Source organism: Hibiscus syriacus, unplaced genomic scaffold, assembly GCF_006381635.1.
Source record: "Hibiscus syriacus cultivar Baekdansim isolate YM2019G1 unplaced genomic scaffold, ASM638163v2 tig00116989_pilon, whole genome shotgun sequence".
Lineage (NCBI taxonomy): Eukaryota > Viridiplantae > Streptophyta > Magnoliopsida > Malvales > Malvaceae > Hibiscus > Hibiscus syriacus.
This window is the reverse complement of record NW_024063508.1, coordinates 3,756,971-3,829,059: the sequence shown is the minus strand read 5'-3', so window position 1 is coordinate 3,829,059 and position 72,089 is coordinate 3,756,971. Positions and strand designations below refer to the sequence as shown.

Here is a 72,089-nt window from a genome sequence, read left to right as displayed (position 1 = left end):
CAGCTCAAAGGCATATCAAATTTATAACATAACTCAAGGCGAGAAGGGTTATATGTCAACCAAGACCTCGAGTTTGATTACACTCAGCTCCAAGGCACATCAAATTTACAGCATAGCTCAAGGCGAGAAAGGCTATATGTCATCAAAAGACCTTTGAGTTTGATTACACTCAGCTCAAAGGCATATCAAATTTGCAGCATAACTCAAGGTGAGAAGGGTTATCTGTCAACCAAGACCCTCGAGTTCGATTACACTCAGCTCTGTGGCATATCAAATTTACAGCATAGCTCAAGGCGAGAAGGGTTATCTGTTAACCAAGACCTTCGAGTTCGATTACACTCAGCTCAAGGGCATGTCAAATTTGCATCATAGATTAATTTGAGAAAAGCTATTTGTCAACAAAACTTTCGAGTTTAATTCCATTCAGCTCGATGACACATCAACTGCATGGTAGTATCAAGAAACTACTTTCTGGTTGAAGCCAAGGTCTTTAAGTCAAAAAGAAGATCTGGGCAATCTCTCAGCTTAGTAAATCATAACTCAAGGCGAGAAGGGTTATCGGTCAGTGAAAACTTTCGAGTTTGATTCTATTCAATTCGATGATGTATCGACTACTTTCCGGCTAAAGTTTAAACTAAGGTCTTTAAGTCGAGAAGAAGACATGGGTTAGTCATACCTTTGTGACAAGAAACCATTTTCCAGCAGCATAACTTAAGTCGAGATAAGATATCTGTCAACGAAGATTTCTGAGTTTGATTTCGAGAGACTATCAACCACTTGATAGGGTCAAGGAACTATTTCTAGTTAAATTTTTAAACCAAGGTCTTTAAACCGAGAAGAAGACCTAAATTGACTATAATTTGGCAACGAGAAGTCGCATCCTGATTCAAATCCCGAACTACGGCTTCAATTCTATATCATTTCAAGATGGGCTCGACTTCGCGACGGAGGAGCCATCTGTAACTCAATTCGACAGGAAGTTATTGAAACATCAGAGTCAATTTTCAACTCCACCGAACGAAAAATGTTCCTTTTAATCTTTGTCCTATCCTCGTTACACGACTATGGGCAAAAAGGGGCAGCTGTCAACACACTTTTTGTCTGGGTACAACACACTCAACCACCACGATTCAACAACCCCGATTTAGTGGGACTCAGAAAACAAATCAACGTATTTGAGTCCAATTGAAACACTAAAAACTGAGGCATTTGAGTCCAAGTGGGAGTCTAAAACGTCTATAAAAATAGCCAATCACTAGGCTATTTAAACACAAGCAAGTGGGAACCAAAGAGGGAGGAAAACCAGGAGCAACATATTCGAAATAAAAACAAAGAAAAAAAGGGAAGTTTACCATCGAATCTTCGACGACTGCAGCTCTAGTGATCGGACAGTAGATCTGGATTGTTCGTAGATGCGCACGGGTTAAGGGACCAACATACTTCAAATTGGAGTTGATCCAACGGCCGAATGAGGATATCATAGAGTGGGAAAACTGAACGGTTTTTTAGCCCTTTTTGAAGCTTGGGGTGATTTTCGACGAAACCAAGGTCGGATCCGTGCTCTTGGCGTCAAGACGAACCTTCCCTTGAAGTTTGTCGTTGAACGGACTCTGGAGACCGACGACAAACGGTGGTTCTCCCTTTCCCGGCGAGAAGGCGGGAGCGTGCTCTCCCCTACACCTTTCTCTCATGTTAATCTCTGATAAAAGAAAAAGATGAGTTCCTCTTTAATTTGTTTTGGGTTTTAGCCATGAAGTGTATTTCTTAATATATTGGATATACCATGCGTGTAACCATTTTAATTTTGAATGAAGCTTGATTTGGCCTTTTTTTCTTGAATTAAAGCATTTAGGTCCCTTATTTATATCTCTTGTATATACGTGCATATATGTATATGTACTATTTTCTAAACATATACCATAACTTTAATTTATTTTTTAAAATATGTTTTTTTCTTTGATTTATTTTTTTATTTTATCTATTTTTATCTTATTTTCTTTCTTTCATTTCTTTCATTTGTTATTTTATTATTTTTACGTTTTTACTTTGATTTATTTAATATATCTTTATTTTATTTTCCTTTTTCCTTTTTCCTTTTTTCCTTTTTTTCCTTTTTTCCTTTTTTTCCTTTATTATTATTATTATTATTTTTTATTTAACATTGTTTTTTCCCTTTTGATTTATTATTATTATTTATTTTTTTGTTGTTTCCTTGATTTATTTAATATTTGTTTATTATTTATTATCTAACATTTTTGACTTTTTAGAGAAATTTCAATCAATCAAAGGTAAGTATTTTGAATCGGGTTTTTTTAATTTTAATTTTAATTTTAAAATTCGCTATTAAAGACAACCGACAAATTAATTGGTACCAAAAGGGCAGTACGAGGGTGTTAATCCTTCCTTGACTGTAACCGACTCCCGAACCCGACACATTTCTGGTAAAACACTGATTATGTAAGATGGTGTCCGATTTAACTAAATATCGTTTTAAAATGATCGGTTGCGACTCTAGCCCAATTATTTAAGTCGAAGCTCAATTTCGGATCCACCGAAAGACGGACGCGACAGAATCAATTGTACTCAACTCTTTGACTTACACAAAATCATTGTATAGAATTTTGATTTCATATCAGAGGAGAGAGAGAGCTACATAGAATCTAAGCTTCCAAATGTAGATTACCAGAGCGGGAATTATAAACTCAATTTTGTTGGTTGATTAACAGATTTGCTCCTCTGCTTCTGTCTTTGTATATCACACTTTCCTCTTTCATTCAGTTTCTCAGTAAACAACCACTGTTTGTATGCTCTGTAGAATGCAACAATGAGGGGAAAGCAAGAAAAATTCAAACAAAGATTCATAGGGAGCTTTCTCAACTAATGAGAAATGGTAAATTAGTATTGATAAAGCATAGCCAAATTTGTTCTACTTAACTGGCTTACATACCATGCAGGTTTATAGAAAGCCACAAAGAACCATGATATTGGAGCTTAATTCATTTTGCTGATCACGTCATTGATTTCATCATCGCGATTTCTGGCATCTCCCCCTTCTTTATGTGGCTGTTTCTTCCCCTGGATTAATCCATCTTCTGGCTTGCTAAGCATTAAGGGTTCCATAAAATGAACAACCTCCTTGAAACGTGGACCGACATTTGCGATTTCGTGTATGATATTTTCTATGCATACAATGCCATATTTTCCCATGTCTGAAAAACGAAGGAAATTTAGTTGGGAGCATTACAAACCTTGGGACAAAATTAAACTGGGAACTTCCACTGTAGACTCTGTTAATACCTGCTCGATGATGTTATTATCGGTCAGAGGAATTGCTTTCTTGTCAACCCTTGCATAACCTTTCTTGTAAACATGCTCCTTCACACTCTTAAGATTAGGGTATCTGCATAAAACGATTTTATTGCTGTAAAGGTTCTGTTTGGGAATACTTCTCTAAACGAACTACTCCAACGCAAAAGCACCATTTTTCCAGCTTCTTGATTTGAGTCAATAATCGCATTTCAAATGTGAATTTTTAGCCGAAAATGAGTCGTTTGGAAATGTTTTTGCGTTTCAAACAGAAATTTGGACCAAAAACACTTTCATAAACATTCTCAGACCGCCCCTGATTGCAAAACTTGAAGAAACAGATATAAAAGAACTATGCATTCCAACTGCGTGTATAACTGCATGCCAATGTAAATATAAGCTAATCCATATAGCTAGCATAAGATTGTAGTCTATGCTACCCAGAGTAGAGCGTAAGTGTTGGATGCTGGTATGATTACATGAATAGTCCTCTCTGTTTATGCATCTTCTAAAGGATAGATGGATGGTATCATTGATTTTGGCCTCTTCGACCTATGTTTCATTCTGATCAGGTCCAATTCCCAAACCCCATAAAATACATTTTAAGATAATTTTATTTCCTTTTGAAGTAGTAAGACTACTGAGTTGAACTAAGCTGAAATTTATCGAGCTCGACCTCAGTTATGCTTATAATATTCTGTACTAAAATCTCAGCTCAAACAGAACAATCAAGCCACGGTCACAGAAGACTCAAATAAGGCCAATTATAAGTAATCCAGTAAGGAACTTGAATTCAAAGTTCAAACACAGAGGTTGGATTTTGCAAACATGAAAATAAATGCCGAATCATATTATACATGAACGTTACTTAAAAAGAACAAATACAAGAAATCTTCAATAGGTTAGTGAGTTGCTCAAGGAAGCATTAGATGTACCAAATTAGGACCCAACCCATCGAGCTGACCCAAGCTCAAATTGTGAAATGCTTGAGCTTGACTTGAAATTCAATATTATAACTTGCTTGAACTCACACAATTATGCTCAGGGACGAACTTAAAATTTTATGGTAAGAAGTGAACTTACAAAATTTTAGGAGCATAAACAAATTATCAATAGAAAATAGATATAAAATATACGTGAATTTGAAATTTTGAAGGGTGTGTCCTTCCATGAGTAGGCTTGATTAAAATGAACGAGTTCAATTATCATGTCCAATTGCTCATCTTCAGTTTCAATTGTTTGTGCTCAAGTTTGCATAAAAAGAGTTTAAAATTAATTTAAAATAAAATAAACTCCATTAAGCATGCAAGCCAAGCATTAAGATGATACAACGAACAAGTAGAGTTTGCCAAGGTACAAAAATTAGCTTCACTCGCTTTTACCTAGTCATTCCTTCGTATGACTATGAACTGAATAAACAGTAAACACCCTTTTTTTTTTAAAAAAAAGGGGGCGTAAATTTGAGGAGTAAACTAAAAAGATGTAGATTAGAAAATTACCTTATTGTAAGGTTTCAGATTAGAAAAGGAGATTACATAAGAGAAGAAAAGAGAGTTCAGGTTGGTTTTCATTTCAATTCACCAAAAAATTACATGATCAAGTGATTCTCTTAGCAACACTTCAAATCCTCAGACTTGACCCATGAACAACAATTCAAAATACAACAAATGGGCCCGATCCAATATTACTCTGATCCAGCAACACAAAATCTTCAGTTCATCAATTTGGTGTCGTTTCCCATAACCCACTTTGATGAACACATTGAAAAGTGAAATCCTCATATGCTTATACCCTATCAACTCACAAAATCTCAATCCCCAATTCCCCTCTTTCATTCGAACTCTAACCTCGTACCTTCTCAATTCCCCTTCTTCCTTTAAACCCTAACCTCACACCCCAGACATAACATTACCCCCCTCTACAGGCGAACCTTTCCCCCAAGTTTCAAAGTCAGGAAATTGAGATTTCAACACGGAATAATCTTCCGAAGTCGCATTTTCACTCCCCAAGTTTGACCATTGGATCAAAAGTTGAGACCGACCGATTATCATATTTTATGATTCGTTTATTCAACACAATTGAGGGGTATACACGAAGTTGACCATCGTCGCCAATATCAGGAGGATGCAGCGAGGTAATCATATTTGACCCTATTTTTTCAAGAGGTTAACAAGAAATACAAGGTTAATTTTTTCATTATCAGGCAAATCCAAACGATAGGCTACTAACCCCACTTTTTCTATGTTTTGATAGGGACCATAAAACCTTGTCTACTGATGTCTGACGGTAAGGTTGCAATTTCAAGTAGACCTCATCCCTGACTTGAAACTCTCATTCAATTCAATTTTTATCTGGGTAGTGCTTTAGTCGTTGTTGTGTCTGAGTGAGATTTGCTTGTAAAGTTTTGTTAATATGCTCTCTACTTTGCATCATTTGTTGTATGTTGTGTACCTGTGAATCTTCAGTCCAAGAAAACATGGGTGGTTTATACCCATAGAGTGCCTCAAAAGGCGTCATTCCCAGGGCAGAGTGGTAATTGGTGTTATACCACCACACTGCTTGAGATAACCATTTTTCCCACTCCTAAGGTTTTTGAAAACAAAAGCTTCGTAAGTACTGTTCCAAATATTGATTCAATCTATTGGTTTGCTTGTCAGTTACTGGATGATATGTAGTACTAAACAATGTAGTTATCCCCAGTTGTTTCATCAATTCTTTCCAAAACAAGTTAGTGAATGTTTTGTTCCGATCTGATATTGCGACTTGAGGTTGACCATATAGGTTATACACTTGACTAAGATAAGAGTTAGCCACTTCTAGTGTTGTACAAGGGTGCGACATCCCAATGAAATGTCCGTACTTTGTATATTTATCCACCACAACAAGAATGCAGATAAACTTTAGGGAGATAGGAAGGCCCTCTATAAAATCCATTGTAATCACTTCCCAAGCCTGCTTGGGAATTGGTAAGGGTTAGAGCAGACTTGAGATTTATGCATACACTCATCATTCACCTGTTGACAATTCTCGCACTGTCAAACATAAGTGTAAATCTGATTTTTTTAACTTTGGCCAATAAAAATAAGATTGTATGTGTTTTTATGTCATCTAAAAACCTGATTGGCCCCCTTGTGGGGAATCATGGAAAGTTTGAATAAGTTTTTGCCATAAATTACCTTAACTACCAACATACACCTTTCTTTTAAATTTGAATATTCCTTTTGAAAAACTCCAATATGTAATAGATTCTTGGTTAACTATTGTATCCATAACAAATTTTTTTAACTAACTCATCCTCTTTATAACTCTATTCAATCTCTTGTACCCACTGAGGTGTAATGACCACTGCTTTCATATGCAAAAACTCATTATGGTCCTCATATTTCTGATATAGGGTATCTTCCACTAGGTTATGTCTTTATTTCCTGTACTGAATCTGATAGTCCAATCCAAGTAACTTGGACAATCCCTTCTTTTGAATTATAGTTGTTAATTTCTTTTCTAGAAGATGTTTGAGGGGCTCATGGTCAGTTTTGATAATAAAAGCTCTTCCCTTTAAATAATGCCTCCACTTTGTTAATGTTATTAGGATATCTAAGCATTCCTTCTCATAGATTGACAAGTCATCATGTTTGGATCCTAATGCCTTGCTCAAATACGCAACAGGCCTCCCATCTTGTGATAGAACAACTCCAATTCCTTTTGAACTTAGTCTCTGTAAAATCTGGTAAATTTCTTTGTAAAATCTGGTAATGCTAACACGGGAGCTCTGCACATAGCCTCCTTAAGTAGTAAAAAATCCTACTTAGTCTCTGTTGTCCAGTGAAAACTACCTTTTTCAGCATATTTGTAAGAGGTTTACAAATCTCTTCGTACCCCTTAATAAATTTTCTGTAATATCGTGCTAATTCTAAAAATCCCCCTCAATGATTTCAATGATTTTGACAGCTTTCAGTTTTGCATTACTTTGACCTTAGTAAGATTTGTAGACACTCCCTCTGCTGATATTATGTGTCTCAAATATTGCACATCCCTTTGTGCAAAAAAGCATTTTTTCCTCCTAGAAAATAACTGGTGTTGTTGCAGTAACTCTAGAACCACCTGTAGATGTTGTATATGTGCTTCCAATGAAGAACTGTACACCAAAATATCTTCAAAAAACTAATACAAATTTACATAGGTAAGGCCTAAAGACCTGGTTCATTAGAGCTTGAAAAGTTGTTGGGGCATTAGTGAGCCCAAAGGGCATCACCTTAAATTCATAGTGCCCTTGGTGTGTTTTGAAAGCTGTCTTGTATACATCTTCTTCTTTAATCCGTATTTTCTAGTATCTATATGGAAGGTCAATTAGCTCCAGCTAATTGATCAAGTAAATATTCCACAATTAGAATAGGAAATTTATCCTTAATAGTTTGATTATTTAGTTGCCTATAGTTTACACAGAGTCTCTAGCTCCCATATTTTTTCTTAACTAAAAGACATGGAAAGACAAATGCGCTTTTACTATGTTGTATGATAGATGAAGCAATCATTTCTTATATCTGTCTTTCGACCTCTATTTTTTGATATTATGGGAACATATATGGTCTTAAATTGTTTGGTTGAGTGTTAGGTTGAAATTGTATGTCATGACCATGTCTTTTAGTAGGGGTAAACCGGTAGGTTTATCAAATACTCTAGAGTATGTAGTCAATAATGGTTTAATATGTAAAGGACTTTCCTCACTGTCTTCTTCTTCTTGGCCTTCTAAGAAGTAAATTTCCCCTATGAGTTCTGGATTTTTTGCTATCATTTTCTGTAGTTTAGGTGCAGAAATCAATTTCACTGAATTGTTCGAATTGCCACCTTGTAAGATGACCTCCTTGTTATCCTTAGTAAATTGTAGGGTTATCTTATTAAAGCCATAAGAATGGGACTATATTTCTCTATCCAATCTACAACAACAACCATGTCACTACCTCCCATTTGTAATACTCGAAAATCATGTTGAAAGATATGGCCTTGCATTTTCCTCTCTAAACATTTACTTTTAGCTGTACAGTAACACCCACAGACCGATACGGGTGACCTGATCCAATTCGAGGTGTCACATTAGGGCCACCGGAGCTACCTACCGTAAAAATCCCTGAAAAATTAAAATTTCTATTAAAACGCGTAATATCATAAAACAATTTATATTTTAAAAGTAGAATTTAAAAATATCCAAAAATAAAATAGATTTCAGACTCGGATATAAAAACAGAATACAACCTACATGCCCCCTAATCACATGCACTGTATTTCGCAACCAACACTGGTGGAACTCCTTTACTGATGTCGATAGTTTCACTGGTTTTATTCTTTTAACCTGAAATGGTGAATAAAAGAGCGAGATTTGGGAAGCTCAGTAATACATAACTACCAAGTAATGCTGAAAAACATACAGATAAATGGAAAAGCATAAATTTTCCTTGTTAATTCAAATATCTACAGATTTTCATGAGGAGCTGAAGTTCCATTGATATTTCCTCAAATAAAAGACAGGAAAATTTTAGTTCAGAGGAAACACTCAGAGTACCAAGTTTTCATGTGATCAAAATAGGATGTTCAGTGTGTTCCAACCAAAACCAATGAAAATATACAAATCTTTTTTAAAACAGTAAAAATTTAAAACATATTTTTAAAACCATAGTAGAACCCTCCAACCGAACACCTTTATGCAGTTCCCTAGAACTGCATCCATAAGGACTTACCCTAAGCACACAACAAAGGGAATGCCTCGGGGCCTATGGGCCTACCCAAGGGTCTCCTTAGGATCGTAAGAATTTACCAGCTTGATCAAAGCTAAACCTCCATACTCCAGAATCCTACCCATAAAGTATCCAGTGAAAATCATATTTAACAGTAAACAATAATATCAGAATCGTGATCCAGTAAAATCTCATAAGTGTGACGATGAAATAAACAATATAACTGTCATCCACCTATACACCGAATGTAGTCCCATGATTTACCCAAGGGAGTGCCTTGGGGACTGAGAGCCTACCGAAGAAAGTTTCTTTGGGCCTTGAAGCCTACCTAAGGGTCACCTTAGGTCTGTAAGGATTTACCAACTTGATCAGAGCTAAACCTCCATACTACAACTTACCCAGATAATGTCCTAATAAAATAGTTCAAGTACTAACTAGTATATTCCATGATCCATAAATCAGGAACAATCATATTTTCCAGTGAAACAGGAAACCAGATAACACATTTTAGGTAACCATAATTCGTTAACAGTAAATTTAAACACCAGTGAATCCGTAATTTCAGAAAATCACGTTTTAAAATAGGTAAACAATTGTATGTCACAAAGGGAACACACTAGAGGATTCAGTTATTCTTCGGAGGTACTTGGTATTTATCAGATAAGGAACCATGAAATTTTTGTAAATTAATAGGATTTCAGATCAAGATCCCTATAAAAAGGGGTTTGATAACTGATATATTCATCAATCATTCGGTTATTTTTCGGAGGCAATTGATTGTTATCTGGAAGGATAAACGTATAACTTCTGTATATTTGAAGGAATTCATATTCGAGGTCCCTATAAAAAAGTTCATTCATTAGCAGATGTAGTCAACATTCGAAAATTGATGTTTCAAGAATCATTTAAGAATTAAAGTGTATTAAAAACTTACTCGTGAACCTTTAAATCAGAATTTTTGAAGATCTAGATATAATATTATTGCTTCCGTTATTTAGGTAAATATGGATAATTCATACATTTTAATTGCTGATGGATTCTTAGTAGCTTAATCTAATAAGGGTGAAATGATGATTCATGGTATTTAAGATTCATGTCGATTTATCAGTATATCGAGTCATCTCGAACCTAAGAAATCCCAGCGTTGTGATATATGTCAACCAGTCAAATCGATGTACTACAAGGATCTTCACACTTTAATATCAACAACTCTTATAGAACTGATCATTTTCAATATATCTTATGAAGACGAACAAGTATTCCAAGGGTATTTATTTCATTTTTGTATTGCAACGATATCATGAAATGTCGACATGATGGATTCGTGGTTCAAAACCCTTATAGACATTACAACATATAAGTTCATCAGTGTTTCCATACTTATACAAGTCATTCACTTAATTCTATTTCATTAAGGGTACTTAGGTCATTTAATAGTCATGTTTATCCCGGTCACTTCGGAATTTCCAGAGTAATTTGGTCGTTTTAACAATTCAGATAAGAACAATACTTCCATTCAGTTCAACATTGTCATATAATATAATCATTTTTACACTTCAAGGGTATTTTGATCATTTTACACTTCAGGGGCAATTCTGTTCAACCTTTTCATATAATATAATCAGGTAGTTTAGGTATTAAAGTTTTTTATAACGAGGATAAATAAAATCTAGAGGTTCCGAGGTTATTTGCTTTTCCGGATAATCGTTGAACTTGAAATCAATCTTATTAGTCTTATTGTGTCGATACAGGTAGTCTGAGCCTTATTCAGTTTAATTTATTTTATTTCGCAATCAGATAGAGTTATAAAATTTATTAATTACACACATGTAACCAAACTCATTTATCCGTGTACCAACCAATGCCCTCATGTTCGATAAAACATACATAAGGTAGTAATGTATTACCTCAATTTCTAAGCTATACCGATCGAACATTTAAACTCCATTCGATCGCTCTCAAACTTGAATCTAACGTCTATTAATATCTCGGATACATATCAACATAAATTATATAAAAAACGGAGCTAAATTACAAAAAACAGAACGAATCGGGAGGTTAATTAATGAAAAACATCTTATCAGGTTCGATTTTGGCGAAACAGACTCATGACATTAAAAAACATCAAGATATGTATTCAAAGAAAAAACCAATGGTCAATCAATGACGGTCAATGACCAGCCAATGGTTAACAATTGGGTCAACGGCTCACCCAGGCGGCTCAGCTCGACTCAGTTTGGCTTGGACCAAACGACTCAGCTCGGTCCAAATCGGTTCAGTCAGTCAGCACAATCCCAAGATGACAGACGATGCCCACGCGTAAAGAGCGGCGTGTACAGCGCGTGTGGAAACTCTGGTCGTCGTACGGTGTCAAATATTTCTAGATTCCTAGATCTTTGGCTTGGGAATCTTGTGCAAGTGTTATTTTTCGACAAAACACGGTGGAGGGTGGAATTTTAAGCTTTCGAACTTTTCAAAGGTGACTGACGAGTGACATAATAGAGCAACATGACGCAAAGATATCGATAGGGTTTTAATCAGAATCACGCGAGAATGATGACGGCGAGGGTGGTATGGTGAGTCGATCATCGAATCAGCCCGAATCGAAAAAAAAATGAAACGACATGGATGAGATTTTGACAAAACTTTTAACTCTTTGATTTATGACGATCGTGACAATTATAGTATTTCGGCAGTCGGGGTCAAGGCACAGGAGGACGTCAGTTCAGTTGGTTTTGTTGGGGCATGCCAACAGCGGCCAGAGCAGTAGAATTACGGAGGGTGCAATGGCTAGGGTTTGGCTTAGTTATGGATTTAAAAATTAGGGGATTTTGGGTTTAGGAATTTTGGGTATATAACCTGACTTAAACAAATAATATATATACATATATATATTATATATAATATTATTAGCAATACCTTAACCTAAACTGTAGGGACGTGAGAGGCCTTACCCTGGGGAACACAAGTTCGATCCCTTGTAGCACCAACTTCATTCTTTTATTTTTTTCATTACCTAAAAAAATGGGAAAATTTGATGTTAAGTCCCCAAACTTCCAACAGCTTTTTAAAACAGACTGCAAGCTTTAAAACCTTACAATTTAGTCCCTAATTTAATGTAAATTAAATTAATAATTTTTTTATTTGCCTAGAAATTGGGGTGTGACATGTACTTTGTAATTTCTGGCCCATACTACAGTTATCACCAAAGGGTTAGTGTGCACTAACTTTGTTCCTTCTTTGGCCCATTCTAGGTTAATAAAACTGTGAGTGATGCCACTGTTTACTAAAATCGATATAGGTTTCCCTTTGATAGTGCTTGCAATTTTGATTATACTATGACTATTATTACCATGTAATGCATTAATAGATATTTCGAGATTCTTTTCTTCATGTTCTGTTTCTTTTTAACTGACTTGTTCTATACCATTACTTCTTCTTCCTCTTTTTCCTCCATCATGTTGAGCTGTTGTGTTTTGCATCTGTGCACTGGTCTAAATTTTTTCCTACAATGAAAACATAATTGTTGGCTCTCATGTACTCTATCAACTTCTGTCTATTAGGCCCCTGAACCGTAGAACCCGTCTGATTATTTGTTGCTAGTAAACTTGTATACCTAAGTGGAATAGCATAGTATGTGTTGGGACTGTCGGCGTACCCCATGGAACAGCGGAAACAAAACTCGACGGTCTCACCAGCGATCCAAGTATAGAAAAACCGAAATCGGGAGGAAAGGATGTGAATACTTACAATGGGTTCCTTGAAAAACAACAAAGGCAGCACCCATTAATGGTGATCACACACAGTCCGAATCGTAAGCCTCCACGAAAACACGTCTCGGCCTCTACTTAGTTCACCCGATTGAGAGCAAATTTTACTTTTCCCAAAAAATAGTTTTGAGAAAAACGGCCGAAGAAGAAATGGCTGCTAGACCTTACCACACTTTAAAAACATCAGTTACCCTATCCTCTTAGGGATTTTAAGTTATTTCGAATTAATAAAAAATATTATTTAATTAATTCAAATTAAATATCCATTAAAGACTTATAATATGAATTATAATCTTTAACATTTATTTAAACTCTTATATAATTATTCCGAATTAAATATCGATTAAAAGAGTTGTACTCAAAATTACATTCTTTTTAATGTTTACTTATTATATTCGGGATAATTAAAATCATATGTATATCAAATATACATATATTAACTCCAGATAAAATTTAGTAACATACAACAAATTGTACATCTTTGCTCATTTCAATCCTAGGGTGTGACCTTGTCGATTCTTGTAACGTTAGTAGTAATTATTAGAACAATTCTAATATTACATACAACGAGTGACATCTAGCAATATGTCATTGTCACCTAAATTACAAGAGAAATTATGATTCGACATATCATCTTCGTGATTAACTCTTTTATGTATTACATCATTTTGTCTTTTATATCTAGAATAGGCACAAATCTTGGAATAGTCACACTTGTATAGCCCATCTATTGTTTCTTGATATCTAGAGTAGACTATAATTAATGAATAATTTATGATATCTCATATCAACTTATTCGAGCATGGCCATGCATTTCTAGTCTCACTCAATCAAGTGGCATATGATATATTTCATATTATGTATGAAGGGCAAATCCTATCTTAATTATACGCACCAACTACATATATCGAGATATATTCAATAACAGTCTTTATAGTGCAACCAGTTGTGGAGCATGTTTAAATGTATCAAAACATACAACATTATGTTGGGATAACATTGATCTCAAGTCTGAGGATCATACATATAGTCATCACCATGAGCAATGTTATGACCGTTATATAATAATCCAAGACATATGCTCATAGTGGGTTAATCCAATACATTGTTCTCTAATAATTTAATCATGTATCAATTTTGACATCTCTATGTCAATGACAACTCGTTGTCATCAATCAATAACATGTTAGTCTTAAGCGTATTATTATTGTCCATTCCCATAATAATACTTGAGTATGGATCTTTTAATAATAATAATATTATTATATGGACTTTATTATATTTCAGTTTATTTTAAACACATACATATAACTGAAAATAATAGTGGCAATGCCTTCATTCAATAAAATCGGTAAACAAATGTATTATTACAATCATCGTATGATTGGTCTTAGGGCATACTCTAACAATATAGAAATGGGTTAGTCCTAAAAGTTGTTTTACTCTTTCTGTTGTCCACTTCTAGCACCGGTTCATATAACTTTTCCTTCCTAAAGGCTTCAGATAAGCTCTATGGTTCGTGTACCTTGACCTTATACTTCAATTCTTCCTTGAACCCACTTAGGAAACTAGAAACAAAGTAGCTTTCATCCAAATAATGATTTTATTGTAGCATAAATGGCTACAGTTCTTCGAATTGTTCTTGATATACTGCTGCTACCGAAGATTTTTGAAATAGTTTGTTAAACTTAGCTACCACATCTGAGTAGTTCATATCACAAAATCTATGTCATAGGTATGCTACAAATTCTTTCCATATAGCTCTATTCTTCTGTATTATATACCATCAAACCAAATTTCTGCTTGACCAACTAAGTATATTATAGCAACTTCCAATTTCTGACGTTCAATAATAGTAAAAATTGAGAAGTATTTTTGACACTTCTTCACCTAACCCCTCGGATTAGTCCCATCAAATAATTGGAGATCAATCTTAGGTTTGGGAACATGGTTATTTTGAATATAATGTGTCTGTGGTGATTGTTCCTCTCTTATGGTTCTTGAAGTTCCTACAATACATTTGGTTGTGTTATGGGGAGAGGCGGGTGGTTCCATGAAGGTTCTCGAAAGGTGAGGTTCCTATGATATGTAGTTTAGATGTTATTATTCATGTTTTTTCAAGTTTAAAAGAATATCTTTCTTTATTCGATATCACTGTTACCTGCATTTCCTTCCTGCCTTCTGACTTGCTCTTGTTTTTCTGGGTTGTTTACTGGCTGCTTGTGGGGGGAAGATTTCCCTTCTTCTACTGATTTGGTCATCAAGGCTATAATTCTTTGAGCATATCTGTGCATTTTGTCCATGCGTCCTTCTAGTGCACCCAATCTATTATTTAAGGTAGACTTTTCTCCAGTCCATCATTTAGAAGGTTATTGTTTTGTTGACATTTGTTCTTTTGTGTTAACATGTTTTGTGGTTGTAGATTCACAATCTTCAAAACTCTTGAGTAGGCTCTGATACCAATTGTAAGGTTTAAGATTAGAAGAGAAGAAAAGAGAATTAAGGCTTGTTTTCATTTCAATTCACCAAAAAGTTACATGATCAAGTGATTCTCTCAACTTTTATACAACCTACTAACCAATGAATAATATTTACAGACCCGACCCATGAACAACAATTACAAAAAAAGCAAATAGGTCTGATCCAATATTACTATAATCCAACAATCCAAATTCTTCAGTTCATCAATCCGACGTTATTTCCCTTAACTCACGTTGATGAACACACTGAAAAGTGAAATCCTCATCTGCTTATACCCGATCAACTCATAAAATTTGAAATCCCTAATTCCCCTCATTCCTTCAAATCGTAACCTTGTGTTGAACTATGTTTTATAATATTTTGATATAAAAATTAAGGAAAAATGCTTTTGGAATTGATTGAATTTGTTCAAAGTTTTCAAAAATAATTCAACGTTCAATAAACTAAAATTTGAGCACAAAACATTTTTCTGGGTACGCATTATCGATACTGGTCTTACAGTATCGGTACTATATGAACAATATTGTTATTGTTCATGTGGTATCAATACCAAAGGTAAGAGAAGTATCGATACTCTCTATGTAGTATCGATACTACCAAATGTTTTCTAAATTGCTTGAATTCTAGAATACAAAATACGTATCGATACCCAATGAGGTATCGATACTACTTTACATAGTGGTATCAATACCATGAAGCATAGTATCAATACTGGTTAAGCTCAACGATCTTTAACGGCTAGTTTATTTAAATATTTTAAAGTTAGTACCGATACTCATTAAAGGAGTATTGATACTCCTTATCCTGTGCAATTTTATTTTGCAGAAAATTAATCTCAAACGGCTCCAAAACATCTCCAACGACTAGAAACGACCGCAAATGCATTCCAATATATAAAAACAAGTTGACGACACTTGAAGAAGGTCACAACACCTATCTAAGCAATCAAACACTAGATGAGAGCTTTTCATTCTTATTTTTCCTTTCTCTTGTAAATATTAGTGTTTTGAGCTCATTGCAAAAATTTTAATTCTTTTCTTGTGAGCTTAATTCTTGTAAACATCCTACCTTTATGAGGTTTTCTTGTTTACATCTTTTAACCTTTGTAAAGTGGATTGGTTCTAGCTTAACCTTTGAAAAGCTAGGGAGTTGTAAAGGTTATCTCTTTGTCCTGGAAGAAGAAAGAACAAATTAATGAATTTGTTAGAAAATCATAAGTGAGGAGCTTAGGTAGTGGATATAGACTTGGTTGAGAAGTTGAACCATGTTGAGTTAATCGATCGACGAAATAGCCAAGAAGGGGTGAATTGGCAATAAAAAAATTGGTGTAAGCTTTTACAAAAAAAACAAAAAATAATTGCATAGCGATTTAGAGTGGTTCGACTTTCTCAACCAAAGTCTACATCCACTACCTTAACTATCCACACTAAATATTTTTCACAAATTCACTAATTTTTCGTTCTTTTGAAGACAAAGAGTAACCTTAAGAATCCCTCAAGAATTATACCCCAAATTCTTGAGAACACTCTCTCCCAAAGAGAACAATACAAATTTTGGAAACTTACAGAAAAACCTCACAAGGCAAGATGTTTGCACAATTCTAGAACAAAGAAATAACACTCAAGAATAATACAATTGAGCACAATAAGTGTTCTTGAAAGAAAAAGTGAATATTGAATGAAATAGGCTTGAAAATGCTCAAACTTGAGGTTTGATGCTTTCTCTTTGATTCTCTCTCAATTCTTCTTAATTGTTGTTGATAAATGGCTTCTAAGCTTGTTTAAATACACCTTAGATCATTTTTGAATGTTGGGGATCATTGGTGAAGTCAATAGAGCCTTTATTGTGTGAAAAAAATTAAATAAAACAGTTGGGAGCGTGTGTACATTGGTGCACTAACAGAGTGCATCGGTACACTATGTGTAAAAATTTAAATATTTCGACCGTTATAAGATTTCGTGCATCGGTACACTAGGGGTGCATCGGTACACTAATTACATTTGATGTTTCAAAATAGCCATGAGTACATCGATGCATGGTTTGTGCATCGGTATACTAAATGCATTCGATGTTTCAAAATATTCAAGAGTGCATCGATGTATGGCTTGTGCATCGGTACACAAAATACATTCGAAATAGGGTGTGCATCGATGCATCAAATAGTGCATCGATACATCCCTTTGAAAAATTAATTTTTGGCTCGTTTTTTGTTCGAAATACTTTGTAAGATTGTTTCAAAAATATCTTTAAGTTTAAAACACAATTTTACACTTGAGTAAGGATTGAAATTGATATTTGAAAAATTTGGAGTAATATTTTGATATTCGAATAATTGAATCGAATATACTTCAAAAATGATTATGAAATCTTAAAATTCAATAACCCTTAATTTTGTTATATCGAAATATCAAAATGTTTTCAACAATCTCTCCCTTTTTTGATATAACAAAACATTTAAGAAATTTTTAAGATTTTCTTTGAAAATCAATTTTGTAAAATTACTCCCCCTTACTTTATTCTCCCCCTTTTTGTTAAATCAAAAAGACTCTATAAACGATTTGTAAACAAGACTGAAAAATTTAGCCAATTGGTTTAAAATTAAAATAGCTTAAGCTGCTAAGATCAAAATCAAGAGAAAGGTTAGACATTTGTTTCATAAATCAATATTCATAAACAATGTGAAATGGTAAATTGGTCATATTGCAACTAATATGTAAATGATGCAAAAACGTAATAAACATTAAGCATAACTTAAAAAATCAAACAAACCAAATATATATATATATTAAGTTCAATCATCCAAAGCATTTAAGTTTAAACATCCAACATACATAATAAATTAAAACATTCAAACATCCAAACATATCAATCCATAATCATCCAAAATGTTTTAACAATAGGTTCTAAATCCAAGAAAACTAAAGCAAGATAGGTCTCGTCAACCAAAGGAGGATCAGGAGGAGGAGGATAATGTGCTCGCATATCGAGTGTGTGCGCATCTAAACGTTCGTTCATCTCCCGTTGTTGAGCCCCCATAGCAGTTAGATGAGACTCTATGGATGCAAACCTTAGATCAAATGACTCCAAAAATGATCAAAAATATGGAGGCATTTGATCCTCTTGCTGTGCCGGCTCGTCCTCGGGTGCTTCATCATCAATATCTTGCATAAGTTGTTGAAGCTTTGGATCTTCGTCCGCTGCCGGAGGAGGTGGAGCTCGTGAAGAACTAGCTCTCGGTGTTTACTCAGTGGATCGAACCCATTGATCACCTTCTTTTTTCCATCCCGATTTCTTTAAGGAAGTGAGATTGATTTGGTTTTGGAGAGGGATGGGAATATCAACCGAAACCTTAAGCCCTAGTCTGATAAACAAATTACTAAGGAGACAACCGTAAACTAAAGTTTCTACATTTTTTTGGATGGGATAACGTTTACGGTGTCTACTAGCTCACCAAAAATAATCTGTGGCAAATTTATTTTCTTTTTATGTTGGATACAATGTATCCACCATAAATCTATGACCCTAAGAGATTAGTATCTACCTCCGGATGGTCTAAACCACCAAGAGGTGATCAAGTGAAGAAATCACTCGTGATGAGTTCGTAAGGTACTAACACTACCCTTAGCTTGATAGGGTTTAGCCACAATCTCTTTTTCATTATCTAGACCCGCGTTATCTAAACCAAAGGCATTAGCAATAGTGTCCGAGTCGATATAAATGAATTCACCTAAGAGATAGGATCGAATTCCTACGATTGCGGTTTGACGCTCATTTTGGACACATACCACATTGGAGTAAAAAATGCGAACTAATTGGTGATAAACTATGAGCTTAATTTGAAAAAGTTTATCAAACATCCAAGAACAAATGATAGGAAGATATTCGAAGTTCATATTGATCATTGCTTGAATAGAGGGAATACGTTCTTCCCGAATTTTGTATGATTGAAAGGAATTAACGAACCTATGATAGAGTTCATCTCTACGACGACCAGGTTGGTTAAAACAAGAATTAAAAATGGATAAATCAGGTTTGTTTGGATTTGGATTTTCAGATGGAGGAGGAATGGGAGGTCGGTTTTGACTCGAATGACTCTATGACGACCTAGGGCGTTTAGGATTAGACATGGTTTAAGAAATTAGAAAAGAATAGATACCTGCAATTTTGAAACACATATATGCAGTATAATCAATCCCAAAACTCAAAAGAGTCCACAATATTCAAGGTTATCTAAACCGAATCCTAATGGGCAAAGTTTGAAAATAATTTTGAAAACAATGTTTGAAAATTAATATGTAATAAAGAACATAATTAAATCAAAAACATCAATTTTAAAATCAAAAACATTTTTTATTTCGAATTTTTTTTTAAATCTTGTGTTTTTTATGAAATCTAGTTTATAAACACTATATAATCAATGCCCGATACTTAGTTTAACCTAGAACTAGTCAAAACTAGTCCTAAGTTCAAAAATTAATAAAACAGAGGATTTTAGAAAAATTACTTTGAAATTTAGGATTGAGTGGAATACAGTGATGTTTTGCACGATTTAATATTGCTAGCAGGTTTATGAGATGAAAGCTTGTTGAATTCTGACTTAAAATGTTGGATTTGAGCAATTTTTTAGAGTTGGGAGATAGAAAGGGGCGTACGGCGTGAGTGGTTTAGGTTAGGGGTTTTGAAATAAAGAAGAAATTAGGCATTTAAACCCAGACACCCGTTGGGTGTATCGATACACAGTAGAGTGCATCGATGCACATTCAAGGAATGCGTCGGTGCACCTTCATGGTGTATCGATGCACATTCAAGGGATGCATCGATGCACTGTCTAGTGTATCGATGCATAGTGCACAAAAATGTCAAAAATCTGTTCTAAAACAATCAAAATGCTAAATTAATTAGCTCTAGTGGTATTGGCAACTCATATATAAAAATTAACTATGTTCAATCAAACAAATTTATCCTTAAACATTATTTGAACATATAAATCATTTTCACTAAGAATCATAAACTCCCCCTAACTATTAGCAAAGAATTCAATCAAAAGAGTTATTTTTATAAGCATTTTTCAATTTTAATTAAAAGTGCTAAAATTATTTTAAACGCTAAGTGAAGATAGGTCAGTTAAACCTAATTATCTCCTAAGTGTCCAAAATCTTTCTTTATCTAAAGGGTTTGTAAAAATATCAGCTAATTAATGCAAAGTATCAACATATTCTAGAACTACATCTTCTTTAGCGACATGATCTCTAATGAAATGTTGTCTAATTTCAATGTGCTTAGTTCAAGAGTGTTGGATGGGATTTTTAGTGAGACAAATAACACTAGTATTGTCACACTTGATAGGTATTGTACCTACTTCAATTCCATAATCTAAAAGTTGTTGTTTCATCCATAAAACTTGTGCACAACAACTACCGGCTGAAATGTATTCTGCTTCAATGGTAGATAATGAAACACAATTTTTTTTCTTTGAAAACCATGAAATTAGCATATTTCCTAGGAATTGACAAGTACCGGAGGTGCTTTTCCTATCTATTTTGCATCCTCCATAATCCGCATCAGAGAAGGCATGTAAGCTAAAGTTAGAGTCTATAGGATACAAAAGTCCTAATCTAGGAGTGTCCTTAAGGTATCTAAAAGATTCTCTTAACAACTAGTAAATGTGATTCCTTAGGACATGATTGAAATCTAGCACATAAGCAAACACTAAACATAATGTCCGGTTTACTTGCGGTTAGATAAAGTAAAGAACCAATCATTGACCTATATAATTTAATATCCACAAATTTACTTCCTTCATCTTTGTCAAGATTTGTTGATGAGCTCATTGGAGTGGCATAAGGTTTCTCATTTTCCAATCCAAACTTCTTGAGCATATCCTTTACGTACTTAGCTTGATTTATGAAGATGCCATCTTTTCTTTGCTTGATTTGGAGTCCCAAGAAAAATGAGAGCTCCCCCATCATGCTCATCTCGTATTCACTCTGCATTAGCTTAGAAAATTCTCTTGGCAAAGAACATCATTAGTAGAACCAAATATTATATCATCAACATAAATTTGAACTACTAATAAATCTTTACCTTTTCCCTTTAAAAACAGTGTAGTGTCAACATTCCCTTTTGAAAAATCTTTTTCAATTAAAAAGTTTGACAATCTTTCATACCAAGCTTTAGGAGCTTGTTTTAAACCATAAAGCATTTTTGTCAATTTAAAAACATGATCTGGAAATTTTGAATCTTCAAAACATGGAGGTTGTTCCACATACACTTCTTCTTTTATAAAACCATTTAAAAATGCACTTTTAACATCCATTTGATATAATTTAAATTCAATGAAACATGCAAATGCTAATAACATTCTAATTGCTTCCATCCTAGCTACGGGAGCGTATGTTTCATCATAGTCTATGCCCTCTTCTTGAGTATACCCTTAAGCAACAAGTCTAGACTTGTTTTGCACTATATTACCACTTTAATCGAGTTTAATTCCTAAATTCCCATCTAGTACCTACAGTAGATTTATTACTAGGCCTTTCAATTAATGTCCATACTTTACTTCTCTCAAATTGATTTAACTATTCTTGATAGTCATAATCCAATGTTCATCATTTAATGTTTCTTTAATATTCTTAGGCTCTATGCATGAGTTAAATGCAACATAATTACAAATATTTCTAAGAGAAGATCGGGTTGTTACCCCTTTGGATGGATCGCCTATTATCTCACCATCCTTGACAAAGTTGTATTCTCTTAGGTAAGAGACTTCCCTTTCTTCAATGGTTGGATTCTCGAGAACATCATGAGTTTTCTCATCTTTCACTTCTTCCTTTGATGATGATTCTCCAACGTCATGTCTAACGTCATTTGTGTTTACAATACCTACATCATCATTTACACACACAAGAATCCTTCCTCGGAAGGGAATTATCATCAAAAACAACATGTATAAACTCTTCTACCACTAAAGTTCTTTCATTAAATACTCGACGAGCTTTATAATTTAATGAATAACCCAGAAAAATTCCTTCATTACTTTTAGCATCAAATTTGTCAAGATTTTCTTTACCGTTGTTTAAAACAAAACATTTACATCCAAAAGGATGAAAAATAACTAATGTTAAGCTTTTTGCTTTTGAAAAGTTCATATGGATTTTTCTTTAAAATATGTCTAATCATTACTCGATTAATAACATAACAAACGGTATTTGTGGCTTCCACCCAAAAATATTTTGGCAAATTATTTTCGCAAAGCATGGTTCTAACCATATCTTCTAAAGTTCAATTTTTCCTCTTAACAACTCCATTTTTTTGAGAGGTTCTAGGTGCTGAAAAATTATGGCTAATACCATTTGAATTACAAAAATCAGTAAATCCAAGATTCTCAAATTCAGTACCATAATCACTCCTAACACTAGTTATGGAGTAACCTTTTTCGTTTTGGATTACTTTTGAAAATGTGATGAATTTTTCTAATTCTTCATCTTTAGTACTTAAAAATAGAACCCAAGTATATCTAGAATAGTCATATACCAATACAAAGCAATATTGTTTTCCACCCAAGCTAACAGTCCTAATTGTCCCAAAAAGATCTATATGGATCAATTGTAATACTCTACTAGTTCATACATCATTAATGGATTTAAAAGGGAGCTCTTTTATGTTTTCCTTTAGCACATGCATCACAGATTTTATCATTATCAAATTTTAACTTTGGCAACAATCTTACTAAATCTCCTTGAATTAGTCGTTGTAAAACACTTATGCTAGTATGTCCTAGTCTCCTATGCCATAACCAACTATCATGCTCATCCTTAGCAACTAGGAATAAATTAGTCATATCGATAGAATCTAAATGCACCATGTATATGTTTCCTATTCTATGGCCAACAAACATAATCCGATTAGATTCAATGTCAATGACTTTACAACCATTAGTTTCAAACATGAAATTGTATCCCTTATCGCATAATTGACTAATACTCAATAGATTATGCTTTAATCCATTCACATATAAAACATTTTTAATTTGTATGGAAGAGGTATTACCTATAGTACCTATACCTTCAATGTGACCTTTTGAATTATCACCAAAAGTCACATTTCTTCCATTTTTGTCATTAAGCTCTATGAACCGGCTCTTGTCTCTGGTCAGGTGTCTTGAGCATCCACTATTAACGTACCATGAGTTTGAATTTGTTTCTCGTGCCTTGTAGCAATGCTCCTTTCCCTACAAACATAGATTAATTTTTTATTTTTGGTACCCAATTTCTTTTGGGTCCATATTTATTAGTCTCTAAAATTCTAGTCCCCTTAGGTATCCATTTATGTAGGATATCCTTATCTTTAGTAGTAATGAGTTCTTTAGGAACCCATATACTTCTAACGATATCCTTATCTTTAGTAGTAATGAGTCCTTTTTTAAAATGGTTTATTCCAACTTTATTAAAATAAGCTTTAAGATCATCAATTTTCTTTTGATGATCATCGTTGACTCTTGAAAGTAAGTTATGCAAATCAATATTTTTCTTTTAAAATTCATCTAATTTGATTTGCAATTCTTTGACCTTACTTTCAAGATCAATGTTGGTCTTGGATATGAGATTATTTTCATTTTCCAATTTTGGAAATATCATTTTTTTATTTTAAAAATAATTTCTCATAATCCGAAGCCAATCCAGTATATTCTTCTAATAGCTCATCAAAAGAATAATCTTCAAAATTAAATGAGCTAGAGGTTACCTGAGAGCTTTCCCCGATGGCCATTAAACATAAGTTCGTTACTTCTTGTTCCTCTTCATCGGAAGCTTCTTCATCGCTCCATGTAGCCACGTGTGCCTTATGCTTCTTCTTGGATTGACAATTTTTCTTTAATTATTGGCAATCATATTTGATATTGCCCAGTTTTTTGCATTCGTATCAAAAGATAGGGTCTTTCTCTTTCGATTCAGTTTTGAAGCCTTCATTTCGTTTGAATTTTCTTCCTCGGTTGGGCTTCATCAATTTTCTGAACCGCTTGGAAAATAATGCCATTTCCTTGTCATCGTCATCTTCATCCGAATCACTCTCATCTCTTGTAGATTTGAGAGCAACTCCAATGTTCTTCTTTTTATCCTTCTCCTTCTTTGTCTCGTCAATCTTCTCCAGGTCCACCTCATCTTGAAGCATCATTTCATGAGTGAGGAGTGAACCAATTAACTCTTCGAGAGTTAAAGACTTTAAGTTTTTAGCCTCGATGATTGTCATTTTCTTTGATTGCCAAGCTTTCGGAAGAGAGTAAACTAACTTCATCACAAGCTTATCGTTTGGAATGATCTCTCCATATGATTTGAGGCCATTGAAAATCATGGAAAATCTATTCGTCATAGCATTGATATCTTCATCCGGTTTCATCCTGAAATTTTCATAGCTTTGAGTTAGAAGACTAATTTTAGATTCTTTTACCTCGTCTGTGCCTTCATGAGTGACTTATAGTTTATCCCATATCTCCTTGGTGGTTGTACAAGATGAAACTCTCCCGTATTCATCTGGTCCAAGAGCACAAAAAATAATATGGATAACCTTTGAATCTGGAACATTCTTGTCTCTTCTTCACTCCATGATCTTGAAGGAATAGAAGGTATGATATATCCGTCTTCTATGATATTCCATGCTCTCATGTCACTTGCTTGAATGAAGTATCTCATTCTATTCTTCCAATAAGTATAATTATCTCCATTAAAGAAAGGAGGCTTGTTAACGGGCATTGAATCAAGACCAAAGTTGAAGTTTGAAGTGGAGGCCATTGATGACTTGATTATCGATATAACTCTTCCCGAATCGACTTAAGAGACGATTAAACCTTCAAATGAGTGAGGCTCTGATACTAATTGTTGAGTTAATCGATCGATGAAATAGCCAAGAGGGGGTGAATTGGCAATAAAAATTTTGGTGGAAGTTTTTACAGAAAATAAAAAATAATTGTACAACGATTTAAAGTGGTTCGACTTTCTTAACCAAAGTCTGCATCCACTATCTTAGCTATCCACACTAAGGATTTTCCAAAAATTCACTAATTTGTCTTTCTTTTGAGGACAAAGAGTAACCTTACAAATCCCTCAAGAATTATACCCCAAATTCTTGAGAAAACTGTCTCCCAAAGAGAACAATACAAATTTCACAAACTTACAGAAAAACCTCACAAGGCAAGATGTTTGCATAATTCTAGAACAAAGAAAGGAACACTCAAGAATATTACAATTGAGCACAATAAGTTTTCTTGAAAGAAAAAATGAATATTGAATGAAATAGGCTAGAAAATGCTCAAACTTGAGGTTTGATGCTTTCTCTTTGATTCTCTCTCAATTCTTCTTAATTGTTGTTGATCAATGGCTTCTAAGCTTGTTTAAATACAGTTTGGATCACTTTTGAATGTTGGGGATCATTGGTGAATTCAATAGAGACGTTATTGTGTGAAAATAATTAAATAAAACAGTTGGGAACGTGTGTGCATCGGTGCACTAAAAGAGTGCATCGATACACTATGTGTAAAATTCAAATATTTCGACCGTTATAAGACTTAGTGCATCAGTACAATATGTGTAAAATTCAAATATTTCTACCGTTATAAGACTTAGTGCATCAGTACACTAGGGGTGCATCAGTACACTAGGGGTGCATCGGTACACTAATTACATTCGATGTTTCAAAATAGCTATGAGTGCATCGATGCATGGTCTGTGCATCGGTACACTAAATGCATTCGATGTTTCAAAATATTCAAGAGTGCATCAATGCATGGCTTGTGCATCGGTACACAAAATGCATTCGAAATAGGGTGTGCATCGATGCATCAAATAGTGCATCGGTACATCCCTTTGAAAAATTAATTCTTGGCTCGTTTTTGGTTCGAAATACTTTTTAAAATTAGTTCAAAAATATCTTTAAGTTTAAAACACAATTTTACACTTGAGTAAGGATTGAAATTGATATTTGAAGAACTTGGATTAATATTTTGATATTCGAATAATTAAATCGAATATACTTCAAAAATGAGTGTGAAATCTTAAAATTCAATAACCCTTAATTTTGTTATATCGAAACATCAAAATGTTTTCAACAAACCACTATAAATCCTTGTGCAAATTATTTCATCTTTATACTCCTTACTCCCTAAACTTAAAAAGCCATTTTCCCCTCTTGGTAAATTATTCAGTTGATCAATTTGACCTTCATCGAATCCTAACAATTGATATCAAAGCTTGACTTAGTAGAAGGTCTAACAACCTTGAGATGATCCTTGAAGAAGTTCTACCAATTCCTGATGCAACCGAGAATATGGCTTCAACCTCCGGCTCTTACTAGATTGAAGATTATCAACCGGTTAAAAAGCCACCTTATTTCAATGGAGAAAATTATTCATATTGGAAGAATATGATGATGCTCTTCATTCAAGCTAACGATATATAGGAGCTTGGAACTCAATTATAAAGTGATACTTCATTCCAACAAATGAGATAGATGATTGGAGTGATGGAGAGAAGAAGAAGTTCCAACTCAATGCAAAGGCTATGCACATTCTATTTTGTGCATTAGGCTCAGATGAATATGGAAGAGTCTCCTCTTGTTCAAATGACAAGGAGATATGGGACAAGCTCCAAGTCACTCATGAAGGAACCAATAAAGTGAGGGTGTCGACACCATTTTTCGCCCGGGCGGGGAAAGACCAGTACTGACTTGAGGGATTTTTCTTTGAAAAAAACTTTTGAAATGTGAAGAGTCGCCACCATTAATTTAAGGTTCGATTGGGACACCATAAAAATCAGGTGATTTTAATAAAACAATTTACTTTTATCAAAATACCAAGTTTTAAGGTCTGCAAAAATCTAGAAATTAGGTTTGGGAGTCGGTTACACGTGGGGAAAGATTAACACCCCCACAAGCACCCAAAAATTGGTACCTAGTTGATTACCCTATATTTAGAATCGAAAATATTGAGTTCCAGCTTTATTTAATTTAAAAATCATTACGATGCAAAGTTGAAAACGGTATTCGTTTATTAAGGCCGATAGCATAAATGCGTGAGATCAACTATTGTACCTAATAATCGAACATTGCCTTAATTTTAGAAATCATGACGCGGTCTTGAAAATGATGTAGACATATTTCGGAAATCACTAGTAGTCACCCACTGAGCATACTTGTGGGACATATACCATTAATTCCATAATAAGTGAACATTGCCTTGGGTTTTGAAAATGCAATCAAATAAGTTTTATTTGTCCTAATTAACTAAGGGTAATTTAAGTCTCTCTCTATCCTAAAGTGTCGAATTATGAAAGTTAAAGAACCTAAAGGCACAAACCTAGAAGTGTAGTTTCTAATATTAACCCTATTCAATTTTTTAAACCAATTATTGAATCGAATAATCAAAATGGTCCCTCGAGCATTTATGCAAAGGTCGACTCGAATTATTCCATAAATTAAGAGGACTATATTGAAATCTAGCTAAAAATGGAGGCTCTATTTAACCTAATTGATTATGTAAATCTTGAAGGTCTAATTGAAGTTTGGGGGACTAAAAGGTCTATTTAACCTAATTGATTATCTAAATCAATGATTTATAATGTTTACGGACTAATTAATAAACGAAAATCCTAAGTATTATCTAACTTAACCTATTAAAAAGGAATTAAACCTAAATTATTTTTTTAGAAAATATTGATGATTAACAAATTTTAAAAAAATCGAGCAATAATCGAGCATCTTACGCGAAAACTCGACTCAAATTGTTCCCTAATTAATAAATGCGTCGTCCTAATTTTGAAGTCCGATTTGAGTGTTAACCTAATCTAAGAGCGAAATCTAAAGCTTAAAACTATGATGTATTGAATCAGTTAAATAACCTAATTAAAATAAATAATTAAAAACAGAAAACACAACATAAAAAATAAAAATAAAATAAGCATAAATACAAGGATCAAATTGCATGAATATCGAATTACGAAACTCAAAAAGAATAAATTAGACACATAATAGGGGCTAAATGAAAACCAATTGAAATTAAATGGCCAAATCTTAACAAAATTAAAAATAGTTTATGGACTAAAATGCAAAAACACGCATAAACTACAGAGACCTAAAGATAATTATCTATTTTATTTAATCCTAAAATAACCTGTTAAACTAAAAATGGGAAAAATACAAAATCAGTCCACACAAATTAAAATAAAATTTAAAAGGTCACTATGCATGACTAAAGTGTAAAAGCACGCTTAACTTATAGGGACCAAACAAGGAATAACCCAAAACAATAAAAACATGCAAGAAAAAGGAAAATTATAATTTTAAACCCTACAATTGAACCGAATGTAAAAACATGCTAAAGTTAGAGGGATTAAAATGTGAATAATCCAAAAAATACAATGCACACAAGAAAAAGGGAAAATGGTAATTTTGGTCCCTACAGGTGACCAAACTGCAAAAACATGCTAAACCTAGGGGGGCCTAAGCGTGATTTTACCCTAAATTATTTCTATAAATATCAACTTTTTTTATTTCATTTTAAATCAAAACCCAAAAAAAAAAAATCTAAAATGATCTCCCTTTTCCTCGATCGACCCACTCGAACCCTCTCTGGTCGCCTCACACAGCGGTAAAAAACCCAAGATAACCCAAAAAAAACTCCAAATCGTAGATCTACCCTCCTAGGACTTAACTTAGGGCTTAAAACCACCTAAAACATCCTTAAACTACCCAAAACTCACTTAAACCTCTCAGCTTCCCAAGACTCTAGCGACCTCTCCGACTCAGGTAAGACTCCAATCTATTATTCTCTTTTTATTTTAGTATTTTTACTGCGAAAAGATCGGGTTTTGCTTTATTCCGAAACTAAAAAAGGTTTCCCTTTTCTTTGTTTGCTCGTTGTTAGAAACTAGGGATTTTTATTTTATTTTTCTTGCTTTCGAAAACTGGAAACTTTTTTTGTTGCTTATTTTGAAAACCTAAAAAAGGGTTTTTATGAGATTCGAAACTAAAAGAAATGATAAAAAATTACTAATCAAACTGAAAAAAAGAATAAAAATAACCTTGAAATGGATGTTTATTACTTCTAGATTATCTAAAAAAACTGAGAAAGCTTTTTACATGATTTTTTCTCGAGTTTTAACCCCATTTACAAAGAAAATTGAAATGATAACTATCTTGTTTGCTTGCTGGTTGTCTCTGATGCAGAGGTTATGTGGAACTTGGTGGCATGCGTGTGGTATTTTATCAGTATTGGGGACAGAGGATGGTGACTACTAGTTGGGGGAATTGGGTGGCTACCCTAGGGCTAGGGTTAGACCTAAGTCGGGTATTTTAGGTTAGGTTTCGGTTGGGTCTTATTTTAGGGGGTTAGTTTGGATTAGGCTTAGGGCCCGATTGTAAAATAAAAAAATGACAATCACAAAGGGAAACCAAAATTAGTATTCTCAATCATAACTATGGGAATTTTAAGATGAACTCGAATGAAGACATCAAAGCTTTGACAGATAGATTTTTCGTGATTGTCAATAGTCTCAAGGTATTTAGAGAAGTTATCCCTATTGAGATGCTTGTGAGGAAGATGATTTATTCTCTTCCAAAGTATTAGCAATCAAAAAAGACGACGATCAACGAAGCTAAAAACCTAAAGACTCACTCTTGATGAGCTTATTGGTTCTCTTCTCACTTATGAGTTGATGGTAAAGGAGGAAGAAGACAAAGAAGATGATGATGAAGGAAAAACAAGAAGAATGAGGAGGTACTCATTGCCTTCAAATCCACTAATGAGAGTAATTGAGACTTAAGTCAAGAAGTGGATGATGATGAAGAATAAGAGATGGCCAAGTTCTTCAAAAGATTCAAGAGATTTATGACTTCTAAGGAAGTGAAGCATGAATCAAGGAAAAAGAAGGTCCCTCGATGTACTTCGAATGTTAAAGAACGAGGCATATCAAATATGATTGTCCCCTCCTAAAGAAAAAGGGATCAAGTAAGAAGAATGCATTTATGGTGGCTTGGAGTGATGAAGATGACTCCAATGATGAAGATAAAGTAGTCAATCTATGCCTCATAGCCATCGAAGAAGATTTGATGGTAACTTCTAGCTCTAGTGAATTAAATTCTTAATCTTTTAATGACTTACAAGTTGCCTATTATGAATTTTATTTGGAATTTGAGACCATGAATTCCAAATATAAGAAATTGATTTCAAAATACAAAATTAAAAGATTTTCTCTTGAAAGCAAATATGGATTTTGAAAAGCAAAACAAAATTTTGAAAAATGATTTTGAGATTTCAAAAACCAAAATTAAAGATTTGGAAAAAGAAAATCTTGAATTGAAATATAAGCTTGGATGTTTAACAAAAGAAAAAGAAATCATTTCTAAAAACAATTCATCAATGTTAAAAATGGCAAAATGCTCACACTGTTTGAAATGGTTCGAAATACTTTGTAAAATTATTTTGAAATTGTTTTGAGATTAAAAACTTAATTTTACACTTGAGTAAGGATTAAAAATGATTTTTGAAAGATTTGGAGTAATGTTTTGATATTAGAATAGTTATATCGAATATACTTAGAAAATTATTTGGAAAATCTTAAAATTCATTTAACTTAATTTGTTATATCGAAACATCAAAATGTTTTCAACAATCTCCCCCTTTTTGATATAACAAAACATTTTAGTAATTTTAAGATTTTGAAATCAAGTTTTGAAATTACTCCCCCTTACTTTAACACTTCTCCCATTTATCATTTAAAACACATTTAACACTTCTCCCCCTTTGTGTTAAATCAAAAAGACATTTTAAAGAATTTAAACAAGGTTTTGAAATCATTTAGCCAATTGATTATATATAATATAAGCTGCTAAGATCACAAGCAAGAGAAACGTTAGCCATTAGTTTCATAATCAATATTCATAATTAATGTGACATGGCAAAATTGGTCATATTGCTATAATGATGTAAATGATGCAATAAATTTAACTAAACCATCAAAAGAAAATATATAAATTCAAACAAACAAATCCAAAGTCACAAAATCAAACAATCCAAAAAGTTGAAGCAATAATCGTTTTAGTTCAAAGTTTTAAATTTAAGCACAGAATCACATATCCGGATCAGGAGGAGCAAAACGAGCTCGCATAGCGGCCATTTCGTGAGTGAGGTCATTAATACGCGTGTTGGTTCCTTCGTTGTTTGCACGCATCTCCCAAAGAATTTCTAATTGTTGATCTCCCATTGTGGATAAGTGGGACTCTATAGAAGTAAAGCGCGAATCCATGGTAGCATATCAGAAATCGAATGTCTTCATAAAGGATTGAAAATATGGAGGCATTAGATGCGTTTGTTATGCTTGCTCCTCAGGCTGCTCCTCGGGTTTCTCAGGCTCATCTTCGACTTTATCGATGTCTCGCATTAATTACTCAAGCTCGAGATCTTCGTCAGCTTCGGGTGGAGCTTGTGAAGAACTAGCTCCCGGAGTATTTGCAGAAGATCAAACCCATTCACCGGTTTCCTTATCCTTAATCCATCCCGCTCTCGTTAAGGAAAGAAGGTTAATTTGTTTCTTAAGGGGAAAACGACATCTAGACCGACTCTAATCCCAGCTTTGGAAAACATATTACTCAAAATGCAAAAGTAAAAAAGATATGAACAAAGTTTCTTGTTAGGAACAAGATTTACGGTTTCAACAATTTCAGTAAAAATAATCTGAGGTAGGTTAATTTTAATATTGTTTTCGAAACAATGTAACCACCAAAGATCTAAGGCTCTAAGAGTAGAATAACGACCTCCGGATGGTCGAAACCACCAAGAAATCATTAGATGAAGAAAACGTTCATGTAGGTCTAGGACACTCGCACTATCTCTTCTTTTATAATGAGATACTAAAACCTGTTTTCATTTGAAATACCATCGTTATCTAATCCGAATGTATTGGCTATGTAAGCCGAGTCAATATCTAAGAATTGTCCTAGGAGGTAGGAACAAATTCCTATGGTTTCGGTTTCAGTTTGGTTTTTAACACAAACGGTATTAGAATAGAAAATACGAACAAGTTGATGGTAAACGATGAGTTCAAGGTCAAAGAGTTTATCAAATTTTCACTCTTGTAAAAGAGGAAGATATTTAAAATTGATAGCTAACATAGCTTGACGAGAAGGAATATGTTCTTCCCGGATTTTTTAAGAGTCGAAATATTGATAATACCAAAAACGATGATTTCTAGGACCAGGATGATTGAAACACGAATTTTGGATAGTCAAGTTAGGATCAATGGGATTAGGATTAGAAATTGGAATAGGAGGAGGATTTGGAGGTGGATTTGGTTGACGGTGTGAGCGACTAGATGATGACCTAGCACGTTTAGGATTGGACATGGTTTAGGAAATCTGAATAGAATGGATAACCTGCAATTTAAAACACATGTATGCAATTCAATCAATCCCAAAACTCAATTGAGTCCTCAATATTTCAAAGTTCTCTAAATCAATCCTAATGGGCAAAGTTTTTGAAAACTTTTGAAAAATACGGTTTTGAGAAACAATATATGTATAGTTTTCATAACAACAACTTAATTTAATCAAAACACAATAATTTGAAAATTAACAATTTTTTTTTAATTTCGAAAATTTAAAATTTGGAAAATTCTTGTGTTTTTGATGAAATTAGTTGTAATATCTAGTTTCTAATCACTAAACAATCAATGCCCGATCTAAAGTTCATCCTAGAACTAATTAAAACTAGTCCTATGTTCAAAATCAATTAAATAGTGAGTTTAGAAAATTTTACCTTGAAGGATGAGATTGAGTGGATTTTGATGTTGTTTGCACGATTTTAATGATGATTGCAAGTTTAGGAGATGATATTTGAAGTGAATTCCGATTAAAATCAATGATTTGAGGCAAGAATGGAGATAAGGAGAGAGTTTGGCGGCAAGGAAGAAAATATAGGGTTTTTAAGGATTTTGAAGGGTTATGCCCGTGTATAACCAGAACCCCAGGGGGGTATCGATTCCCCTGTGGGGGGGAATCGGTTCCCCTTCAAAGGGGGAATCGGTTCCCTCATGGGGGGATCGGTTCCCTCATGGGGGGATCGATTCCCTCTGCACCAAAATGCTAAAATCCAATTTTAAACACCCAAAATGCTAAATTAATTTCCTCTAGTTGTATTGGCAACTCATATATTGAAAATTAATCACTTTCAAACAATTAAATTAATCTTTAAACAATATTTGAACATAAAATTAATTTTTCATCAAGAATCATAAACTCCCCTTAACTAATAGCAATGAATGCAATCAAAAATTACTATTATAAGCATTTTTCATTTATTCTTAAAAGTGCCAAAATTATTTTAAACACTAAGTGAAGATAGGTTAGTCAAACCTAATTCTCTCCTAAGTGTCCAAAATCTTTCCTTGTCTAAGGTTTTTGTAAAGATATCCGCTAATTGGTGCAAAGTATCAACAAATTCTAGAACTACATCTTCCTTAGTGACATGGTCTCTAATGAAGTGATGTCTTATTTCAATGTGCTTAGTTCTAGAGTGTTGGATGGGATTTTTAGTGAAACAAATAGCACTAGTATTGTCACACTTGATAGGAATGGTACCTACTTCAATTTCATAATCAAAAAGTTGTTATTTCATCCATAAAACTTGTGCACAGCAACTATCAACTGAAATGTATTCGGCTTCAGTGGTAGATAATGCAACACAATTTTGTTTCTTTGAAAACCAATAAATTAGCATATTTCCAAGGAATTGGAAAGTACCGGAGGTGCTTTTCCTATCTAATTTGCATCCTCCATAATCCGCATCAGAAAAAGCATGCAAGCTAAAGCTAGAGTCTCTAGGATACCAAAGTCCTAAACTTGGAGTGTCCTTAAGGTATCTAAAGATTCTCTTAACAGCTAGTAAATGTGATTCCTTAGGACATGATTGAAATCTAGCACATAAGCAAACACTAAACATAATGTCCGATCTACTTGTAGTTAGATAAAGCAAAGAGCCAATCATTGACCTATATAATTTGACATCTACACATTTACCTCCTTCATCTAAGTCAAGCTTTGTTGAAGAGCTCATTGGAGTGTCATGAGGTTTCCATTTTCCAGTCCAAACTTCTTGAGCATTTCTTTGGCGTAATTAGCTTGATTGATGAAGATGCAGTCTTTTCTTTGCTTGATTTGGAGTCCCAAGAAAAATGAGAGCTCCCCTATCATGCTCATTTCTAATTCACTTTTCATTAGCTTAGAAAGTTCTTGGCAAAGAACATCATTAGTAGAACCAAATATTATATCATCAACATAAATTTGAACTATTAATAAATCTTTACCTTTATGCTTTAGAAACAATGTAGTGTCAACCTTCCTTTTTGAAAAACCTTTTTCAATTAAAAAATTTGACAGTCTTTCATACCAAGCTCTAGGAGCTTGTTTTAAGCCATAAAGAGCTTTTGTCAATTTAAGAACATGGTCTGGAAATTTTGAATCTTCAAAACCTGGAGGTTGTTCCACATACACTTATTCCTTTATAAAACCATTTAAAAATGCACTTTTAACATCCATTTGATATAATTTAAATTCATGAAAACATGAAAATGCTAGTAACATTTTAATTGCTTCCATCCTAGCTACGGGAGCATATGTTTCATCATAGTCTATGCCCTTTTCTTGAGTATACCCTTGAGCAACAAGTCTAGCCTTGTTTCTCACTATATTACCACTCTCATCAAGCTTATTCCTAAATACCCATCTAGTACCTACAGTAGATTTATTACTAGGCCTTTCAACTAATGTCCATACTTTACATCTCTCAAATTGATTTAACTCTTCTTGCATAGCCATAATCCAATGTTCATCATTTAATGCTTCTTTAATATTCTTAGGCTCTATGCACGAGATAAATGCAACATAATTACAAATATTTCTAAGAGAAGATCGAGTTGTTACCCCTTTGGATGGATCACCTATAATTTCACCATCCTTAACATAGTTGTACTCTCTTGGATAAGATACTTCCCTTTCTTCAATGGTTGGATTCTCAAGAGGATCATGAGTTTCCTCATTTTTCGTTTCTTCCTTTGATGATAGTTCTCCAACGTCATGTCTACCGTCATTTGTATTTATAACACCTACATCATCATTCACACAAGAATCCTTCCTCGGAAGGGGATTATCATCAAAAACAACATGTATAGACTCTTCTACAACTAAAGTTATTTTATTAAATAAACGATAAGCTTTAGAATTTAAGGAATAACCCAGAAAAATTCCTTCATCACTTTTAGCATCAAATTTGCCAAGGTTTTCTTTACCGTTGTTTAAAACAAAACATTTACATCCAAAAAGATGAAAATAACTAATGTTAGGCTTTTTATTTTTGAAAATTTCATATGGAGTTTTATTTAAAATTGGCCTAATCATTACTCGATTTATAACATAACAAGCGGTATTTGTGGCTTCCGCCCAAAAATATTTTGGCAAATTATTTTCACAAAGCATGGTTTTAGCCATTTCTTCTAAAGTTCAATTTTTCCTCTCAACAACTCCATTTTGTTGAGGGGTTCTAGGTGCTGAAAAATTATGGCTAATACCGTTAGAGTTACAAAATTCAGTAAATCCAAGATTTTCAAATTCAGTTTCATGATCACTCCTAACACTAGTTATAGAGTAACCTTTTTTCATTTTGGATTACTTTTGAAAACGTGATGAATTTTTCTAATGCTTCATCTTTAGTACTTAAGAATAGAACCCAAGTATATCTAGAATAGTCATCTACCAAGACAAATGCATATTGTTTTCCACCCAAGCTAGTAGTCCTAGTTGGCCCAAAAAGATCTATATGGATCAATTGTAATACTCTACTAGTTGACACATCATTAATGGATTTAAAAGAAACTTGCTTTTGTTTTCCTTTAGCACAAGCATCGCATATTTTATCAATATCAAATTTTAGTTTAGGCAGCCCTGAAACCAATTCTCCTTGAACTAACCGTTGTAAAACACTCATACTAGCATGTCCTAGTCTCCTATGCCATAACAAATTATCATGCTCATCCCTAGCAACTAGGCACAAAATAGTCATATCAATAAAATCTAAATGCATCATGTATATATCCCTATTTTATGACCAACAAGCATAATCGAAAATAGATGCAATGTCAATCAATTTTGCAATCATTGAAAATAAAACATTGTATCTTTTATCAAATTTATTTTTCAAAAGATTATGCTTTTAACCCATTCACATATAAAACATTATGCAATGTTGATTATAGAGATTAAGAGCACATGCATAAATGTTTTGAAAATGTTATGCATTAAAACTTTATAATATTTAAACAAAAATATATGCATAAACATTAAGAAAAAATTTCAGGTCAAAATTTTGCAAAACCAAAGTTCTTGAAAAATCGATATCAATTGTTAAAGAGATATCAATTACATTTTAAAAACAATTTTGACCAAAAAAAAATATGATGAACTAGAGTTTATAAAACATTACCAAAATTTATTATGTTCATCATACAATATTTTTCAACATACATGAGACAAAACATAATCATTTAGAATTATTTAACATTTAAAACCTCATGCATGCATAAACTAAATGAGCAACCAAATAAAAAAACCATTAAGTTTAGAGGTTACCCATTCCTTTTTCATGTCTGGCTAGGGCACCTTGAATATCATCATCTTTATCACCATTGCTCTCACACACCTACAAGAGACATTTAAGTAGATTTTGGTATCCAAATTGCTTTGGATCCTTGAACATTAGTTTCAATGCCTCTTGTTCCTTTTGAAACCCATACTTGTCTAATTTTAAATCGTTTTCCTTTCTTTAAAGGACAAGTATGTTCCTTATGACCATGATAATGACAATGTGAATGTATTGTCATTATTGAACTAGATGAATTATTTAGAATGATCACTTTTTCTCTTGTTAAACATTCAAGCTTATCTTTCAAATTGAAATTTTCTTTTTCGATACTTTCAAATTTCATTTTTGAGAGTTCTAAATCCTTCTTCAAGATTTCATTTTGATTTTCAAAATCTATTTTTATTTCTAGAAGAAGGTTGTTTAATTTGAAAATTTCATTTTCAAAGTTTTCAGATTTTATTTTTGAAAGCTCTAACTCCTTTCTCAACATTTCATTTTGATTTTCCAAGTCTGTTTTAGCTTTCAAAAGAAGATCATTTTTAGCAATAAATTTAGAAATCAATTTATTGTATTTGGAGTTCATGGTCTCAAACTCCGAAAATAATTTATCATAAGCATCTTTTAACTCATTAAAAGATTTTGAATTTGATATATTTGAGTTAGAAGATACCTTTGGCTCTGTGAGAGCTAATAGAGACACCACTTTTATTGGTTATTCTTCTTCCTTGTCTCTATAGATCTCCTCAAGCTTATCCCACATTTCCTTGGCACTTGAACAAGAAGAAACTCCTTTATATACATTAGGATCAATTGCACAACACAACATGTGCATAGCCTTTGAGTTTTGTTGAGCTTCCTTCCGTTCTTGAACACTCCACTTCTTTGCCTTCTTAGTGGAAGAGGAATATCCTTTCTTGATTATCATCCAAGCTTCCATATTAAATGCTTTGATGAATATCATCATACACCTCTTCCAATGACGATAATTTGTTCCATTGAAGTGTGGAGGCACGTCAATAGGTCTGGATTCTTCCATTGAGAATGAACCGGAAGTAGACGCCATCTTTATCGATTTAAATCTTCCTGGATCGACTCAAGAGGAGATTAAACCTTCAAATGAGTTAGGCTCTGATACTAATTGTTGAGTTAATCGATTGACTGAATCGGCCAAGAGGGAGGTGAATTGGCAATAAAAATTTTGGTGGAAGCTTTTGTAGAAAATTGAAAGAAATTGCACAGTGATTTAGAGTGGTTCGACTTTATCAACCAAAGTCTACGTCCACTACCTTAGCTATCCACACTAAGGATTTTCCAACAAATTCACTAATTTGTTCTTTCTTTTGAGGCCAAAGAGATAACCTTACAACTCCCTCAAGAATATACCCCAATTCTTGAGAACACTCTTTTCTCAAAGAGAAATACAAATTTGCAAACTTACAAGAAAACCTCACAAAGAAAATATGTTTGCACAATTCTAGAACAAAGAAAGAACACTCAAGAATAAATACAATTGAGCACAATAAGTGTTCTTGAAAGAAAAATGAATATTGAATGAAAAATGGGCTTGAAATGCTCAAACTTGAGGTTTGATGCTTTCTCTTTGATTCTCTCTTGATTCTAATTTCTTGATGTTTCTTTGTTATTGATCAATGGCTTCTAAGCTTGCTTAAATACACCTTGAATCACTTCTGAACGTTGGGGATGATTAGAGAAGATAATATAGCCGTTTTAGTGTGAAAACAATTAATAAAACAGCTTGGAGCGTGGGGGGAATCGGTACCCCCTATGGGGAATCGGTTCCCTAAGTGTAAAATTCAAATATTTCGACCGTTATACAAGGGGGGAATCGGTACCCCATGGGGGGGAATCGGTTCCCTCCGAGCATACTGGAATTCTCAGAGCCAAACCATTCAGGGAGAATCGGTACCCCCTTGGAGGGGAATCGGTTCCCTCTGAGCAATCTGGAATTTTTGGCTTTGAAATGGTTCGAAATACTTTGTAAAATTATTTTGAAATTGTTTTAAGATTAAAAACTTAATTTTACACTTGAGTAAGGATTAAAAATGATTTTTGAAAGATTTGGAGTAATGTTTTTGATATTCGAATAGTTATATCGAATATACTTAGAAAATTATTTGGAAAATCTTAAAATTCATTTAACTTAATTTGTTATATCGAAACATCAAAATGTTTTCAACAACTTTACACAGTTGTATCGATACCATGAAGCATAATATCGATACTGGTCAAGCCCAACAGTCTTTAATGGCTAGTTTATTTAAATATTACAAAGATAATACTGATCCAAATTAAAGGAGTACTGATACTTCATGTCCTGGGATGAGGATGAGGATGAGGATGAGGATTTGGCATGCCAAGCCAAGCAAATTAAGAAAATGTAAAATCTCCTGTTTGGAATGTTGTGCAATGCAAGACAGATGATAAATATAGTAGTAAGTACTATTCAAAATAAATAAATAAAAATAGCAATAAAGGCGCCATTATACACCCAAAAAATTTTGACCTAATACATTCAACCTACAACAGCTAATACATGTTAAACAAATTATCCTATTTCTATCTGCAACACCATATCCAGGAAGGTATATCTCTACAACAGTTCAGTATGAATAACTTTACCATGTCTGGCCAAAGGTACCATATTTGCAGAACTGTCGCAGCAAACATCATCATGGCGTTGAACTGAAGATGGTGCATCTCCTACCCTTCTACAATACCAGTACTGTAAGTTGTTGAAGGCACAGCTATGAGTTTAAAGTTCAAATATGTTTCTTCTCTACCAAAATTTAACATTGTCCTTGTGTCAAGACAGCATAATTTTTCTAGGTAAATACGAAATTTAAGGTTAGCAAAACAGATTAATTTCTTTTTGATTGGAACTGACATGCATACAAGGAACAAAATGTTGGTGTATTAGCAAAAAAACAGTTATTTCAGGAAATAGAAGCAATGTAAACCAAGAAAGGGTTTAAATAGCAGGACAAAATAACATCATTGTACAAACCTCAGGATACTGAATTTCTGTGCACAAAGCCAAGTCGAGCCAAATAATTACTCTCAGCAAAATCATGTAGTGTCCGACAAGGGCGTGAACCCTCGTGACCAAGTCTCTGGGACCCTTCTTTCAAAATCTCCCTACATGCATCAGCATCCTGAAAAGATGTTATGAAAGAAGACTGAATTGAATTCAGGAAGGAAATTAGATAAGAGGAATGTAAAAGCATAAAAGTCAATGATCCTCAAAAGGCTAAAAGACATCAGGTAATTCAGATATAGATGAGACGTGGACTCTGTCATGCACCCACCCAGCCAAACATAAGAAAAGTCAGCTGGGGACGGGTTAAATATCTACAGTAATAGTATGGCAAACTAACCAGTCATTGTCTTGAAAACAGAAGCTTGACCAAGAGCCATACCTGTAAGAATTTCATCATTTGTTCTTCAATTGTAACACGCATGGCTAAAGTCTCCACATGAATTGGACGAGTAGCACCCATCCGATGGGCACGGCTAATGACTTGTTCCTCCATGCTGCTAAAGTTTCAACCGGTAAACATTGACATCATTTGATCTAAAAGCCACTAGGTTTAATGTTAACGAAAAGCTAAGTGTGTGTGTGTGCTATTTTTAACAAAAGAATGGATATAAAAGCCACTAGGTTTAATGTTAACGAAAAGCTCAGGGCTCAAGCCATAACAGTGGACCACAAGTGCAATAAACGTCAATCTTTAGATATTGGTTTCTGAAAAACTAATCCTCGATGAGCTTGGAGACAGACTATGCCTAGTGTGGCACACAGAATATATCATATATTCAAGGTGTTTTGTTAGCAAGATGGTCAAGGTTTGATCCATATAACAGTGAGTTGGGATACAACCGGCCTCTCCATTTTATTACCCTCAGTGAGAGGGTTAGGCTGCGGTCTAACCACTTCACCAAGCACGCACTTGCGGCCTTAGCAGCAGGCAACAAATTCCTTTTTACAGAGTCTGTGCAAGCTTGTCCTGCCACTGGTTCCCTAGTGGTTAGTGACACTGGCAATGGTCATACCGAAAGGGTTACCGCTGCTGACCGTTATTACTTAAAAAAAATACTAAAATGATGCAGGAGAAAAAAACTAATGCCTAAGCTTTGATGTTAGATCTGAGAATTGGAACACAGATGCTTTTATCTTTCACTTGGAAACAAAACAGCATTAGCAGCAAAGTCTACAATCTTTTGCAGGGAACTGATGAGATAAAATATCTTATTTTTCAGAATTCTAACCAAAATTAAATTTCAGGATACAAGTTAGTTAAAATTACATTCTGTCCCAAATACGCTCCATCAAAAATACATGAGTAACAAAACTCAAATCAAGCCCCAATGCAGCACTCCCATCCATCAAGAGAGCCATGCAACTATCATCATACCGGAATGTGGTTGGTGACTTCATCTGCAAAAATGGAAATTAATAAACTCATGGATTGAACAAATAGGGGGGAAATAGAAGTTACAGAAACGGCTAGAGAAAAGAAGTACCTTGTTGCTAGAATGCATTGGACTATACATTCCAACAAACTTGATATCAGCACTAGTCAGCTGCCAAAAGAATAAAGGTAATCAACCTACCATTTGTAAAGGAAAATAAAAAAGTGCACTTCTGCGTAGGTAATGTCAAACTACATATACCTGCTGCTCAATAACATGTATATGCTCAAGAAATTGAGAAAATATTAGAACTTTCTCCGGAAGCATTTTGTACGACTCATTGCCTGGTCTAGAGCAATTCAGCAGCAAAGGCACATCCATAGCACTTCTCTGTGAAGGCCAACATAACTTATCAATGTTCTTTCCCTCATCATCTTCATCAACAGAGGAATTGACCTCTTTATTAAACTCCTGCAATGCTTTCAGCCTCTCCACAAGATAAGCAGCTTTACAACTAGAGGTTGATTGCCAATCAGGATTCCAATCATCCTAATAACCAGAAAAAAGAATGTCTATTTGTCAGGATTTATAGAGCATAAAATTAAAAACTACATAATAAAACGATTAAATCAAGAATTAATAAAACGATTAAATCAATAATTAACCTACCTGTTTATATGAAGGTTGTAACTCAATAAGATCTTTTGGGACAGGCCACTTGGGATTTGGATTTTCCTGGCGTGCTAATGTTTCAGAAGTCTGCATCTCATATAAGTGACCACAGCCAGGTAACGTACACATTTCACTATCTAAACCAACACAATCAAGGCACAAAAGATGCCTACATGGGGTAACAATGGTAGAAGGCACCATTCATTGCATCTATATTAGAAGAAATAAAATAAACCTTAATAAGATAATATGATAGGAAATGGTTTAAACAAAGTGACAACTCGAAAGCGAATTACTACCTCTGACAATTACCACCACAAAGGAGGTTATATTTAATTAAAGCATATTCTTCGGAAAGAAGATCCAGATCATTTTTAACAAAAATGTCCATTGTTTCTTGAATATCTTCAGCAGCTTCAGTTACTTTGATATGCCCAGCCACACAACAAGATAACCTGACATTTCTAATTGTTGTGCTCCGAAACTTCCACTGCTTTGAACTTAATAAACTTTCAACAGGAGAAGGATTAAGGGGAGAGGAGCGCATGGGGGGAATTAAGGGGTGATGGATTTCAAGGTTATGACTGGATATAGATGACTAGTTGGAATTTACTGTCTTGGAATGTTAGAGGTTTGGGTAGGAGGATTAAGGCTAGAGCTGTAAGGAGGGTTGTTAAGGAGAGAAAGCCTGTAATTTTATTCATTCAGGAATCGAAAATGGAAGTGTTGACTCCGCTGGTAGTGAGGAAAATGGGTGGTAATTTGTTGACAGCTTCGGCTGTAGGTTCTGCTGGAGGTCTGATTACTTTATGGAATGAAAAAGAGTGTAAGATTATAGAGGAAATCATTCATAGGAGGTTTGTAGCAGTTAAGGGTATTATTGATGGGTTACAAGGATCCTGTTGGTTCATAAATGTGTACGGTCCGAGTGTCGATTCAGAAAAAGAGGCATTTTTCGGGGAGCTGTTATCATTCTTAGAGAATATAGACTGTCCAGTGTGTCTCGGAGGAGACTTCAATGTTGTAATGTCACAGGATGAAAAGATGGGAGGTGCAGTTAACTTAGTTACAATGTTTTCTTTCAAAGATTTTATGAGCAAAGCTAATTTACTGGATTTGCCTTTGGTTGGAGGTCGATTTACATGGTGTAACAATAGGGATATCCCAACTTATGAGAGGCTTGATCGATTCCTAGTGGATCAAAGATTTTTATCATTGTACCCTATGATAACTCAAAGACTCCTTGAAAGGTCTGTTTCAGATCATAACAGCATCTTGCTGGAAAATAGGGGCTGGAATTGGGGCCCTAAACCGTTCAAATTGTTTAATTATGTCTTGGAAGAAGATGGATTTTGTAGGATGATGGAGGGAGAACTGGTCAAGCTTTGTAATGTGGAGAATAGACAACCAATCTACAGTGTACTAAAAGGAGTGTAGGATGCAGTGAAGAATTGGTCTGGGAAGGGTTATCTTGAGATCCCCGGGAGAATAAATAGATTGGAGAAAGAAATTCAGGAGATGAAACTCAATCTGCAACAAGGTCTCTCCATGGTGTCTATGAAGAACCTAGTGGAAGCAAAGAAAGAGCTGTGGGACTTGTATAAAAAAGATGAATTGATTTGGCTTCAAAAGTCAAGATTGAAGTGGAGTTTGAATGAGGATAAGAGCACTAGATTTTTCCACCAGTGTGCAAGAGGTAGAGGAAGGAGAAATGGTATCAAATCCATCAAAGTAGATAATGAAGACATCTCAGATCCAAAATTAATTAAAGCTTCGGTGGTGCACTTTTTCAAGGGGTTGTTTAATCAGGAAAATACATTGGAAGTTGAGGAGATGGACTTGAATTTTTTACAGCTATCGAATCAACAGAGTATGGCACTCGAGAAGCCTTTTTCTGAAGAGGAAATTTGGGGTGTAACCGCTAATTCGGATTGTAATAAAGCACCTGACCCGGATGGACTGAATTTAGGTTTTTTAAAGAAGTTTTGGTCAAGTCTGAAGGAAATTTTGCTGCTGTTTTTTAAAGATTTTTATGAGGGAAAGGAATGGGACATGGAAACCAATCATTCTTTCCTCTCTTTTATTCCCAAGAGGGACAATCCGGAGGGGCTTGAAGACTTTAGGCCTATTAGTCTAGTTGGGGGTTTCTACAAAATTCTCTCAAAAGTTCTGGCTAGAAGGTTAAGCTTATGCATTAATGAAGTTATTAGTCCTTCACAGTTCGCTTTTATACCGGGGAGGCACATTTTAGATTGCTCGTTTATAGCAAATGAAGGCATTGATTGTTGGAGGAAAAAAGGATTGAAAGGAGTTGTTTTTAAGGTGGATTTCAAAAGAGCTTTTGATACTGTTGATTGGAGGATCTTGTTGAAAATAATGAGTAAAATGGGGTTTGGAGCTAGATGGAGTTCTTGGATGTACAAGTGTGTTTCAACAGCTTCCATTTCAGTTTTGGTAAATGGCACACCTACGGAGAAAATTCACATTACTAGAGGGCTAAGGCAGGGCTGCTCATTATCCCCTTTGTTGTTCAATTTGGGAGGGGAATTGCTACATTTAATGTTGGTAAAAGCAGTGAATAAGGGGTTGTTTTCGGGTTTTGAATTAGGCTCTAATGAACGTTCTTTCATGTTATCTCATTTGCAATTTGTGGATGATTTAATAATTTTTAGTAAGGCTTCTATTCATGATTTGGTGAATGTTAGAAGGGTACTTTTAATTTATGAACTGATGGTGGGTTTGAAGTTGAATCTGTCTAAGAGCAGAATTTTTGGAATTAATGTGGGGGAGGAGGAACTAGTTTCATGGGCAAAGGAAATAGGGTGCATAAGGGGAGTTTTTCCTTCGGAGTACTTAGGTCTTCCATTGGGGGCCAAGTGCATCTCCAGCAACACTACTGCCCAATATTGGACTTGACAAACCAACTGTCTCCATTTCAGAAAGCCTCTCTGGAGAAAGCTTAGATAACCAAAGTATGGGTTTCTTTGTTTTAGAATTTATCACAACATAGTGCTCCTTAAGAACAATAATGAAAAAGGATACATTCTCCTCCTTTCCTCCAGCTGATCCTTTGGTGAAAATTCTTGGTAGCTATAGAACCATGAGTATCCCATGCCTCTTCATGATCAGTACAGTCCTGACGTGCAAGGTCAGTGTTCATACTACAAAACCATGCTACCTTGGAATCAGTTAAACTTGAGCCTACAAGTTTCCTCCACTTGTGTCAAGCATCACACTGAACCCAAGTTTCAATACACATACCAATATCAGCAGTTCTCTTCCCAGGTCTCTTGTAACCATCTAAAACTCTAAAGGATAAATCAACTTGCTTTTCTCTGCAAACTTGTCTTGATCCATTCCTTTTTGGTGAAAAATCTTGGTAGCTATAGAACCATGAGTATCCCATGCCTCTTCAGGATCAGTACAGTCCTGATGTGCAAGGTCAGTGTTCATACTACAAAACCATGCTACCTTAGAATCAGTTAAACTTGAGCCTACAAGTTTCCTCCACTTGTGTCAAGCATCACACTGAACCCAAGTTTCAGTACACATACCAATATCAGGAGTTCCCTTCCCAGGTCTCTTGCAACCATCTAAAACTCTAAAGGATAAATCAACTTGCTTTTCACTGCAAACTTGTCTTGATCCATTCCTTTTTGGTGTGTTCTTCCCAACTTTTTTTCCATTACAAGAATCAGACAGCCCACCATACAAATACAGAAGATTTTTCCTGATGTGACCCAAATTTCTTGAGGATCGAAGTGCCCAAGTTATTGGCTTAGAGACTTGAGTCGGTGATGTGATCCAAATTAGCAACATAAATGAACATGCATCTCCAACCTTTCACAATAATCAAAGGGGGATTTTCTCTAACTTAATCTTTCTTTATACCATAGTTATCATAATAGTTTAGATACATTACATTTATAGTTATGATGATCATATTATGTAATGTATGAAGTTACTATTAAGAACCACATATTTATACATTTATATCTTATATTATTTAGATTATTATATGCTTTCTTTTGTAGGTGCATGTTTGGACACATGATGGGAGCCGACTTAAAGCTAGCATTGAAGTCCATGAGCTAAGGAAACTTGACTAGGACAACTCCGGGACATCTCAAGAACATTTTGGGACAAAGTTGCCAGCTGACCCCCGAGCTCATAGCTCACTTGAGCTGGACTTTTGAGCTAGCTAGAGACCTCATTTCAGCTGGAGAGTTGCACCATCATCACCACCACCCAGAGCACTTCAAATATGGTCTAGTTCCATTTTTGTGGATTCGTACCTTTTCACGAAGAGTTGCCATTCAAAGAGGTGCCTTCTCACAATGAGCTGACCTATGACTCACCTACATGTCCTTCATCTATGGCCAACTCATCTTCAGCTCAAACACTTGGGAAGTAGCTCAAATGATTAAAGGTTGCCTTTCACAAATTTGAACTTTCATAATTAGTTGATGCCTCATTGATGCCATGTCACATAGAAGCAAGTTGGATGCCAAGTCACACCTAGTTTGCTGAATATCTTCACACCAAGGAGGAGCCACACCATAAGCACCCTATGCCACCCATGTGAGTGCCTCATGACTAGCCACCCATGTACCAAGCCTGTGGATGAAATGGGCGCCAAAGTGAAGTGGTTTTCTCTATTCGGCCAAAGCATCTTGTTTCAAAGTTGGCGCCAAGATAAATAGCAAAGAGACCATTCGGCCAAGGACATTTCCCCTCATCCAAGTATCATCTATTTTCATTTTAAGACATGTATTTCCATTAAAAGTCATGTATCTAGCCGAATGGACACATAACTATTCGGCTAAACCTTTGCAAGCCTAGAAATAGGGCTTTGGCATATCATTTCTACTCAACCCTTTGATAAATTAAATCCTTATGAGATTATTCTCTCTTCAAGTTCTTTTTAGAACTATATCGATTATGCAACCTTAATTCTTAAGTTTGTGTCGTCATTCATCCCCTTGATACTTCTGGTTCCTAGTTCTTATAACTAGTGGGTCAAAGTACTTTCTACCATCCCTTATAACGACTTAAAGAATCGGTTCTTTGCTCATCTATAATATTGGTTCATTCTTAGTCCTATAAGATACTATTCAACCATCACTATCTTCCATCACTATTCACGCCAATATCATCATCCTTCCATTACCATCTCTTCACCATTAAATCATCTTTCATCTATCTTCAAAGTCAACGTCCATTATCACCATTGGAGGCCAAGACATTGCATTTGAAGGAGATTTCTACAACACTTCCGCAGTCTATCTTCGATAATATTTTCTATCACTTTCAATTCCTTTCATTTCCATTTCCTTTCCTATCATTTCATTTCTCTCTTCCATTTCTTATTTCAAATTTCCATTTTAATCATTTCTTTCTTTTTAATTGTGCGGATTACTTATCAATTCAAAGTGTAACATTTGGTGTCTCTCCTAGATCGGGAAACAAGGCTGCCAACTTCTCCATTTTTGAAGAAGCTTGGATAACCTTACATCAAGCGGTAATCAGAGCTTAGTTGGATTGACATACAAAGTGCTGCAGCAAAAGGAAAAGAAGGAAGAAAAAAACAAAAAGAAAAAGAAAAGAAAAGACTCCTACAACAAATTTGGAGTGTAAAAGAAAGAAAAGAAACAGAAGAAAATTCAAAGAAAAAGAAAAGTGAAGAAAGTTGCAAAGTACAAAGAGAAGCACAATACAATCTGCCCTACATCAAACCAGATGGAGGTATTCTTGTTGTTTTTTGTGAAGGAAGATAGTAAGTGTTGCAACTTGAGTTGTAAGTTATCTTCACTATCTTACTATTTCATTTCTTTATTCTTTTCTTATTTCATTACCATATCCTTTTCTTAACCTTTTTCTATCCTACCTTTACCATAACCATTTCTATACCCTAATCATTTCTTTTAAGCCGACGCACAAACTAAGAAACTTCCTCAATCTTGAGTTAGTTCTTAAAAAGGACCCACAAGAGAGAATAAAGCGAAAAAAGGGAAATGAGAGGGTGAGATCAGAAGGGGGATCAAGAAAAAGCCAAGACTATATCCCCGAGTGCAAACACGAGTGTGAGTGGAGTGTAATCTGAACTTTCTTTGGAGTGATCAAGTGAGGTTTTATGACTGTGTTGGTAAGGTTTTTAATTTATTTTTTTGCACTAACCATGTCTCAAAGCCCCAGAGAAAATGAAGGAACACCAAACTTACAAATACAGGCATTCATTGGCGAAATGATGAGAATATTTCATGAAGAGTTTGATGCTCTTCATGAAAAGATAGATCAACGTCAGGATCTACCACCAACCCGTAATAATGGAAGCCCTAGAAGATAACAACAACCACCACCTCCAGAAGAAGATGTTCAAGAAAATTTTGACGATGGAGAACAAGAGCATTCCAAGGCCCTAGGCGTGCCAATGTTGATGACAATCTGAGCAATATCAAGATCAAAATTTCTCAATTCCAAGGAAAGATTGATCCTGAAGCCTATCTCGAATGGGAAAGCAAGGTGGAACACGTTTTTAGTTGCCACTACTATTCCAAGATGAAGAATGTGAGACTGGCAGCCATAGAGTTCATAGACTATGCTTTAATATGGTGGGATCAACTTACCCTTAACCGAAGGAGGAATGGAGAACGACTGGTCTCAACTTGACATGAAATGAAAGGTATTTGTCATGATGGAAGGAGAGTTAGGGTTGGAAGGCTTTGATTTGGGGAAATAAAAGAAGGAAATCGGGGAGGCAACAATAGGAATTGGGGAAAGAGAGAAGGGAATTAGGTATCGAAGGGGGATTAGGGGATTGCAATGTTATCTAGAGTGGGAGAGGCTGAAGTATTGACAGGAGATGGGTTATACGGTAATGGGTCTGGGTTAAGAGAGTAAGTGGGCTTTAGTTTACTTAGACCCAATTAAGTAGATCAGTAGGTTTATTTGTTTGGGTTTGGGGTTTATATGAATCCAAAACAAATGGATAGAGGGATGAAGGGGTGAGTCAGCATTTTAGGCAGTTATTTTGTTAGACAGATGTGGTACTTGTTTATATATAATTGTACCAAAATCTTTTAAGGGTATCTAATGAATGAGAGCACGTTTTCTGTACCTATTTCTTCTATTTCTGAAATCCCTAGAAAATTCTTCTAAAATTCATCCTAAAAAGTAACAATTGGTAATCAGAGCTGAGTTAGTGATCCAAAATCATTTTCACGCTAGGAAAGACAAGAAAAATGAAAAAATGGAACTACAGAAGTACCAGAACAATCAGTAGTGGAGGTTAAGGAGGAGACCTTACCATCTTGGTGGGATGGGCAGAAAGCAGAGCTGGAAGGGAGGATACAAACCTTAGAAGAAGGAATGACTGAAAACAGGGGGTATTTGTAGAGGATCCTACAGTTGGTTAATCAGGCAGCTGAGGAAAAAGATTCACCTCAGTCAGTGAAGAGTCAACCACCACCAGCAATTGAGAAACAGAGCAAAAATGAAGGTAAATCACCATGCTTAATTACGGTTCTTAGTGAGCATGAAAATTACACTTTTCAACCTAATGAACCTGGGATATTAGCTTCTAAACCTATAGGGTTTACTGGTCCTCAACCTTTTAATCAGAAGTTTCAAGAAGAAAAGCCTATGGGTAGTTCTAGTGAGAGTAAGGGGAAGGAGATGAACATGCTGACACTAGAAACTAACCATTTTGGGAATACTGGTTCTGTATTACCTAGACCAAAAGTGGAGTTAACATTGTTTCAAGGTAATAATCCGAGGGGTTGGATTAGGAAATGTCAGAAGTTTTTTAATTTGTTTGGAATACATGAGGAACATAAATTGGAATTATGATGTGATCCTATCTAGCACCAACTTTTTGCATGACATACTCACATCATTGAAATTCCATCAAGCTCAATATAAGGGAGTTCTACCTTACTTTATATTATATTTACTCATTTATGCACTATATATTATTATGAGCATACATTTTCATATTAGACTATGCTTGAATTATCATAACATGTGCATTCATTCATTATGTCCTATGGTTTGCATCATTGATTGATATTCATGCATATAATCTATAGTTGTAATAATAATATTCATTCATTATCATATGATGCATGAATTATTATTATAACCTATAGTTCACATCTTTATAATATGCACATTCTTATTACTTTATAATAATTCACATACTTAGCTGACATTATTCTTTCTTTTGTAGATGCATGTTCGGCCACATGATGGGAGCTGACTTAAAGCTAGCATTAGAGTCCAAGAGCTATGGAAACTTAACTAGGATAACTCCGGGACAGCTCAAGAACATTTTGGGACAAAGTTTCCAGCTGACCCCCGAGCTCATAACTGACTTGAGCTGGACTTTTGAGCTAGCTAGATGTTTCATTTCAGCTGGAGAGTTGCACCATCATCACCACCACACAGAGTACTTCAAATATGATCTATGTCAATTTTTGTGGATTCGTACCTTTTCGCGAATAGTTGTCATTCCAAGAGGTGCCTTTTCACAAGGAGTTGTCCTATGACTCATCTTCCTGTAATTCATCTATGGCCAGCTCATCTTCAGCTCAAACACATGGAAAGTGTCTCAAATGATGAAAGGTTACCTTCCACAAATGTTACCTTTCATGACAAGTTACTGCCCATTGAAGACCATGACACCTAGATGCACGTTGGGAGCTACGTCACGCCTAGTTGCTACCTATCTTCATTCCACAAACTTCAAGACATCATCCTATGGTTGCAACCTCACCAAAGCCTTGTAAGAAGACCCATGTGCGTTCAAGTAGGCTTCCATGTTCATCATTCAAGCATGTGCACTCCATGTGACATCAAATTGGTGCCAAAACACCAAGGGATGCTTCCTATTCGGCCAAAGACTCTTTCCTCTTCATTTTGGCACCCAAATAACTTCCAAAGGCATTCAAAACATCCTTAGGCCGAACCAACACCTTACCATTCGGCCAAGAGCATGTATCTTCATTAAAATCATGTATTTTCATTTAAAAATCATGTATTTTCAAAGGGGTTTCATCCATATCCGAACCATCATGTATCTATTCGACCTAAACCCTTTGAAAAACTATAAATAGGCTAGTTCATTTCATTTGTAATCATCTCATCTCTTATATAAAATATACTCTTGTGAGTTATTTCTCTTCAAAGTTCTTTGTGAACTTTATCGATTAAACAAGTATAATTTTTATACTTGTGGCGTCATTCCTTCCATTTTGATTCCAAAATTCCTAGATTGATATCTAGTGGGTTGAAGATACTATCACCACCCCTCAAGCAAGTTTGTGAAGACCGGGATTGTGATTCATAGCATAGTTTCCTCTTTGGCGTGTTTGAGATACAACATCACCACCATTGCCATTTCATCATCACCATCATCCATCTATTCCATCAATTCCGCAGCCATCTCTATCCTTTCTCTATTTCATTTTATTCTAATTATTTATTTTCATTACTTATATTATTATCCCCTTTATTAATTGCATTATTAATCATTCTTTTCTTATCTTATTTTGCAGCCCAAACTTATAATTTCAAGGACATCAGTACTTGTCAATCCTAGATCGGGACACAATAAAGCTATCTACTCTTTTCATCAAAGTGTGTAGATTCACCTTACATCAAGCGGTAATCAGAGCATAGTTAATTGACAATAAAAGTGTCATTGGCGTGCAAAGCAAAATAAAAACAAAAGAAAAAGACTCCTACATCAAAATTGGAGTGCAAAAAGAAAAAAAAGACAAAAAGAAAAAAAAAAGAATTTCAAAAAGAAGCAAAGCCAAGGAAAGTGTGATCTACCATTGCAAGTACATCAAAGAGGCCATCTACACTAAGAGAAGATAACCTTATTGTTTCTTGAGAAAGGTTGCAGTAAGTGTTGTTTCTTTAATTGTAAGTCACCTCTTCCTTTTTTTTTTTTTACTTTCATTTTCCTTGTCTTCAACCATTTCCTTCTTTTAATACCTTGAATCCTTTCTTCTACCTATCCATATTTTCTATTTTTTCTACCCTAACCTATTTGCAGCCGACGCATACAATGAAGGAATTAACTTGTTATAATCTTGAGTGAGTTCCTCAAAGGACTTAGCAAGAGAAAAGGCTATTGAGAGAGTGAGATCAGAAGGGGAATTGTTAAAAGCCAAACTATATTCCTGAGAGTAAACACGAGTGTTGAGTGGAGTGATCTCTTAATTTTATTTGGAGTGAAGATTGTGAGGCTTTGAGAGCGTGCTGGTAAGGTTTTAATTTTTTTCTTTCTTTCTACTAACAATGTCTTATGATCTTTCATCATTCCAAACATTGGAGAACGAACAGCAAAGAACAAACACATTTCACACCAGTTGCCATGTAAATGGTAAATTGTGTCTTGTATTTATTGACGGAGGAAGTTGTACAAACATTGCAAGTACATAAATGGTAAACAAATTGGGGCTTGCAACAATTAAACATTCCAGCCCATATGAATTGCAATGGTTGAACAACGAGGAATAGATGAAGGTCACTGAACAAGTACTTGTGCCACTCTCAATCGGAATATACAAAGACGATATTCTATGTGATGTGGTGCCTATGAGTACAAGTCATTTACTTTGGGGGAGGCCATGGAAATTTGACAAACGGGCTGTCCATGATGGATTCACAAATCGGTACTCAATCATCCATAATGAAAGAAAATTCATTTTGACTCCATTATCTCCTAGCCGAGTGAGTGAAGATCAAACTCATTTGAAAATGAGAATTGAAGCAATGAAAAGGCAACTTAAAAACAATGCAACTGAAGGAGAACATTTGGAGGAAGATTCAAATGAAGAAAAGCTTTTTGAAGTTGAACAAAAGAGAATGGATGTAGAAAATGTTGGAGTTGAAAATGAGAAGAATGAATTTGGAGAAAAAGAGGAGAGTGAAGAACATATTTTATCTAACCTTTCTTCTCCTATCATTCCTTTTGTTTTGCAGGACCATTCAAGGGACATATCTTTTCAAGGAGATAAATCAAGAATCATGGCTTTTGGAGGACTAAAAGATGTGACTTTTGGTGATCCATAAAACATGTCTCTTGATATTTCAAAGGAAGTGTCACTTGAAATGCCAATAGTAGCAGCCGTTGACATTCCAAATACACTGCACATATTGAAGGGATTTCAACAACCAATGGAGCTCTCCATCATTAAGCAACCAACTCCCATTAAACATCCACCTTGGTTTGATATTTCCATTCATTTTGTTTATAATTTCTCATATTCTAACTTTGATTTAATTTGCAGGAAATCAATTCATATACATGGGATTATCCTACCCAACGTTGATGTATCAAGCATGAAGGATGATTCAAAGGACACAACTTGTCATATGGAGGAACCAAGAGGCATGATCCATGGAAGGTTAAGAGAATTATCTTTTCAAGTGCCAAAAGCTATAACTTTTCATTCAATGGACATGACTTTTGAAGAACCAAACAATATGTCTTTTGGGGTACCAAGAGATATGATCATTAAAGATAATATGTCTTGAAAAGACATTACTCTTAACCATCCATCAAATATAGACAGGGAGTACATCTTTCACTTATTTATCATTAATCATTCTCTTACTTATGAGATTCCTTTCCTTTTTCAGGTCATGGACATTCAAGGAACTTATTCAAGGGATGTGAATTTTGATAAAGATCATTTCATAAAGATGACCGATGAATGGGCGAACAATTTGGAGAAGTCACCTTTCGATTTGAGGACAAATCGCCCAAAAGAAGAGGAGGATGATGTGATCCTATCTAGCACCAACTTTTTGCATGACATACTCACATCATTGAAATTCCATCAAGCTCAATATAAGGGAGTTCTACCTTACTTTATATTATATTTACTCATTTATGCACCATATATTATTATGAGCATACATTTTCATATTAGACTATACTTGAATTATCATAACATGTGCATTCATTCATTATGTCCTATGGTTTGCATCATTGATTGATATTCATGCATATAATCTATAGTTGTAATAATAATATTCATTCATTATCATATGATGCATGAATTATTATTATAACCTATAGTTCACATCTTTATAATATACACATTCTTATTACTTTATAATAATTCATATACTTAGCTGACATTCTGCTTTCTTTTGTAGATGCATGTTCATCCACATGATGGGAGCTGACTTAAAGCTAGCATTAGAGTCCAAGAGCTATGGAAACTTAACTAGGATAACTCTGGGACAGCTCAAGAACATTTTGGGACAAAGTTTCCAGCTGACCCCCGAGCTCATAGCTGACTTGAGCTGGACTTTTGAGCTAGCTAGATGTTTCATTTCAGCTGGAGAGTTGCACCATCATCACCACCACACAGAGTACTTCAAATATGATCTATGTCAATTTTTGTGGATTCGTACCTTTTCGCGAATAGTTGTCATTCAGAGAGGTGCCTTTTCACAAGTTGTCCTATGACTTATCTTCATGTAATTCATCTATGGCCAGCTCATCTTCAGCTCAAACACATGGAAAGTGTCTCAAATGATGAAAGGTTACCTTCCACAAATGTGACCTTTCATGACAAGTTGCTGCCCATTGAAGACCATGATACCTAGATGCACGTTGGGAGCTACGTCACGCCTAGTTGCTACCTATCTTCATTCCACGGACTTCAAGATATCATCCTATGGTTGCAACCTCACCAAAGCCTTGTAAGAAGACCCATGTGCGTTCAAGTAGGCTGCCATGTGCATCATTCAAGCATGTGCACTCCATGTGATATCAAATTGGTACCAAAACACCAAGGGATGCTTCCTATTCGGCCAAAGACTCTTTCCTCTTCATTTTGACGCCCAAATAACTTCCAAAGGCATTCAAAACATCCTTAGGCCGAACCAACACCTTACCATTCGGCCAAGAGCATGTATCTTCATTAAAATCATGTATTTTCATTTAAAAATGATGTATCTTCAAAGGGGTTTCATCCATAGCCGAACCATCATGTATCTATTCGGCCTAAACCCTTTGAAAAACTATAAATAGTCTAGTGCATATCATTTGTAATCATCTCATCTCTTATATAAAATATACTCATGTGAGTTATTTCTCTTCAAAGTTCTTTGTGAACTTTATCGATTAAACAAGTATAGTTTCTATACTTGTGGCGTCATTCCTTCCATTTTGATTCCAAAATTCCTAGATTGATATCTAGTGGGTTGAAGATACTATCACCACCCCTCAAACAAGTTTGTGAAGACCAGGATTGTGATTCATAGCATAGTTTCCTCTTTGGCGTGTTTGAGATACAACATCACCACCATTGCCATTTCATCATCACCATCATCCATCTCTTCCATCAATTCCGCAGCCATCTCTATCCTTTCTTTATTTCATTTTATTCTTATTATTTATTTTCATTACTTATATTATTATCCCCTTTATTAATTGCATTATTAATCATTCTTTTCTTATCTTATTTTGCAGCCCAAACTTATAAATTCAAGGACATCAGTACTTGTCAATCCTAGATCGGGACACAATAAGGCTATCTACTCTTTTCATCAAAGTGTGTAGATTCGCCTTACATCAAATTAGTTGCTATGTATTTAATTGGGAAAGCTGAAACATAGTTTGATGGTTACATTATGCAGAAGTATAGATTTTCTTGGCATGAATTTGAGGCTGATTTGTGTCACAGATTTTGTGATAGGAATTATTCAGATATTATTGAAGAATTCAATAAGTTGATTCAGAAGGGAAGTGTGGAGGACTATCAAGAAAAGTTTGAAGAATTGAGGCCTTGCTTGTTGCAACAGAACATGCATTTGGGGGAGAATTATTTTGTTTTGAGTTTTATTAGTGGTCTCAATGAGGAATTAAAACATAAAGTGAAAATGCTGGAGCCTAAGAATTTATCTGAAGCTTACAGGCAAGCTAAATTATATGAGTTGGCCAATGAGATTGAAGGGAAGAAGTACAAATCTCCTAGTAAATTGTTTTCTTACACTCCTACCAATAGTCAATAGAGCAGTGGCAATAAGAATTTTTTTCCTAAGTCACAACTACAAATACAAAACAGATTTTGATGGAATATAGAAGAGCCAACAATTTGTGCTTTAAATGTGGGGAAAGGTTTGCTCCTGGGCATCAGTGCAAAATCAGACAATTAAATTGTACGGAGGAAGAAGAGGAGTCCGCTGAAAAAGAAGTAACAGAAGAAGAGTCTGGTGAATTGGAAGACCCATAAAAGGAAGCTTTGGAGATTTCTATTAATGCTATTACTGGTAGTGTGGGGCATACAACCTTAAGAATACAAGGTTATATCAGAGGCAAACCCATGAATGTATTAATTGACAGTGGCAATACTCATAGTTTTGTGACTCCTAAGTGGGCTAAGGAAGGGATGGAATTAGTACAAACTCAACCATTATTCGTCAAAGTAGCTAATGGTGAGAAACTGTTCAGCACTGCTAGGAGTAATAAAGTGAGTTGAAAAATGCAAGGATATGAATTCCAACATGATTTCAGAGTATTGTCTTTGGGAGGTAGTGATATGGTTTTGGGAGTAGATTGGATGGAGTTCAGTCCCATAGTAATGGATTTTAAAGGCAAGACTATTAGTTTTGAGAAGGATGGGAAAAATGTTATTATTAGAGGCACTAAAAAATTACCTCTAATCAGACCAATTACAGGAGAAAAGTTTCAAAAGATAGCTGCAAAAGATGCTGAGTTGAGTGGGGAAGTTTATTTGTTAAATGCAGAAGTGGTAGAAAGCACAACTCCTCCAATACTTCAAGATCTTTTGCAAGAATTCCAAGAAGTATTTGAGGAACCAAAAGGAATGTCTCCTAGAAGGAAACATGATCATGCCATTGTTCTTAAACAAGGGACATAACCAGTCAACCTTAGACCCTACAGATTTGCTCATCATCACAAGGCTGAAGTGGAGAAACAAATTGCTGAAATGTTGTCTTCTTCTATTATTCAAGTAAGTAAAAGTCCCTTTGCTTCCCCATGCTTGTTTATTAAAAAGAATGATGGAACATGGAGATTTTGTGTTGACTATAGGCAACTTAATTCTACTACAATTAAGAATAAATTTCCTATTCCTATAGTGGAGGATTTATTAGATGAACTGAATGAGCTGCTTTCTTTTTAAAAATTGATTTGAAGTCTGGTTACTGGAAAATTAGAATCAAAGATGATGATGTTCACAAAACTGCTTTTAGGACTCACCAAGGGCATTATGAGTTTAAAGTAATGCCATTTGGCCTTACTAATGCTCCAGCTACTTTTTCAGGCTTTGATGAATGATTTGTTTGGAGTATATTTAAGAAAATTTGTTATGGTGTTTTTTGATGATATATTGGTTTATAGTCCTAGCTTGGCAGATCATAAACAGCATCTCATGATAGTTTTAGACATTCTGTTGAAGAACAAGTTATATGCCAAAAGGAGTATATGTTTTTTTGGATAGCAACAAGTAGAATACTTGGGGCACTTAATTTCAGCTAATGAGGTAGCAACTGATCCTGCTAAAATTAAGGCTATGCAACAGTCGAATCTTCAAAGACTCAGCAAGTAAGTAAAGACCCCAACCGAGGAAAGCAAACCACTGAACGTTCAAGAGACATTAGGTTCTTTAAATGTCTTGGGAGGGGCCACGTATTTACACAGTGTCCTAACTGGAACACCATTCTCTTACTTGGAAATGGTGAAATAGAATCCGAATCTGACGAAGAAGAAGAGGCACCCACTGAAGTCAATGAAGAAATAACTCTTGCAGATCCTGTTGATAGAGGAGAAACCTTGGTAATTAAAAGAAATTTGAATCTTCAAGTCACGGAAGACAATGCACAGCGAGAAAACATTTTCCATACCCGATGCCATGTGAATGAAAAGGTATGTTTTGTTATTATAGATAATGGAAGTTGTACTAACGTGGCTAGTACAATAATGGTGGAAAAGCTTGGTTTGAAGAGAATGAAGCATCCGAGTCCCTATAAGCTACAATGGCTCAATAAATGAGGGAAACTCAACGTTACCAAACAGGTTATAGTTCATTTTTCAATTGGCAAATACAAGGACGAGGTGATGTGTGATGTTGTCCCTATGCACGCTAGCCATCTACTCCTTGGAAGGCAATGGCAATATGACAAGAGGACTATTCATGATTGTTTTACCAATCAATACTCGTTCAGCCATAAAGGGAATAATATTGTCCTTACTCCTTTTAGCGCCAAAACAAGTTCAGAATGATCAAATCAAAATGAAGCAAAGTGTTGAGGCTATGAGGAAAGGAAAGGAAAGGCAACAGGAAGCACGGAGGAAACTGATCCGAAATCAAGTGCTTATTCTTCAAAGTGCTTGATACGAGAATGCCTACTGACAAAATGCAAGGTTGAATATGATTATTCTAACTTTGAAAATACAGATCTTTTCTTTGACTTGCAGGATGTACCAAGAAACACCATTTGCCAAAATGAAGGTTTAGGAGACGTGACCTTTGGGAATCCAAAAGATGTGTCCATTGAGCAGTAAAAGGACACAATTTTTCATTCAAAGGACATGTCCTTAGTAGGGCCAATGGAAATGACCTATGAGGACTCAATGATCATGCATATTGGAGAACTATGGGACACCACTTTTGGTATGTCAAGAGACCTAAACTTTCAAAGCAAATTTACATGGGCATATCTCACACAAGTGCCTATTGAAGGGATCCCTACTTTTGACAAAACAATAACTATGGGATGGAGGAACGTTGAAGATAAGCCACCCTTCGATTTGAGGACAAATCGCTTTAAAGAAGGGGGGATTATGTGATCCAAATCAGCAACATAAATGGACTTGCATCTCCAACCTTTCACAATAATCAAAGGGGGATTTTCTCTAACTTAATCTTTCTTTATACCATAGTTATCATAATAGTTTACATACATTACATTTATAGTTATGATGATAGTATTATGTAATGTATGTAGTTAATATTAAGCACCACATATTTATACATTTATATCTTATATTATTTAGCTTATTATATGTTTTCTTTTGTAGGTGCATGTTTGGCCACATGATGGGAGATGACTTAAAGCTAGCATTGGAGTTCATGAGCTAAGGAAACTTGACTAGGACAACTCCAGGACAGCTCAAGAACATTTTGGCACAAAGTTGCCAGCTGAGCCCCGAGCTCATAGCTCACTTGAGCTGGACTTTTGAGCTAGCTAGATACCTCATTTAAGCTAGAGAGTTGCACCATCATCACCACCACACATAGCACTTCAAATATGGTCTAGGTCAATTTTTGTGGATTCGTACCTTTTCACGAAGAGGTGCCATTGAAAGAGGTGCCTTCTCACAATGAGCTGACCTATGACTCACCTACATGTCCTTCATCTATGGCCAACTGATCTTCAGCTCAAACACATGGGAAGTAGCTCAAATGATGAAAGGTTGCCTTACACAAATGTGACCTTTCATAATTAGTTGCTTCCTCATTGATGCCATGTCACATAGACGCAAGTTGGATGCCAAGTCACACCTAGTTTGCTGATTATCTTCACGCCAAGAAGGAGCCACACCATAAGCACCCTATGTCACCCATGTGAGTGCCTCATGACCAGACACCCATGTGCTATGCGTGTGGATGAAATGGGCACCAAAGTGAAGGGGTTCTCTCTATTCGGCCAAAACATCATCTTGTTTCAAAGTTGGCGCCAAGATGAACAGCAATGAGGCCATTCGGCCAAGGACATTTCCCCTCATCCAAGCATCATCTATTTTCATTTTAAGACATGTATTTCCATTAAAAGTCATGTATCTAGCCGAATGGACACATAACTATTCGGCCAAACCTTTGCAAGCCTATAAATAGGGCTTTGGCATATCATTTGTACTCAACCCTTTGATAAATTAAATCTTTGTGAGATTATTATCTCTTCAAGTTCATTTTAGAACTATATCGATTAAGCAAGCTTAATTCTTAAGTTTGTGGCGTCATTCCTCCCCTTGATACTTCTGATTCCTAGTTCTTATAACTAGTGTGTCAAAGTACTTGCTACCATCCCTTATAACGACTTATAAGAATCGATTCTTTGCTCATCTATAACATTGGTTCATTCTTAGTTCTATAAGATACTATTTAACCATCACCATTCACGTCAATATCATCATCCTTCCATTACCATCTCTTCACCATTAAATCATCCTTCATCTATCATCAAAGTCAACGTCCATTATCACCATTGGAGGCTGAGACATTGCATTTGAAGGAGATTTCTACAACATTTCCGCAGCCTATCTTTGATAACATTTTCTATCACATTCAATTCCTTTCATTTCCATTTCCTTTCTTATCATTTCCTTTCTTTATTCTATTTCTTATTTCATATTTCCATTTTAATCATTTCTTTCTTTTTAATTATGCAGATTACTTATCAATTCAAAGTGCAGCGTTTGGTTTCTCTCCTAGATCGGGAAACAACAAGACTGCCAACTTCTCCATTATTGAAGAAGCTTGGATAGCCTTACATCAGTCGGTGGTGATTTTGTTCTTCTACGAGAACAAGAATCATCATATTCTTCACTTCTCTCACCTGGATTCATCACCTTGGCCCTTTTAGGTAAAGAGTGGTTTATGTCCTCCATGAGACAAAACTTCCCTAAAGATGATAGCCCCCTAAGAGCGTTCAGACTTGTAGTCCTCTACCCCAAAGACATATTGCTGGTAAATTTATCACCTCTAATCTAATAATAACCACATTTATTATTACAATTGTGTGTGCACCAAATTATCTGAACACCCTCCGGTGGATCAGCCATTGTTCCTTGCATTTTCAGAATTAGTGATAGGGCATTTATAGTCTTTCCCACCCCAGGTTCATCACAGAACATCCCTCCATGAAAATCTCTAATAGTGGGAACTGTGACAGTAACTGTATAGCCAGTAACACTATTAACATAGAAAGAAAACCCATCTACTATTAAAAATTGCATGTACAAAGGATGAAGTAAAACCTCAACATTTCGCTCACGTTTTAACATCCATTCAACAACTAACTGCTGATGAGTTTCATGCATGGCATTATCAATGAAGTCAAAGACCTTAGATGTTGACAAGTCGCTGCTACCCTGGTAAGATTCCTCGGTCCAAGTGCAGCTAGAATATTCATCAGAATATCATCAGTTATGTCACAAAGGCCAGAATTTTGAGTATCATCAGCTGGTTGTATTCTAGAAGAATGAGTCATTCCCTTATTTGTTACACTAGGCAAGCTCTTGAGAATGTCATGAAGTTCAAATAGCCTTTTCTTCAAAGGGTCAATATCATTACAATGCAACTTGCATAGTAGAACATGACAATCAAAAACATTTTAGATGCTTCTTGCATTTCCATGAGCATCTTGGCCGATCTTTGTACCAATAGTGAGCATCAAATTTCTCTCCTTCCAATCATAGCTGAAAAACCAAACTATAATTTAGAGGCAAAATTTTAACAAAATAATGCAAATATAAAGGGAAAAAAATCTCTTTAACTGATGAAATCTCAAACTAAAACTTAGTATTGTTGAGGAAGCTTGTAAATAAGAGTAATTGTTATACCCAATAGGAAACAACTCAGTAAGTTGTGTTCTACGAAGTAGAATGCAAAAGGGTTTCCATTCAAGAATTTTTAGAAGTAATAAATTTAAAACAATGTAAACTACCATACTATATATCAGTCATTTTATATCTACTACTATTCAACCGCAGATTGGTCTAAGATAATTGTTTTAGCTAACCAATATAACAGAAGAAGGGCGTGGCATTTTAATTCAAAGGTACACAAATGAAACTAACAATCAAGATTGTAAAGGCACCAAAATAATCCCAATTCCTAAATAAATAAAAATCAACATAAGCTAAGAAAATCCCAGTTTTGAAAGCCATAGTTTCATTGGTTGGGGTGGTATGATCGATTGGGTACAAGATTATGATCGAGACTAGTCGTTAGGGCTATTGTCATTCTGTTAGTTTGGAGTGACTAACTTTATTATATCTCACAAGAGAGGGATAGTGGCATTCATGAGGCTGATTCGAGATAGGTTAAATGGGTTGTTTTGCAAATTAAACAAACTATTCGAACGAGATTAAGGTGGTGTTCATTTTTATTGTGTAAGGTTTGCGAAACTCTTATGTCTGCGCCACTCAGACCACGCGCAGACATTAGGCTTCGCAAACAGTTTATTTTTTTAGAAGACAGAAGCTCTTCTAACGTCTGCGCGTGGTCTGCGCGGCGCAAACGTGGCCTTATGTCTGCAGACGTTGTAATCCCCTAGACCCGGCCTATGCGTTTCGACTAAGTCTAGTGGATCACATACATGATTTTTAAAGACATTTTCTGAAACCTATATCCAATCAATGTAAAACCACATTATTCATGACATAAAATTATAATAAATTATAATATTAAAACTCAACTCTTAAATATAAAACCAATCAGTAATAAATTAATTTAAAACATATCTTAAAAATCAAAACCCCGATAAACTGAATAGTTATAGCAAAAGTATCATAATTATAAAATCCAATACTTTAAAATAGATCCATATCACCAGAATAAAGTCAACTTGCAAGTTTAAAATATTACAATCAGATATACTTCAAGAGATATGTTGATCCTCCAAGTGCTCGAACCGACTTAAGGATATCAATATACCAGTCATCAAAGTCCATATAGCCCAAGTCAATAAGTCCATATAGCTTACCCTAAGCACACAGCAAAGGAAAGCCGACCTAATGAAACATCTTGGGGCCCTCAAGAGTCACATTAGGCCCGTTTAATAGCTTGATCAGAGTTATACAATTGTAGTTCAATCATCCCAAAATCAATATCCATATACCAGTCATCAAAGTCCATAAATCATCAACAATAAATCGGTGTACCAACAATAATAAACCATAGATTTCAAAGTACCATATTTCAAAACATATAAAACTATTATTTAGTAAACAGGAACACACCTCGATAATGGGTTCAGAGAGTAGATCTACTGATTGCTGGTTTCACCACGCTCTGTTACAATTTTCGAACGGGTGAATACTGGTATACGTGGTTTAACTGATCTAGAAGAGCTGGGTCGAGCTATCGAACGATCCGGAGAGTCTCTTGTACCTTCAAACAATAATAATTAATCAATCCCAAAGCTTTATTAATTGTTCAAAGCTAAAATTCTTAAGTATATAAGCATTTTTCGGGTTTGACTATCATTTTGGGGTATTTCGAGTCTGAATTTGGCCAAACGGATTGCGGAATCGGAATCAGGACGTCGAAAAACATAAAGAATGAATTTTCAAAAATTTAGATTCTTGGTCAAAGTCAAAGTCAACCACTTTGACCGTCACTTTGGAGGCCTTCGGGTTCGAATTTGACAAAATGGAGTTCGGAAATGGATTCGGGACGTCGAAAACTGTCAGAATAGGTATACTCGGAAAAGATTTACGGTCGTTTAAGGGTCGGTCAAAGCCATTTTAAGTTTTGGCCAACGGTCACGGTCAACGGTCAACGATCAACAGTCGGGTCGGGTCAGTCGGGTCGGGTCGGGTCAGTCGGGTTGGGTCAAACCGGTTAGAAGGTCAAACCGGTTTCCAGTCCTCCACTCTCCCTGCGGCGGCGCGTGCGGCGCGTGAGGCCTCCTCCGGGGGTCTAAAAATTCCGGAAAATTTTCTAAAAATTAATTTAAGTGATTTCGAGATACTTACAAAGATCGGTTCAATTTTTTGAATGACGGAGAGCTCGATTTCAACTCGACCGAATCTTTTACTGCTCCACCTCCTCACGCGAACAAGGTTGACACCGGCGGACTCGAAACGACACAAGGAACACGCTGGTGCCAGAGGTGTCGTAAATGGAGCAACGATCGGCGGTGAATTTAATATTTTCCCGGCGATAGAGCTAACAAAAACGTCGAGACTTTGACTGTAAATTCCCGACGTTTAGCAGCATTTCGCTTCAATTAAATTGAAGGATTTGTTCCACGCTCGATGATGAACACAACGGTGGTTTTAAAACGATGATCAGAATTTGGACGGCGTCGAAATCGAAGTTGGAAACTGCGTATGGAAAAGGAAAATTGGGAGCATTTTGGTTCTGAAAATCAGAACCAAATGCACGCTTATAATCAAAGCTGCCGACAATTTTAGGGTAAATTCAAGGCTTGGTCCTTGGATTTCCTTCACTTCTAAAATGGCCTATAAACTCTCATAAATTTTGATTTAGTCACCAACAATTTACCAATTTTCACAATTAACCTTCAATTTCAATTAAATATTATTTTGTAAATATTCGGGTTGTTACAATTCTCCCCCTCTACAAGAAATTTCGTCCTCGAAATTTACCTTATGAGAACAGTTGAGGAAACTGAGCCTCCATTGACTCCAATGTCTCCCAAGTAGCTTCTGAGAGGCCTCGGTTACTCCATTGAACTTTGACCATTGGAATACGCCTATTCCGAAGAACTCGCTCATCTCTTTCTAAGATTTGAATGGGCTCCTCCTCATATGATAAATCAGGTCTCAGCTCTACTTCCTCAACCTGAATGAGGTGACTTGGATCTGGACGGTATCGCCTTAACATAGACACATGAAAAACATCATGAATACGACTAAGATGGGAAGGCAACTCGAGCTGATAAGAAACAGGTCCAACTTTCTTCAAAATACGATACGGCCCAATAAATCGCGGACTCAGTTTACCCTTACATCCAAATCTCAATACTTTCTTCCAGGGTGAAACTTTTAAAAAGACCTAATCTCCAACCTCAAACTGTATATCTTTCCTTCTCTGATCTGTAAAAGATTTTTGCCTATAAAATGCCTCTTTCAGACGGTCACGGATCAATCTGACTGTGTCCTCTGTCTCCCGCACTAACTCAGGTCCCAAAGTCTTCCTATCACTCAGTCCAAAAAATCGGGGTGCGACACCTACGCCCATAGAGTGCTTCATAGGGTGCCATACGAATGCTGGTCTGGTAACTTTTATTATAAGCGAATTCAGCCAAAGGCAAAAAGTTCTCCCAGCTACCATGAAAATCGATTACACAACCCCGTAACATATCCTTCAGAATCTGAATTACTCTCTCAGATTGACCATCAGTTTGTGGGTGGAAGGAGGTACTATAATCCAATCTCGTACCCAAAGCCGTATGTAGCGCCTTCCAAAATCTCGAAGTAAATCTTGGATCTCGATCTGAAATAATAGATAACGGAACACCATGCAATCTAATAATCTCTGAAATATACAACCTCGCCAACTTGTCCGACGTATAATTTACCCGTACAGGAATGAAGTGAGCTGACTTTGTAAGTCTATCAACAATCACCCAAATTGAGTCCTTTTTCGAAGGAGTCATAGGTAAACCAATAACAAAATCCATAGTAATACGCTCTCATTTCCATTCAGGAATCTTGATAGGTTGTAACAAACCTGATGGATGTTGATGTTCCGCCTTAACTTGCTGACAAGTCAAACACCTCGCCACAAAATTCGAGATGTCCTTCTTCATGCCGACCCAATGATACCTCTCTCTCAAATTTCGATACATCTTATCTCCACCGGGGTGCATAGCATATGGACTACTATGAGCCTCCGTGAGGATAGTCTGCCTCAACTCAGCATCATCCGGTACACAATATCGACCTTTAAAGCATAAAACTTTATCCTGATCAAGGGCGTAATCTGAGCTTGTCCCTTGCTCTACTAGCTCAAAGATGGAAAGCAAGGAGCTATCAAGGGGCTGCTTAGCTTTGATCTCATCAACCAAGGTCGGCTTAACTTGTAATTCTGCTAACAGAGTGCCATCGTCATATAAATTCATCCTGGCCATTAAAGATCTCAACTCTGTTACCGTCTTTCGACTCAAAGCATCCGCTACAATATTAGCTTTACCAGGGTGATAATCAATCACGCAATCATAATCCTTTAGAAGCTCTAGCCAGCGTCGCTGTCTCAAATTAAGCTCCTTCTGGGTCAGAAGATACTTTAAACTCTTATGATCCGTGAAAATGTAACACTTATCTCCATAAAGATAGTGTCTCCAAATTTTCAAGGAAAAAATCACTGCTGCTAACTCCAAATCATGAGTAGGATAATTACACTCATGCGGTCGTAGCTGACGGGATGCATAAGCCACCACCTTACCTTCCTGTATTAGAACAGAGTCGAGTCCTGAGTGTGACACATCACTATACACTGTAAAATCCTTCCCGGACTCTGGTTGAATCAACACTGTGCTTGAGTCAATGCTGCATTTAATTTCTCAAAGCTCTCCTGTTGTGCCTCACCCCAGTCAAACGGCACATTCTTCCTTAACAACTTTGTCAAAGGAGAAGCAATGATCGAGAAGTCCTCAACAAAACGTCGATGATAACCAGCCAAGCCCAAGAAACTGCAGATTTCAGAGATATTCTTAGGTCGTTTCCAATTCACAATAGCCTCGATCTTGCTTGGATCGAGCTGAATACCTCGCGCAGAAATAATATTCCCCAGAAACGACACTTCTTGAAGCCAAAATTCACACTTGCTTAGTTTGTCATATAGACGATGCTCTCTCAAAGTCCGCAGAATGGTTTTCAAATGCTCGTCATGCTCTACCTCACTACGAGAATAGATTAGAATATCATCAATAAAGACCACCACAAATTGATCCAAATATGGTTGGAACACCCGATTCATCAAATCCATGAAAGCTGCAGGAGCATTCATCAAACCAAAAGGCATCACTAAGAATTCATAATGACCATATCTAGTGCGAATGGTCGTCTTGGCAATATCAGATCCTTTAACTTTTAATTGATAATAACCCGAACGAAGATCAATCTTAGAGAATACAGTAGCTCCTCGCAACTGATCAAATAAGTCATCAATCCTGGGTAGTGGATATTTATTCTTGACCGTCATCTGATTCAACTTCCGATAGTCAATACATAATCTTAGCGACCCATCCTTCTTTTTCACGAACAGAACTGGAGCTCCCCATGGTGAAGTACCATGCCGAATAAATCCTCGATCGAATAATTCTTGCAATTGGACCTTCAACTCCTTAAGTTCTTTTGGAGCCATGCGATAAGGTGCCATAGAAATAGGTGTAGATCTCGGATAAGTCTCTAGCTCGAACTCTACCTCTCTATCAGGAGGTAAACCAGGCAACTCCTCTGGAAAGACATCATGAAACTCGCTAACTGTACGGATCTCTTCGATCGTGGACAATGAACCTTTAGTGTTCAAAATACAAGCAATGAAAGTCTCATACCCCTTCCGGATTATACGATCAATTTACATAGCTGAAACTATATTGGAGAGATAGCCACGCCGTTCACCAATTAACACCACGGCCTGACCATTTGAAGTCTTTAGAGTAGCCCGCTTGTATTCGCAATCCATATTTACCTTGTGTTTATTCAACCAATCCATCCCAAGAATTAGATCGAACTCCGCTAAAGGTAGTTCCATAAGATCAGCGAGAAAAATTTCTCCTTGAACCTCGAGAGGACAACGCCGAAATACTTTATTCACTAATACCACTTGTCCTACTGGACTCGTAACTGTAACAGTATTTTCAGTGTTCTCGATCGGAATCTGAAGGTTTCGAGATACCGAGCTCGATACATAGTAGTGAGTAGAGCCATTGTCCAGTAATGCAAAGTATGGGATAGAATAAATAGTAAATGTACCTGCTATAACCTCAGGCTCATCTCTGTCATCCCGACGTCTAATGGCATAAACCAAAGCTGGTTGTCTAGCCTCAGAAACTGTTGGCCCTCTATTTTGCTGAGGTCGGGCTCTACTGTCAGTCCTGGACGCTGAACCACGAGCCTTTACTTGGCTACGATCTCTAATTGGAGTCTGTACTGTAGTTGAGAACGCACAGGAGTCTGAGTAGCGGTCTGCTCAAACGAAGCTAGCTGAGGACAATCCCTCCAAAAATGACCACTAGATCCACACTGATAGCAAAGACCCATCTTCTTACGACACTCTCTTGTGTGTTGTTTACCACAAAACTCACAGAGGAACCCATGATAATACGACGAGGAAACGCCTCGACTGCCAACTAACGGTGAGGATGCTGCAGGCCTGAAACGTGTATTGCTTCTCTGAGGGACTGAAGTACGAGTCCTTTTCCCGGACTGTGCTGATGACTCCATCGGGCCTGAAAATTTCTTAGATCGTTCCTGTTCAACACGCTCTCTACCAGAAGCTAAAACCTCCACCTCTTCAGCATCTTTGGCTCTGCCCACCAGCACATCAAATATCTCATCCTGATGGGTTACAACTTGCCTACGCAGCTCGTATCTGAGTTCAAGGGAAAATTTACGACATCGATCTCTCTCAGTAGGTACCATACTGAATCCATACTTCAGCAACTTCAAGAACTTGATCTCATACTCAGAAACAGTCATGTCTCCCTAAACTAGGTCTTGAAACTGCTGACGTCTCTGAGCTAAATAGCGCTCTCCCAGAAAATGACTCAAAAAGCGATCCTTAAAGAAATTCCAGGTCAAACGATCGGTCGGAACACTACTGGTCACTGACTCCCACCAAGTGTAGGCATTGCCATCTAACATCGCCACAGCACCCTGATATCTCTTAGTTGAGTCTAAACCCAATTGATCCATGCGTCTCTCTGTATCCTGGAGACAATCCTCAGCTTCAGTATGAGCTCCACCAATCGGCCCCCCAAAAGTTCTAACTCCATTGGCCATCAAAGTCTGTGAAATAGGAACCTCTGATACAACACCAGTAGCTCTGACTGCTCCCTGTATCAACTGCAGAAATTGTCTACCAAAATTCTCATCCAAAGCAACTCCGGTAGACTCTGACTCAATATTGGTCGCTCCTATGATCGGTGTAGTCATGCCAATACCAGCGGCATGAGGTGGATTCGTTGGGGTCGTAGGATCAGGATCACCTATCGGAGGTGGGGGATCTACCCGTATCTCATCAATCGGATCTGCAAATCTAGCCACTCGACCTCGTCCACGGCTAGTTCGACGACTACGTCTAGCACTCATTTTGATGGATCTCAAGTTTACTACATAAGATAAAACTTAGGGTTAGATAAGCACTTGGAGTCTCGAACACAGTTAAAATCTTAATAATTTTGTGACATGGCCTTTGTAACTTGTTTTGTAAAATATTTCAAAACTGTATTTTCAATATGGACTCATACACGGTCTGAGGGTTAAAAACCAAAAGCTCTGATACCAATAAATGTAACCCCCTAGACCCGGCCTATACGTTTCGACTAAGTCTAGTGGATCACATACATGATTTTTAAAGACATTTTCCGAAACCGATATCCAATCAATATAAAACCACATTATTCATGACATGAAATTATAATAAATTATAATATTAAAACTCAACTCTTAAATATAAAACCAATCAGTAATAAATTAATTTTAAACATATCTTAAAAATCAAAACCCCGATAAACTGAATAGTTATAGCAAAAATATCATAATTATAAAATCCAATACTTTAAAATAGATCCATGTCACCAGAATAAAGTCAACTTGCAAGTTTAAAATATTACAATCAGATATACTTCAAGAGATATGTTGATCCTCCAAGTGCTCGAACCAAGGTATATAACCAACAGTATCTGAAAGGGGAAAAACATTTTCGAAAGGTGTGCTAGGCTCAGTGTGTCCCAACATTACCATAAAATCATAATAGGTACATTAAACAAATCATAGTCCAGTAAATCTCACAAATTCGTAAAAGAGTTTAACTTTTGAAAATCATAGTTTAAACTCTTTTCTGGTACACTATCAGTAGTTCCCAAAATTATTTTCCATATAGCTTACTTTATGCACATAGCAAAAAGAAAGCCGACTTAAGGATAGGCTATGAAGCTTGTATCCTTAAGCCCAAGTCAATAAGTCCATATAGCTTACCCTAAGCACACAGCAAAGGAAAGCCGACCTAATGAAACATCTTGGGGGCCTCAAGAGTCACATTAGGCCCGTTTATTAGCTTGATCAGAGCTATACAATTGTAGTTCAATCATCCCAAAATCAATATCCATATACTAGTCATCAAAGTCCATAAATCATCAACAATAAATCGGTGTACCAACAATAATAAACCATAGATTTCAATGTACCATATTTCAAAACATATAAAACTATTATTTAGTAAACAGGAACACACCTCGATAATGGGTTCAGATAGTAGATCTACTGATTGCTGGTTTCACCATGCTCTGTTAAAGTTTTCGAACGGGTGAATACTGGTATATGTGGCTTAACTGATCTAGAAGAGCTGGGTCGAGCTGTCGAACGATCCGGAGAGTCTCTTGTACCTTCAAACAATAATAATTAATCAACCCAAAAGCTTACTTAATTATTCAAAGCTAAAATTCTTAAGTATATAAGCATTTTTCGGGTTTGACTATCATTTTGGGGTATTTCAAGTCTGAATTTGGCCAAACGGATTGCGGAATCGGAATCAGGATGTCGAAAAACATAAAGTATGAATTTTCAAAAATTCAGATTCTTGGTCAAAGTCAAAGTCAACCACTTTGATCGTCAATTTGGAGGTCTTCGGGTTTGAATTTGATGAAACGGACTTCGGAAACGGATTCGGGACGTCGAAAACTATCAGAATAGGTATACTCGGAAAAGATTTATGGTCGTTTAAGGGTCGGTCAAAGCCATTTTAAGTTTTGGTCAAAGGAAGTCAACGGTCAACGGTCGGGTCGGGACAGTCGGGTCGGGTCAGACCGATCAAACCGGTTCGAAGCGGTCGAAACCGGTCAAACCGGTTTCCAGCCCTCCACTCTCCCTGCGGCGGCGCGTGCGGCGCGTGAGGCCTCTTCCGGGGGTCTAAAAATTCCGAAAAAATTTCTAAAAATTATTTTAAGCGATTTCGAGATACTTACAAAGATCAGTTCAAATTTTTGAACGGCGGAGAGCTCGATTTCAACTCGGCCGAATCTTTTACTGCTCCACCTCCTCATGCGCCACCGTCGACGGCGAACAAGGTTGACACCGGCGGACTCGAAACGACACAAGGAACACGATGGTGCAGGAGGTGTCGTAAACGGAGCAACGATCGGCGGTGAATTTAAGATTTTCCCTGCGATAGAGCTAACAAAAACGTCGAGACTTTGACTGTAAATTCCCGACGTTTGGCAGTGTTTCGCTTCAATTAAATTGAAGGATTTGTTCCACGCTCGATGATGAACACAACGGTGGTTTTAAAACGACGATCGGAATTTGGACGGCGTCAGAATCGGAGTTGGAAACTGCGTATGGGAAAGAAAAATTGGGAGCATTTTGGTTCTGAAAATCAGAACCAAATGCACGCTTATAATCAAAGCTGCCGACAGTTTTAGGATAAATTCAAGGCTTGGTCCTTGGATTTCCTTCACTTCTAAAATGACCTATAAACTCTCATAAATTTTGATTTAGTCACCAACAATTTACCAATTTTCACAATTAACCTTCAATTTCAATTAAATATTATTTTGTAAATATTCGGGTTGTTACAGACGTCTTCTAACCTCTTCAAAGAGGTTTTATTTTGTATGATTTCCCATGTGATTATGGGTTTTGTTCTAGTTTAGTCATTGAAAACTAGGGATTTTTAAAAGGTTACTCTTGAGCCTAGAAAAAGAAAGAATAAATTAGTGAATTTGTTAAATCACTCTAAATACTTGTGCAAATTTTCATATTCTTTATCTCCAATCCCAAAATGTTCAATTGACCAATTCACCCTTTGGCACATTTTCGAACTTGTCTGGCCCTCTAAGGGTCTGCGAATATTTTACCCACTGTGAATTAAATATTTTATTTAAATGTGACATATCTTTATGAATATTCTAAATTAAAAAATGATATTATATGATTTACTTTAATTCAAATGTTAATATGATATATCTTATAGTTCACGTATATATTTGATTAAATGCGATATTAATTGATTACTTTCGAATTTATTCGGATACTCACTAATGAACTTACTTTTCAGA

At 35.6% G+C, this 72,089-nt stretch overlaps 1 pseudogene; it reads right to left on the bottom strand.

Annotated features, from left to right (window-relative positions):
* Positions 1-39,668: 39,668 nt before the first annotated feature.
* Positions 39,669-62,790, bottom strand: LOC120193232 (annotated as a pseudogene).
* Positions 62,791-72,089: the final 9,299 nt, after the last annotated feature.